Source organism: Lolium rigidum, chromosome 1, assembly GCF_022539505.1.
Source record: "Lolium rigidum isolate FL_2022 chromosome 1, APGP_CSIRO_Lrig_0.1, whole genome shotgun sequence".
Taxonomy (NCBI): domain Eukaryota; kingdom Viridiplantae; phylum Streptophyta; class Magnoliopsida; order Poales; family Poaceae; genus Lolium; species Lolium rigidum.
The window spans coordinates 53935519-54007607 of record NC_061508.1 but is presented as its reverse complement, the minus strand read 5'-3'; positions in this window follow the sequence as shown (position 1 = coordinate 54007607).

Genomic DNA, 72089 nt, shown 5'->3' with positions numbered 1-72089 from the left:
TTCAAGGAACGAAACGGCGTCAAGCAGAGGATCATTGTCGGGATCTTCAAGCTCAAATTCTTGAGAAGTCTTATCTGTCAAAATAGAAATTCTTTGATCAACAAAAAAGTGCAGAAAGGAAGAATCCAAAGGATATGAAGTGGCTCAGATACTTACTGACAAAGCGACGATTTTGCGTCCTTAGACGCTTAACGATCGCTTCTTCGCGAGCAGATTGTGCAGTTATGTGCTCGCTTAATGAAGTTTCGGCATCATGAAGACGTTTCCTAAGATCTTCGACACCAGCAGCATCGGCCTTAGCTTTGTCAGCTTCTTGCCTAGCTTGAACAACATTTGACTCGGCCTTCTTACGAGCCTCTTCACTTTGCTCTAATTTTTGAGCAAGTGTATTGGCACGCTGGTTGACCTCAACCAGTTTTTCTGCAAAGAAAGTTAAAAATAGTTAACAACGTCGACAATAAAGGAATAAGAAATCAGAAGCAAAAAGAAGCAGACAGGCATTACCTTCAGTTTTGCTGGCATATTCACGGTACCCAATGAATTGGGCACCAATGCGAAGAAGCTCTTTGATCGTAGGCTATCAAGGCACGACAAAAAAAATGTCGGTATGGGAAAAATGACGGCACGAAGAAACAAGCAGAAGAAATATAGACAATGATAAGAAAATTGACAACTTACATCATCCAAGAGAGGGTTAGAGGAGCTACTCAATTGGAGAGTAGGCTTCGGGATTGTTTCAATCCTCGCCCTTTTTGGAGAAGGGACAAGGGGGCTCGAAGGAGGAGTAGCAGCGCCGACATTTTGTTGAGGAGGCGAAGTTTCCTCTCCTTCAACTGGCGTCTCCGAGGCAACTAGAGTATGTGACGTGCTCGTTCGAGCCGCCACATCATAAGCTGGCACTTCTTCCTCATCATCACTACGATTAAATATCGGCAACATAAAAAGCAAGATAGACGAAAAATCTTCAAATGAATCAAAAATACGAAAGAGAAGGAACTTACGAACTGATGAGGGTCTCGAGATATGGATCATAAGCTGCCTTCTGGCGTGAAGGAACAGCTTCTTCGGCCTTGGAGGTGCCGGAATCTTCGACATCATTCCTCTTCCTTTTGTTCTTCGGAGAAACAGCAGGAGGAGGAGATTGTGCCGATGCAGTGGCTTCAGAGGCACCATCCTTTTCATCAGATCCCGCAGATTTTCGAGAATCTGCGGGTTCATTCACAAAAGAGGGGGCATCTTGGTTATCTTCGGAGATAACGGTCCTTTCTTCGACTTCTCCACCTTCAGGAAGAGGAGGAAGCGAAACAAGATTTGGGTGGTTCTATATAAAAGAAAGGGAAGATGTCAAAAAAGGAGTTACAACAAAAATAGTACGGGAAAAACAAGTTACGCGACAATGTTTACCTCAGGAAGCGCATTGGTGGCGCTGTATGGTTTTACACGACAAGAAGACGGAATAGGATCTTTTTTGTTGAGAGAGGAGATTTTTCGGACAAGCTTTTCCAAGTCCTTGACGTCCAGATTCGTCGACAAACGGTCTGTGTCTTCATCGCCAGCATAATTCCAGAGAGGGTTTTTGCGAGCCTGAAGAGGCTGCACTCTGGTTCTAAGGAAATACTGCGTAATCTGGATACCTGACAATTCTTTGCCCCGAGTATTCTGCAACTCATGGATGCGAGTCATCAAGGCCTCTGTCGAAGCTCTTTCTTCCTCGGTAGCCTCTGCATCCCAGGAACGGCGGCGAAGGATTTTCTCGGCACCATCGAAAGGAGGGATATTGTCTTCAGCACATCCATGGTTCTCCTCCCTAATATACAACCACTTCTTGCGCCACCCTTGAACTGAATCAGGGAGTTTCACGTCGAAGTAATTGACTGTGGAGCGAACAGAGATAACAACGCCGCCTATATTATAGGCGACATTGGGAGAGCCATTACGGCGACAGAAGAAAATGCGCTTCCATAATGCCCAGTTAGGCTGGACACCAAGGAAGGCCTCACAGAGGGTGATGAAAATAGAGATATGGAGGATTGAGTTGGGCGTGAGGTGGTGAAGTTGAAGACCGTAAACAAAAAGCAACCCACGGAGAAAAGGATGAATGGGGGCGGAGAGACCGCGGATGAGATGATCGACAAAACTTACCCGATACCCCATTGGAGGGGTTGGGTAGCTTTCTTCACTGGGAAAGCACACCGCTTTGGGTTTCTTGCTAATGCCCAGCTTCTTCAGGAGGTTGATGTCCTGGTTGGTGATCTTGGACCTCTCCCATTCCGCAGTCCCCAGATCTGCGGCGGCCATGGAGGATTCCGGCGTGGCGTGCCTGGTCAAGCGGCGCGGTGGCATCAACAATGGCGCAGGAATGCAGCTGAGAAGAGATGAGCTCTGAGAGTTGTGGGGCGCAGGAGGAAGTTTCGCAGGTGAAAGCAGGGGAACGGCGCGAGCGGAAGTGCTCGAGGAAGAAGAAGGAGACCTTATATAGAGGTGCGGTGAAGCGACGGGCCGTTGGATGGAAACAATACGTGGCAGATGATATCCACGTGTATTCAAGGGTAAAAAAGTACTTTAACATGGACGAGGTTACGGAGCGTGCCAGAAAAAGTGGAGAACATGTGTCCCCCACTTGCACGACGTGTCAATCAGATAAGGAATTTGGACCCACAAGGCAGTGAGAGAAACGGTTCTCGCATGTTTCCAAAACAGAAATCGTGGCTATCATCAGCAACGACGTCATCAAGGTAAAAGAAAAGCTCGACTATGAAGCTTGCAGAGATTATCGACACGCAAGGATATTTCGGGAACCTTTGTTCAAATACAAGTTTTTGCCCAAATGCTCGGGGGCTACTTTGGAAAAATAGAAACTTCGAGTATGACAAGATAGAAATGGCAAGAGCCTATGACCAAATGCAAGCATTTGTTCATAGCCTCGGGGGCTACTCCCATCGGGAGCGCTGGTCGCGCACCCGATAAATAGAAAAATATCGAGAGGGATTATAAATATAGCGGCAACGGATGCTAATTTGTGGAGCCTACACCCAAGCACAAGTTCTTGGCTGTAGCCTCGGGGGCTACTCCCATCGGGAACGCTGTTCGCGTGCCTGATGAATTTTTATCAAAAGGAAAAATAGAAGTGAGTATATTTCGAGTTACACAGATAACTCTACATATACTCCCATCGGGAAGACAAAATAAGTCATCAAATATGACTCGATAAAATGTGCTATTCCAACAGCCGAAAAGCACTCGACAATATATTCTCAGAGCGCTAAAAGTCGCGAATAAATCTCTGAATGCCGCAAAACTTTGCGAAGGTAAGACCCCAGATCCGTTATGAGCGGCGTGGCACCGTCTCGACGGCGGACTGCTACTTTTTTCCGTATCAACGGATACGAAGAAAAATCCTAACGGACGCGTTAGGTACCCGATAAAATATGAGCGGGACTCGACGGAATGGTAAGACCTTAAGCGGCACCTGTCAAAGTTTACACCAGTATCCCGAGATCATGTCCAGGGACGTGATCTTGAAGTAGGTTTTTGCGGATTGCCACTAGAGCAGTAAACTAGTACCTGATCCGTCAGATGAACTAGCCCCAACTACCGTTATCCCTGTACAAAATAGTATTTGCATGTTGAAAGATTATGTAATGAGTAAAGTTGGAGATTTTCCCTGATTCTTCGATTCAAGAAAAATCTCGGGGGCTACTGACATAGGCATCCCCAATGGGCCTGCCAAAGATGGTACCCGGGGTTTGCTAAGGGCCCAGGATTCGAAGAATAAGAAGACTCGGAAGCTTATTTAGTGTTAAGGAAAGATAGTTTGTATTAGGAAAGATAGAGATTTGTAATCTTACGGGTTGGGTACGAAACCCTCCCGAACTCTGTAACTTGTGTATTACGAAACCCTCGGCTCCACCCTCTATAAGGGGGAGTCGAGGGACAAAGAAAGGATCGAATCTACTGTCAAGATAACCCTAGTTTTACAATCGTCGAATACTTTTCGGCTGAAACCTTCGAGATCTACTTGCCCTCTACTTCTAGCAAAACCCTAGTCTACAATCTGTAGGCATTGACAAATTAAACCTTTGTCACTGTCATCTTCACACCGTTGGACAAGGTGTCCCCGGAGATCACATAATAAAACCACTTGAGTAGCACAATAGTTGAAGCATAACATCTACTTATTCAACGAGATTACAATGCTCATGATCACATAACGATCATACATGGAGAGATAGATAGACCACATAGCTACCGGTAAAGCCCTCAGCTTCGGGGAATAACTACTCACTCCTCATAATGGGAGTCAGCAACGGCGATAAAGATGGCGGTGGAATCGATGGAGATGGCTCCGGGGGCAATTCCCCGTCCCGGCAGGGTGCCAGAACAGAGACTTCTGTCCCCCTGATCTTCTCTTCGGCGGCGGCGGAGCTACGAAATTTTTCGTGGGCGGAGGCTTATTGATTTTGGGTTTTCGCCTCTGGAGGCTTTTATAGGTGGAAGGGCGAGCTCGGTGGAGTCCAGGTGGCCCCACACCACCCCTAGGCGCGGGCCAGGGCCATGCCACGCCTAGGCATGGTATGGCCACCCTGTGGCCCCCTTCGTCTCTCCTCCAGATTTCGTCTTCGTTACGGAAAAATAAGATCTTCGGCTTTTGTTCCGTCAAATTCCGAGAATATTTCTTGTACAACTTTTCGGAAATACAAAACAGCAGAAAAACAGGGAACTGGTACAGTGGCATCTTGTTAATAAGTTAGTACCGGAAAATGTATAAAAGTGCAACGAAGTATGAGCAAAACATATATAAATTAGTGTAAAACAAACATGGAGCTTTAAATTATAGATACGTTTGAGACGTATCAAGCATCTCCAAGCTTAACTCGTGCTCGTCCTCGAGTAGATAACTGATAACAAAATAATTTTTGAGGTGACATGAAGCCAACACAATCTTGATCAAGCATTGTAAAGCATTGTGAGATGGGATCAAAGTACTCTAAACATAGACATGATAGATACAATTCTAACAATAGAACTTAGTAACTATGTTACACCATGAGAAGTAACTCAACAAAAGATCATGAATAATTGTGCATTAAAAGCAACTGTTTGTTTATGAGCATAGAGAAAACATAGCAAAGTGCTTAACATGTCCTTGATGAAGTAGCAAAACATAAATGCTAGGATCCTTCAAAGTTCAAAGGGTCACTAGATACAAATAATTTAAGAACAAGCAGCAGCATAATCATGAATCAATCAATAATAATTTTGGGACTATGCACATTGCACTAAAAATGATAACTATGCTCTCTTAATTGGTGCATAAAGGATAAGAGGAAGACTCAACATAAAATTAAAAGAAAAACTCTTTGCAGAACAAGCAAGATAAACAAACTTTATAAACCTTTTAAAAAGTATGGTACTCATTAGCTTTGAGCTCTCATTGCCCCTATCATAAGCATCTTGAATGATTAAAGTTAATGTGATGGCAAATATGAGCTATACGCTTGACAAATCACAAGTTGAAAATCTCATGCCTCTTGAATACGAGTACCTGATACGTCTCCAACGTATCTATAATTTCTTATGTTCCATGCTAGTTTTATGACAATACCAACATGTTTTAGTCATACTTTATAATGTTTTTATGCATTTTCCGGGACTAACCTATTAACAAGATGCCGCAGTGCCAGTTCCTGTTTTCTGCTATTTTTGATTTCAGAAAAGTTAGTTTACAAATATTCTCGGAATTGGACGAAACAAAAGCCCACGGTCTTATTTTCCACGGAGCCTTCCAGAACACCGAAGAGGAGACGAAGAGGGGACGCGAGGCGGCCACACCATAGGGCGGCGCGGCCCCACCTCTGGTCGCGCCGGCCTATGGGATGGGCCCCTCGGGCGCCCCCCGACGCTGCCCCTTCGCTTATTTATTCCTTCTGTCGCGAACACCCTAGTACCGAGAGCCACGATACGAGAAAAGTTCCAGAGACGCCGCCGCCGTCAACCCCATCTCGGGGGGTTCAGAAGATCGCCTCCGGCACCCTGCCGAAGAGGGGAATCATCACCGGAGGGCTCTACATCACCATGCCCGCCTCCGTACTGATGCGTGAGTAGTTCATCCTTGGACTACGGGTCCATAGTAGTAGCTAGATGGTTGTCTTCTCCTCTTGTGCTATCATGTTTAGATCTTGTGAGCTGCCTATCATGATCAGGATCATCTATTTGTAATGCTACATGTTGTGTTTGTTGGGATCCGATGAATATGGAATACTATGTCAAGTTGATTATTGATCTATCATATATGTGTTATTTATGTTCTTGCATGCTCTCCGTTGCTAGTAGAGGCTCTGGCCAAGTTGATACTTGTGACTCCAAGAGGGAGTATTTATGCTAGATAGTGGGTTCATGTCTCCATTGAATCTGGGGGAGTGACAACAACCCCTAAGGTTGTGGATGTGATGTTGCCACTAGGGATAAAACATCAATGCTTTTTCTAAGGATATTTGTATTGTTTACATTACGCACGGTACTTAATGCAATTGTCTGTTGTTTGCAACTTAATACTAGAAGGGGTGCGGATGCTAACCTGAAGGTGGACTTTTTAGGCATAGATGCATGCTGGATGGCGGTCTATGTTCTTTGTCGTGATGCCCTAAGTAAATCTCATAGTAGTCATCATGATATGTATATGCATCTCTATTTGTCAATTGCCCAACTGTAATTTGTTCACCCAACATGCTATTTATCTTATTGGAGAGACACCGCTAGTGAACTGTGGACCCCGGTCCATTCTTTTACATCTGAAATAAAATCTAATGCAATCATTGTTCTCTGTTGTTTTCTGCAAGCAAACATAATTCTCCACACCATACGTTTAACCCTTTGTTTTCGGCAAGCCGGTGAGATTGACAACCTCACTGTTAAGTTGGGACAAAGTAGTTTGATTGTGTTGTGCAGGTTCCACGTTGGCGCCAGAATCACTGGTGTTGCGCCGCACTACACTCCTTCACCAACAACCTTCACGTGGCCTTCATCTCCCTACTTGGTTCGATAAACCTTGGTTTCTTACTGAGGGAAAACTCGCTGCTGTACTCATCATACCTTCCTCTTGGGGTTCCCAACGGACGTGTGCTTTACCGTCACAAGGAGCTGCCTCACGCAAGCAGCAGTACCTAAACTTCATGCTAATCAACTTAGGTCTCAAATAAGTTCTTGTCATTGTAAGTATACATGTATCATCGAGAACCGCCAACAGGATACCTCTTGCCCATGATATAGGAGCATTTACATACCAAAATGACAAGACAAACAGATAATGAGCATCTCAGCAATCTTTTTATTTACTATGGGTATATCTTTTTTATTGAAAATGCTTCATAGAATGCTCACTATGGTTCGCTGTAAATTTCCACCATGAATGATGCATGGCTTAGATTAGCGGCCCAGGCGTTTCTCTAAGATATATGCAAACTCCATGGACTTAAGTTTCCATTTTATTTCGCACTGCTAGGCATCCATAAACAAAAGAACATGACATCAAGTAAATATGAATAAGTGCAATGTTGAAAGGGTTCCCCATGAAAGCATGGTTGTGCTAACTCCAAACTCGCAATTTGCAAACATATAAACTTCATAAGATAGTCATAATGATCAAGTTTATTAAGTACAAGAAAGTAAATGTGCCATCAAGTTCATGAGAGCTTTATTGACTAATTTTTCATGCCAAAATTTAATTTGGAAGATAAATAAAAGCATGATGAATATACTTGTAATAGAAATAATGCTAGTAGGTAGATATTGTGGACACAATTGGCAAACTATAGTTATTGGTGGTTGGATGCACGAGTAGAGTTCATACTCAGTACAGGCGAAAGCTAGCAAAATATTAGGAGCGACCAACTAAGAGAACAATAATGATCATAATCATGCATAGAGACAAAACATTATCAATTAAAGCATAAAATGATATTACAAGTCAAAAACTAAATGATCATAGAGGCTTTAGTTGATTGGTTATAGTCATAACATGGAATAAGCATGTACCAAGTCAACCCAATAAAGCATCAAAGGAGAATACCACAATATTATGCTTTTATGATGGAAACAACACATGATTCTTTCAATGCCATATTATGCGCTCTCAGCTATTTAAGACAAGTCATGGTACAACAATAAATACTAAGTATATGATAAGAATAACATCCAACATGACATGTCAAAGTCTATGCCACAGTCTAGACAAGCTTCCTTTTGCATCACTATAGACATGAAACATTTTACTCGTCTCCAACACCAATCTACTTATTTGAAATAGCTCTTATAGATGAAAAACTATATGGACCAGAGAGCTAATCATATATAAATAAAGAATACTAACGAGCTCTGAACAAAAATAGAATCGAAAACCAAGAGCTAAATGCGGTATCAGAAAACTAGAACACTCACAGAATAATAAGAGCGAAAACTAGAGCATTCTATGCAATTAAAATGGAGTATATCTTTCTAAAATACAAATATGCTGGGACCCAACCATATTCTAGATCAAGCAAAACCAAACAAAACAAAAAATAAAGACGCTCCAAGAACAACATATAGCGTATGAAGCAATAAAAGTATAACGCACAGAGAGATTACATGTTGCTTTGTTGATGAATAGAGGATGCCTTGGGCATCCCCAAGCTTTGACGCTTGTAAATCTTGGATATTTTTGGGGTGCAGGGGAATCCTCAAGATTGAGATTTTTTCCATTCTTCATCTCATCACATCAGTCTTCTCTCTCTACACTTGAAAACTTCCTTCATACAAAACTTCACACAATTCTTTATTAGGAGCATTAGTTCAATCAAAATAAACAAATCCACTTGGGTTCAGTTCTAACATACATCAAACATCTATTAAAGCATTAGCTACTGTAGAAATTCTTTAAAAAGCTCTTTGATCAAAAGAATTCAAAAAGAAAGAGATTAAGAGGCAAATGCAAATAGTGGCAGAAATCTGTCAAAACATAATAGTAGGTAAAGATCGATTTTTTCGAAAATCTTCTGTTGCTCATCTTGATAAGTGGTCAACTAACGAAAGTTACATAATAACCTGGGGTATATGCACAAACATTTTCAGCTCAAAGTTCCGCTCTGGCTATTTATACGAATTTTGATAGTGATAGCATAGAATCTATTTTTAGGAAAGCAACTTCCCAAAATCTTAGAGCATCTCCAGTCGCGCCCCCCCAAAGCGTCCCCCAAAGCAATTTGGGGCGCACCGAACCAAAAATGTGTTCCAGCCGCGTCCCCCAAAGCCCATTTTTGTCCGGCGCGGCCCGATACGGTGTCCGGCGCCCGAGCCCGTCCCCGTCCCACAGGGGACGCTCCGGGCACGCCGGACACAACGAAAAGCGAGGCGGGGAGTGGCGGGGCCGACCTGTCAGCGGCTCGGAAGGATAAAACCCCGTCGCCTACCTTTGGTCAAGCGACGTTAATGGCGTCCATGTTGACGAGTGGTGGAAGACGTACTTCGAGGCGAAGTACGACGTTGATGACCCACAAGTATAGGGGATCGCAACAGTCTTCGAGGGAAGTAAAACCCAAATTTATTGATTCGACACAAGGGGAGGTAAAGAATACTTATAAGCCTTAACAACTGAGTTGTCAATTCAGCTGCACTGGAAAAGCACTAGTAACGGGGGTGATGTGAAAGTAGCGAGTAATATGAGAGCGATAGTACTGATAACACGGCAGCGATAATAGCAATATGAGAGCAATGGCACCGAGAAAATAGTTGATACTACTTCCAATGACATGTAGAATGAGTATATAATGATGAGAGATGGACCGGGGTTCCCAGCTATCTACACTAGTGGCAACTCTCCAGTAACAAGTGTTGGGTGAACAAATTACAGTTGGGCAATTGATAGGATTGATAAGGCATTAAGAAAGAACATCAATTCATTAATCATGTAGGCATGTTTTCCATATTTAGTCGTACGTGCTCGCAATGAGAAACTTGCACAACATCTATTGTCCTACCAGCCGGTGGCAGCCGGGCCTCAAGGGAATCTCTTTGGATATTAAGGTACTCCTTTTAATAGAGCACCGGAGCAAAGCATTAACACTCCGTGAAAACATGTGTCCCTCACATCACCGCCATCCCCTCCGGTTGTCCCGATTTCTGTCACTTCGGGGCCTTTGGTTCCGGACGGTGACATGTGCATACAACTTGTAGATACAATCTAAGCAATAATTATAGAGCTCAAATCTAAGATCATGCCACTCGGGCCCTAGTGACAAGCATTAAGCATAACAAGATTGCAGCAACAATAACTTCACAAACTTTATAGATAGACTAATCATAATGTATCATCCATCGGATCCCAACAAACACAACACCGATTACATCGAGATGAATCTCAATCATGTAAGGTAGCTCATGAGATCATTGTATTGAAGTACATGGGGGAGAGAATACCAACTAGCTACGGCTAGAACCCGTAGTCCATGGGGGAACTACTCACGGAGCATGATGGAGGCGATGGCGTTGATGGAGATGGCTTCGGGGGCACTTCCCCGTCCGGCGAGGTGCCGGGACGAGAGACTCTGTCCCCGAGTTGGAGTTTCGCGATGGTGGCGGCGCCCCTGGAGTCTTTTTGGAGTTTCGTCAAGTGGTACGGTGTTTTTAGGTCGAAAGGGGTTTTATAGGCGAAGAGGTGGCGCAGGGGGGCACCTGGGGGCGCCACACCCTAGGCCGGCGCGGCCAGGGTCTGGCCCGCGCCGCCATGTGGTGTGGTGGCCCCCGGCCCCTCTCAGACTCTTCTTCGGTGTTCGGAGCCTTCCGGGAAAAATAGGAGGTTTGGCGTTGATTTCGTCCAATTCGAGAATATTGCCCGAACAGCCTTTCTGGAACCAAAAACAGCGAGAAAACAGGAGGCACACTGTGGCATCTTGTTAATAGGTTAGTTCCGGAAAACGCATGAAATCATCATAAAGTGCAAGCAAAACATGTAAGTATTGTCATAAAACAAGCATGGAACATCAGAAATTATAGGTACGTTGGAGACGTATCAGCATCCCCAAGCTTAGTTCCTGCTCGTCCTCGAGTAGGTAAACGATAAAAAGAGTAATTTATGTAGTGACATGCTACTTACATAACCTTGATCATACTATTACAAAGCATATGAAATGAATGAAGTGACTCAAGGCAATGATCTATATTTGCTAACAAATAGATAACATATAGCAAAACTTTTCATGAATAGTACTTTCAAGACAAGCATCAAAAGTCTTGCACAAGAGTTAACTCATAAAGCAATAAGTTCATAGTAAAGGCATCGAAGCAACACAAAAGAGGATATAAGTTTCAGCGGTTGCTTTCAACTTTCAACATGTATATCTCATGGATATTGTCAACATAGAGTAATATGATGAATGCAAATATGCAAGTATGTAAGAATCAATGCACAGTTGACACAAGTGTTTGCTTCTAAGGTGGAAGGAATTAGGTAAGCGACTCAACATAAAAGTAAAAGAATGGCCCTTCTACGAGGGAAGCATCGATTGCTATATTTGTGCTAGAGCTTTGGTTTTGAAAACATATAGAGAGCATAAAAGTAAAATTTTGAGAGGTGTTTGTTGTTGTCAACGAATGGTAGTGGGTACACTAACTACCTCATCAACCAGACTTTCAAGAGCGGCTCCCATGAATTATTTTTATTTTTGGGTGGCACTCCTTCCAACCTTTCTTTCACAAACCATGGCTAACCGAATCCTCGGGTGCCTGCCAACAATCTCATACCATGAAGGAGTGCCCTTTTATTTTAGTTTTATTATGATGACACTCCTCCCCACCTTTGCTTACACAAGCCATGGCTAACCGAATCCTCGGGTGCCATCCAACAATCACATACCATAGAGGAGTGTCTATTTTTGTTAATTAATTTGGGACTGGGAATCCCATTGCCAGCTCTTTTTGCAAAATTATTGGATAAGCGGATGAAGCCACTAGTCCATTGGTGAAAGTTGCCCAACAAGATTGAAAGATAAACACCACATACTTCCTCATGAGCTATAAAACATTGACACAAATCAGAGGTAATAAATTTTGAATTGTTTAAAGGTAGCACTCAAGCAATTTACTTTGGAATGGCAGAAAATGCCACATAGTAGGTAGGTATGGTGGACACAAATGGCATAGGTTTTGGCTCAAGGTTTTTGGATGCACGAGAAGTATTCCCTCTCAGTACAAGGTTTAGGCTAGCAAGGTTGTTTGAAGCAAACACAAGTATGAACCGATACAGACAAAACTTACATAAGAACATATTGCAAGCATTATAATACTCTACTATTGTCTTCCTTGTTGCTCAAACACTTTTACCAGAAAATATCTAGACCTTAAGAGAGATCAATTATGCAAACCAATTTTTAACAAGCTTTACGGTAGTTCTCCACTAATAGGTTTAAAATACATGCAAAAACTTATGATCTACTTGAGAGCTGAAAACAATTGCCAAGTATCAAATTATCCAAGACATATGAGGCATTTTCTTTTCCCAACCAAATAAAGATAAATATTGTAGCTTCCAACTTTTATTCATTGAACATTAAAAGTAAAACGAAGAACAAGTGTTCATATGAAAAAGCGGAGCGTGTCTCTCTCCCAAACAAGGATTGCTAGGATCCGAATTTATTCAAACACAAACAAAAATAAAAACACACGAGACGCTCCAAGTAAAGCACATATGATGTGACCAGAATAAAAATATAGTTTCGGGGAGGAACCTGATAAGTTGATGAAGAAGGGGATGCCTTGGGCATCCCCAAGCTTAAACAGCTTGAGTCTTCTTGAAATATGCAGGGACGAACCACGGGGGCATCCCCAAGCTTAGACTTTTCACTATTCTTGATCATATATCATCCTCCTATCTTGACCCTTGAAAACTTCCTTCACACCAAACTTCTCATAAACTTCATTAGAGGGGTTATTACTCAAAAAATTTGAATCCACCTTGGTCCTGTAGTGACACATTGCAAGAACTCAATAAAACATTAGCTACAGCTCTCCACGTCTAGAAAACCTCGCTTAAAGTCCACAAGAGACAATGCAAAAAAACAGAGACAGAATCTGCCAAAACAGAACAGCCAGTAAACACGAATTTTAAAATAGTACTTACGTTGCTCAAATCAGAAAACTCAAAACTAATGAAAGTTGCGTACATATCTGAGGATCACGCACGTAAATTGGCAGATTTTTTCGAATTTTTTACAGAGACTTATGCCAGAATTCGTGACAGACAGCAAATCTGTTTCTGCGCAGTAATCCCAAATATAGTATCAACTTTAACATAGAAACTTTACTTGGCACAAAAACATGATAAGGAGAGGTTGCTACAGTAGTAAACAACTTCCAAGACACAAATATAAAATAAATTACTGTAGCAAAATAACACATGAGTTATCTCCCAAGAAGTTCTTTCTTTATAGCCATCAAGATGGGCTCAGCAGTTTTAATGATGCACTCGCAAGAAATAGTATTTGAAGCAAAAGAGAGCATCAAGAGGAAAATTCAAAACACATTTAAGCCTAACATGCTTCCTATGAAAAGGAATCTTGTAAATAAACAAGTTCATGAAGAGCAAAGTATCAAGCAAAGGAAGATAGAACAAGTGTAGCTTCAAAAATTTCAGCACATAGAGAGGTGTATTAGTACCATGAAAATTTCTACTACCATATTTTACTCTCTCATAATAATTTTCAGTAGCTTCATGAACAAACTCAACAACATAACTATCACATGCAGCATACTTTTCATGATTTCCAAACACATAATTTTTATCAAGCTCAAATATAGTAGGATCAAAACTTCCAAACTCACTTTTATCAATAATATAACAAGGTGATCGATCAATCTCAAGAGATATGGGACTCTTAAATAAAGTCAATACTTTTCCAGTCCCATTTTCATTAGTAGTACAATTAATATTATCAAGTAACATAGGACCATCATCTAGAGCTTTATCATAAACATTTGCCAAGCAAAATTCTTTAGTACCATGCATTTCGACATCGGGCACAAACAAAGCATTATCATAAGATTTATCAAAGTAGCATGGATTATCATATATAACATCGACATAATTATTCTCACAAGTTTTACTTATAGGAAATATTTCAAGAGAATCCACGGGAACATAACATTCAACCTCTTCCAGGTAAGCATGGAGGACAATCAAATAGTGTAAGAGATAAAGAGTTACTCTCATTAGAAGGTTGACATGGGTAGCTAATCCATTCTTCCTCCTTTTGTTCGTCGCTCTCTTCTTCTTTTTCATCCAATGAGCTTTCAAGTTAATCAATTTCTTCTTCCACCGGTTCCTGCAAATTGTGAGTGCATTCTTGTGCATTAATGTGTCTCTCTTTATAATCAAGGATATAAGGATTCCTACTGTAGCATTCTATGCAAGAATTAAGGATAGTAGAGACATAATCTTTAAGGCCCTTACAAACAACACAAGTTTCATAATTCTCAACCATGAAGGATTCTATCTCGGAGGCTCCCATAAATAAGACAAATTGTTCTACCTCTTCGAACCCATAATGAATATAGCAATTCCGATTATAGTTCTTAATTAAAAATTCCTCGCTAGAGCCACATTGAAATTTAAGATGTTTAGTATCATGTTGAGAGCAACAGTTTATATCATGGCGTCTAAGCAAGATTCTATCCATTGTATTCAATTTTTCTATCATAGCACTCATTATTTTACCAGTTCTTGATTCTCTATAATTATTATAACATTCTATAAGCTCAAAGTAGGTTGTTGGTTCTCCCATAACAGCAGTTTTTAATTTTTAGGTTTTTCAAATTTTTATGGATTTTCGGGTATATAGGGAAAATAAAACAAGACAAAAAGAAACTAAGAAAAAGTAAACTAAGCAAAATAAACTAGACAGAAATAAACTAAGCACAAATAAACTAGACAGAAATAAACTAGCAAGACAAAATAAAATAAAAGCGGAGAGAGAGGTAGAGTGCACTCCCCAGGTGAACTTATGAGTAGAGCTATGCCTCCCCGGCAACGGCGCCGAGAAAATAGTCTTGATGACCCACAAGTATAGGGGATCGCAACGGTCTTCGAGGGAAGTAAAACCCAAATTTATTGATTCGACACAAGGGGAGGTAAAGAATACTTATAAGCCTTAACAAGCTGAGTTGTCAATTCAGCTGCACCTGGAAAAGCACTAGTAACGGGGGTGATGTGAAAGTAGCGGTAATATGAGAGCAGTAGTAACGAGTAACACGGCAGCGATAATAGCAATATGAGAGCAATGGCACCGAGAAAATAGTTGATACTACTTCCAATGACATGTAGAACGAGTATATAATGATGAGAGATGGACCGGGGTTCCCGGCTATCTACACTAGTGGCAACTCTCCAATAACAAGTGTTGGGTGAACAAATTACGGTTGGGCAATTGATAGGATTGATAAGGCATTAAGAAAGAACATCAATTCATTAATCATGTAGGCATGTTTTCCATATTTAGTCGTACGTGCTCGCAATGAGAAACTTGCACAACATCTATTGTCCTACCGGCCGGTGGCAGCCGGGCCTCAAGGAATCTACTTGGATATTAAGGTACTCCTTTTAATAGAGCACCGGAGCAAAGCATTAACACTCCGTGAAAACATGTGTCCCTCACATCACCGCCATCCCCTCCGGTTGTCCCGATTTTGTCACTTCGGGGCCTTTGGTTCCGGACGAGTGACATGTGCATACAACTTGTAGATACAATCTAAGCAATAATTATAGAGCTCAAATCTAAGATCATGCCACTCGGGCCCTAGTGACAAGCATTAAGCATAACAAGATTGCGGCAACAATAACTTCACAAACTTTATAGATAGACTAATCATAATGTATCATCCATCGGATCCCAACAAACACAACACCGATTACATCAGATGAATCTCAATCATGTAAGGCAGATCATGAGATCATTGTATTGAAGTACATGGGGGAGAGAATACCAACTAGCTACAGCTAGAACCCGTAGTCCATGGGGGAACTACTCACGGAGCATGATGGAGGTGATGGCGTTGATGGAGATGGCTTCGGGGCACTTCCCCGTCCGGCGAGGTGCCGGGACGGAGACTTCTGTCCCCGAGGTGGAGTTTCGCGATGGTGGCGGCGCCCACGGAGTCTTTTTGGAGTTTCATCAAGTGGTACGGTGTTTTTAGGTCGAAAGGGGTTTTATAGGCGAAGAGGCGGCGCGGGGGCACACAGGGGCGCCACACCCTAGGCCGGCGCGGCCGAGGGTCGGCCGCGCCGCCATGTGGTGTGGTGGCCCCCGGCCCCTCTCCGAGCTCTTCTTCGGTGTTCGGAGCCTTCCGGGAAAAATAGGAGGTTTGGCGTTGATTTCGTCCAATTCGAGAATATTGCCCGAACAGACCTTTCCGGAACCAAAAACGGCAGAAAACGGAGCCGGCACTTGTGGCATCTTGTTAATAGGTTAGTTCCGGAAAACGCATGAAATCATCATAAAGTGCAAGCAAAACATGTAAGTATTGTCATAAAACAAGCATGGAACATCAGAAATTATAGGTACGTTGGAGACGTATCAGACGTCGAGATGCACAGCACCCAGGGGATCGTCGGCAGGCTGATACGTCTCAAACGTATCTATAATTTCTTATGTTCCATGCTACTTTTATTACAATACTTGAATGTTTTATACATACTTTACAGCATTATTATACATTTCCGGCACTAACCTATTAACAAGATGCCGAAGTGTCAGTTGCTATTTTCTGCTGTTTTTGGTTTCAGAAATCCTAGTAAGGAAATATTCTCGGAATTGGACGAAATCAACGTCCAGGGTCCTATTTTTGCACGAAGCTTTCAGAAGACCGAGGGAGGTACGAAGTGGGGCCACGAGGTGGCCAGACACTAGGGCGGCGCGGCCGAGGCCCTGGCCGCGCCGGCCTAGTGTGTGGGCCCCTCGCGTCGCCCCCTGACCTACCCTTCCGCCTACAAATAGCCTTCGTCGCGAAACCCCCTGTACCGAGAGCCACGATACGGAAAACATTACCGAGAGGCCGCCGCCGCCAATCCCATCTCGGGGAATTCAGGAGATCGCCTCCGGCACCCTGCCGGAGAGGGGAATCATCACCGTAGGGGCTCTACATTATCATGCCCGCCTCCGGATTGATGCGTGAGTAGTTCATCCTTGGACTATGGGTCCATAGCAGTAGCTAGATGGTTGTCTTCTCCGCTTGTGCTATCATTGTTTAGATCTTGTGAGCTGCCTAACATGATCAAGATCATCTATTTGTAATGCTACATGTTGTGTTTGGCGGGATCCGATGAATATAGAATACTATGTTAAGTTGATTATCAATCTATCATATATGTGTTGTTTATGTTCTTGCATGCTCTCCGTTGCTAGTAGAGGCTCGGCCAAGTTCATACTTGTAACTCCAAGAGGGAGTAATTATGCTCGATAGTGGGTTCATGCCTCCATTTAATGCGGGACGATGACGAGAAAGTTCTAAGGTTGTGGATGTGCTTGTTGCTACTAGGGATAAAACATCGATGCTTTGTCTAAGGATATTTGTGTTGATTACATTACGCACCATACTTAATGCAATTATCCGTTGTTTACAACTTAATACTGGAAGGGGTTCGGATGATAACCTGAAGGTGGATTATTTAGGCATAGATGCATGCTGGATAGCGGTCTATGTACTTTGTCATAATGCCCTGATTAAATCACATAGTAATCATCATTGATATGTATTGAATCTTTATTTGTCAATTGCCCGCCTGTAATTTGTTCACCCAGCATGTTAGTTATCTTATTGGAGAGACACCTCTAGTGAAATGTGGACCCCGGTCCATTCTTTTACATCTGAATACATTCTACTGTAATTATTGTTCTTTACTGTTCTTTTTAAACAAACACCATTTTCCACTCGATACGCTTAATCCTTTGTTTTCAGCAAGCCGGTGAGATTGACAACCTCACTGTTACGTTGGGGCAAAGTACTTTGATTGTGTTGTGCAGGTTCCACGTTGGCGCCGGTTTCACTGGTGTTGCGCCGCACTACATTCCTCCACCAACAACCTTCACGTGCTTCTTGGCTCCTAATGGTTCGATAAACCTTGGTTTCTTTCTGAGGGAAAACTTGTCGCTGTGCGCATCATACCTTCCTCTTGGGGTTCCCAACGGACGTGTGCTTTACCGTCACAAGGAAGTTGTTGACTACACGCCAGCACAGGCCCAACAGCTGGAACAAGGACCGCCGCGCCCTGTTCTGGGGCGTTCCGGGGCGCACCCTCAACAATGTCATTCGCGGCATCCGCAACGGCGCTCCAAGGTTGGAGACGCCGTCGTTGCCGCCACCGTCTCCTCGAGGACCACCGCAATGGCAGCTGTGGAGGACGACGTACTCGTCCTCGTCGTATCGCTCGGCGCCCTACACCGTCCCCAAACGGGAGGCGGAGGAGGAGCCGGCAACGCTCGTCAACACGAGGCGTGGCGGCAGCCGGCGGAAGCAAGTGAGGCGCGGCGGCGCCCTCCTCATCCCAAAGCCGGAGGAAGCGTCGCAGGCGGTGCTGCTGGCGGAGTACGAGCGGCAGCAGCGGCTCATCGCCAGCAGCGACGACCCCGAGGACTGCCCAGGGCTGCGGGCGGCGTTCTTGGCGTCCATGAACGACAAGGACTCCTGGAGGGGCGACGTCGACATGGCGATCTCCGGCAAGCCGCTCGTGGACCTCACCGACGACGACGAGGCAGGACCAAGCGGCTTGGTGAAGGACGAGCCCGTTGATGAGTCGACAAGAGCGTCAAGCAGGAGGTCGTCACCGACGAGATGTACAACTTCCGCCAGTACTACGACACCTCCGGCCGCCGCAAGTACTTCTAGATTAGGTTTAGTTTAAATTTAGTCAAATTTCATTAGAATCTATGTAAGTTTGGACGAATGTAATCGAATCTCGTTAAGTTTAAAATTTCTGAAATTTTGTTTGGGGGACGCGACTGGGGAGCGACATCGCCCAAACGCGGCACGAACGAAACACGTCCCTCAAACGCTCAATCCGGCGCGTTTTGGGTGACGGTTTGGGGGACGCGGCTAGAGATGCTCTTACTTTCTCTCTATTAGAGGCCATTCTTGGCACAAAAACGAAATAAAAATGATAAGAGGTTATTACGAAGGTAATAACTTTGAATACTCAACTAAAAAAAATTAAAGAAATAAAACAATGGATTGTCTCCCATAAACACTTTTCTTTAGTGCCTTTCAGATAGGCACAATAGTTTGAGAAGATGCTCCCATAAGAAATATAAATTTAAGTAATAGAGAGCATCAAGAAGCAAATGTAAAGAAAATTTAAGTCTAACCCACGTCCTATAGGAATCTTGTACATAAATTAAACACATGAGTTATCTCCCAAGAAGTTCTTTCTTTATAGCCATTAAGATGGGCTCAGCAATTTTAATGATGCTCGCGCAAGAAATAAGAGTTGAAGCAAAAGAGAGCATCAAGAAGCAAATTCAAAACATATTTAAGCTTAACCCACTTCCTATGAAAAGGAATCCTGTACACAAATAAATTCAAAAGGAACAAAGTGGCAAGCATAGAAAAGCAACACAAGCGCAATTTGTACACAAATTATTACTCTCCACATAAGCATAATCAATTTTATTAGTTGTAGTGGGAGCAAATTCAATAAGATAGCTATCATTATTATTCTCATCACCATAATCATCATATATAGGAGGCATATTGTAATCATAATTAACTTTCTCCTCAATAGTAGGTGGACTGAAAATATCATATTCATCATTGCAAGCATCATATATAGGAGGTAAAGTATCATCAAAGTAAATTTTCTCCTCCATGCTTGGGGGACTAAAAATATCACAACCAGCTTCCCCAAGCTTAAATTCTTCCATAGCTTTAGCAATAATGGTGTTCAAAGAGTTCATGTTAATAACATTGCTACAACTATTTTGCAAGCAAAGTTCCATGGGTTTTTTTAATTTTCTCTTCAAACACATCATGTCCTAATTCAAGATAAAGTTCATAAAGATCTCTATTTTTTTGTTGTTTTCCATTAAGCCTAACTAGTGAAAATAAAAACAAGAAACAAAAAGATATAATTGCAGAATCTAAAGGAGATACCTTCGAGCACCCACACAACGGCAATAGTGCTAGGAAATAGCTTAGTAGTTGGAGGATGTGAATACCTTTTACCTTACCTCCCCGGCAACGGCGCCGGAAAATAGCTTGATGTCTACGTGTGCTTCTATTCTTGTAGACAGTGTTGGGCCTCCAAGAGCAGAGGTTTGTAGAACAGCAGCAAGTTTCCCTTAAGTGAATCACCCAAGGTTTATCGAACTCAGGGAGGTAGAGGTCAAAGATAGTCCTCTCAAGCAACCCTGAAATTAAGATACAAGAAGTCTCTTGTGTCCCCAACACACCTAATACACTTGTCAGATGTATAGGTGCACTAGTTCGGCGAAGAGATAGTAAAACACAGGTGGTATAGATGGTGGTAATATTGCAGGAAGTAAAGATGCAGTAAAATAGTAAACAAGCGATGTTTGCAGTATTTGGAAACAAGGCCTAGGGATCATACTTTCACTAGTGGACACTCTCAACATTGATCACATAATAAATTAATAACTTCTCCTCATATGTGCTACATACACTCTTTTGTTGGATGACAAACACCATTCATTGTGTAGGTCTACAAGAGCTCCCTCAAGCCGGAGTTAACAAGCGCCACAACATTCAGCATTCATATTTAAGTAACCTTAGAGCATAATAGATCTTTGCAATTTAAACCGAGTACTAACATAGTATACACACTGTCACCATTACACTATGAAGGGGGAATAGATCACATCAATACTATCATAGTAATAATTAACTCCATAATCTACAAGAGATTATGATCATAACCTACGCCAAGTACTACACGATGCACACACTGTCACCATTACACCATGAAGGAGGAATAGACTACTTTAATAACATCACATGAGTAGCACATAGACTAATAGCGATACAAAGCTCATCATATGGATCTCAATCATGCAAAGAAATTCATGAGATCATTGTATTGAAGTACGAGAGAGAGATTAACCACATAGCTACCGGTACAACCCTTAGCCTCGAGGGAGAACTACTCCCTCCTCATCATGGGAGCAGCAGCGTTGATGGAGATGGCGGTGGTGTCGATGGAGATGCCTTCCGGGGGCAATTCCCCGTCCCGGCGGCGTGCCGGAACAGAGACTTCTGTCCCCCGAATCTTGGCTTCGCGATGGCGGCGGCTCTGGAACTTTTCTCGTATCGTGGCTTATCTTTTTAGGGTTTTCGCGACGGAGACTTTATATAGGCGAAAGGGCGGCCTCGGGGGAGCCCTGGTGGGGCCACACCATAGCCTGGCGCGCCCCCCCTCTGGCCGCGCCGCCATGTGGGGTGGGGCCCCCAGGGCACCCCTCTGGCGCCTCTTTGGCTCTCTGGAAGCTTCCGGGGAAAATAAGGTCCTGGGCGATGATTTCGTCCGATTCCGAGAATATTTCCTTTTGTAGGATTTCTGGAACCAAAAACAGCAGAAAACAGGAACTGGCACTTCGGCATCTTGTTAATAGGTTAGTTCCGGAAAATGCATCAAAACATCATAAAGTGTGAACAAAAATTGTAGGTACTGTCATAAAACTAGCATGAAACATAAGAAATTATAGATACGTTGGAGACGTATCAGGGGCACATGGAGTTTGAGAGTAGCAGCGGAGCTCGTTGAAGATAAACAAGGCTGGAGTACATGGAAGTGGACGCTTGGATGAAATCAAAATGGTGGAGGATATTCGTCGATGTGAAGTTTGTTTTGTTTGTGTTCAAATATAGTGTACGAGTTAGGTTAAGCGTGGATTTCGAGTTATAATACAGATGAATAGGTAACAAGTAGTGTTGGAGTCACACTCTTGTAGCTTTGGCCTACTATATAATATGGAGGGTCTCATACAATGTAACCTATGACCACTTGAAAGGTACACATACGAATGGGAAGCCGACGGCTTGCTGCCGGCGCTGAGGCGACCAAGTGTTGTGGTATGCGAGGGGAGGAGTGCTCGTAATCTTGCCCCAAGGACCAGCATTTGGCGAACCTCATTAACAAATTTCGGTATCATCATCGTATTATGATTGCTTCATTCTCAGTTCGATCGTGTGTGGATAATATGGAGCAACATGTTCCTTAAGAAAAAAAGTCTTTATTAATATATTGCAAGCTGTTAATGTTGAAGATAGTGCCCTAGAGGCAAATAATAGAGTATTTATTATTATATCTCAATAGTCCATAAGAAGTTTTATGTCATTCTATAATTGTATTAATCGGAAACATTGATACACGTGTGGTGTGTAAACAAACCAGGGTCCCTATGAGCCTTTGTGTGGACTAGCTCATTGGTCATCCGATGATCGAGATTTCCCAATCATGAACATTTGTGTTAATTGACAATGGGATCATATCATTAGGTGAATGATATGATGGATATATCCAATATAAGTATTGCAACACAATCAAGTCACAAAGTTCATCGTTGCGATAATTATGAAAGCATAGTAACCTAATCCTTAGATTGTGCGATCATATCTAATCGTTATCACCGGAGGTTGTCTTAATTGCATCAACTGTCACACCGTAAGAGGGTGATCATAAAGGTGTAGCTCAGGTATTCCAAAGGTATAGGTTGAGGTTTATGTATCGAGATCGGGATTTGTTCATCGGCGTGATGAAAAGATACTCAGGTCCCACTCGGTGAGATTGCATCCATGAAGCTTCACAGCGTATGACTAGGTCATGGGGATGGAATATCACGGGAACAAGTTAAATAGCCTTGTCGATAACGAGATTGAACTGAGTATGTTGATACCGACGATCAATCTTGGACAAGTCTGGTATTGAGGTAACAAAGGGAACAAAACTCAATGTTTATGGTTCAACCACATGTAGACATGTATATTCGTGGAATACACGGGGGTCATTATGGGCATCCAGGTCCCGCTGATGATCATTGATCGTAGAGGCATCTCGATCATATATGTAGTGTTCTCGAACCGTTTGGTAACACATTTAAGGATTAGGTGACGCTTGTAGATGCTTTTGGTTTTATTGAAAACATTGGAGAATAGTGAAAAGAGAACCGGAAAAGTTCCGTGAGGATCCGAAGGATGTTCAGAGTGATTCGAAAGGTCTTTGGGATCACATGGAATTAAATAATATGTATTTTATATTAATTAAATAAATAAATATTAAATCAATTTAATTAATTAATTAATTAAAAAGGTGCATTTCACCTTAATGGGCCCCTCCCGGATCCCATTAAGGAGGCAGCCTCCCCCAAATGGATAAGGATGGGGGCGGCTATGGTTTTGGTGGGCACCTTGGCCGCACCCCCTCCCCTTCGCCGGCCATGCCCCGCCCCTATATAAGGTGGAGGCACAAGGATTGGAGGCATCCCAAGGTAAATTGAGAGGAGAGCTCTTCTCTCCTCCCATGTGCCTCCAACCCCCCCTCTCTCTAGTTTTCTCCCCCCGCGCGGTTCCTCGAAGATCTGTGCCCGCGGGAGTTGACTCCACCCTAGTACACCGTCGTGCTACTGGTGTTCCGATCCAAAAGATCTACATCCGCACTCTCGGTTGGATTGGAGAACCGGGAGTCGTTGCTGAGCATCGTATGTGTGTGAGACCACGGAGGTGCTGCCATTTGTGGCGCCTGCCGTTGTACGAGGATCATCATGACCCTAAGGTAGGCGACGAAGTACGACTACATCATCCATGTTCTAGTGAAATGTTAACCGCTTTCGGTCTACGAATGTACATCACTGGAATCTTCTCATTACACTCCATGATAGATATGGCCAATCGGTGTACGCTAGTTAGAAAAAAGGATTTGCTAGTTCCCAGCTAGCTGAGAACTAACTTCGTGCTCAGTTAAGTCCTACATTATTTGTTTTGTATTATGATTCGTGCTAGTCATAAGTTGTTGCAACTAAGATTTGATGACATCTTCTAACTGAGAATGAAATTAGTTCTCAGTCGACTAAGAAATAGTCACACCCTAGAAAATTTATAGTTTTCTTCTACGCACCCCAGCAGTTAAATGTGTTGAACCGTTTTTCTCTCTCTTGTAAGGCGATTAAACGACCTAGGTTTTAGCGCTGCTGCCGGCGTCCGCTTCTTCCGATGCTGGGCTCGGCATCGTTGATACTTGTCCCCGTTTAGGGTCTTCTTCCTCCCCTGCATTCTATACAGAAGTGAGTTTTGCGGTTCAGTTTCTCGATTTGGTTGAAGCTTTCTTGGCTGACTGAGGTGCAGCTAGGAGCCTTGTCTGTTCGTCTGGTTCCTTGGACCCCTATTGACATGTTGTCTAGGTTGTTTGTGGTGCAGCGTGGCCTACCCATCTTGGTTCAGATTAATGATTAGTTCAATTTTTCTTGGCTGATTGAGGCGCAACGCTTGGAGGTTGGCATGTTCGTCCGGTTCCTAGGACCGCTCTTGTCCGTGATCTTTGCTTTGGTTAGTCTGTAAGGGGTCGAGACCTCGGGCACTTGGCGAGCTAGTTCATCTTGGAGATTTTTTTTGAAAGTCACCATAACCAATGAGTTGTTTCAGCTGGAAATGTCAAGGTATAGGGAATTCCACAACAGTTCTTGAGCTTGATGTTCTTCTCAGTACACACATTTCCCAACTAGTCTTTTTATGTGAAACACGCCAGAGGAGTGATCGTATGCATCGTCTTCGAAATCGTCTCGGCCTTAGGGGCTTCTATGGTGTTTATTGTGACGGTATGAGTGGAGGACTAGCTCTTCTTTTGTCATGAAGGTATCAATGTTGATATCAAGGACTCTGGTCCAAGATTTAAAATCGTCATCCTCTTTTTTTTGTTGTAGATCAAACAAACCTCTTATCAGGTGGTGAAAATCGCCATCCTCTTCGTTATATGCAAGTCTACCACTGATCTGATGTGAAATATGTTATGTTATCATATCCTTTGTGGTTTCTGGCTGCCTTGCGTTGTTGAACTGTAATCGAATTGCTTGGTTGAATCAGTTTTATTGACAATTTGTGTATTAGTGTGTATCTTTTAGCCTTTACATTCTTGGTGATGCCATAGGTAAGTGGGGTTGTGCAACAGTTGCTGGCATTTGGTCTACTCTCTCTATATTAACAAAAAGAACTAACTTTTTCAATAACATTATTTTTCAAAAAAGGTAGATGCACGGTTAGGTGCACGCCTCAATTAGAAAATCCCTTGGACTATAAATATGTATCTAGGGTTATCGGAAAAGGAGGACAATCACGTTCACAACAAACACAAATCAGGCGCATCGCCACCCCTTTCTTCAAGGGTTTCTTCCGGGTAAGCATCATGTCGCCTAGATCGCATCTTGCGATCTAGGCAATACACGTTATTCGTCTACCTTGTGCTGCTCGTCTTGAAGCGTTGTTGATGGCGAGCAGCACTACTTATCATTAGGTGTTTAGGGGCTCGCGTTGATGCTTTCTCGTGCATATCTGCGTGGCAATGCCGTCCCTCGACACCTAGCTGCCCTTACACCTATGCGGGTGTAAGGGCAGCATCTTGCTTGTTCGTTACCTAGTAGATCCGATCTGTTATAGTTGCTCCTTGCTCCGCAGGGATTAGTTTAATATCTGCATAGTTAGGCCTTATGCTGGGGTCGGACGATCCGGTAGTGCGTTACACTGGTAGAAAAAAGGCCTTCCGTCCAGCCCCATTAGTCGCGGAAATGCAAAAACCGCGACCAAAGGCGGATTTAGTCGCGGCTCGGTTGCCCAACCGCGACCAAAGGCACGGGCCCGGCGCGCTCGGTGGCCGGCTGGTGGACGTGAGGGGCTTTAGTCGCGGTTGGCCGGGCCAACCGCGACTAAATGTCCTCGAGCACGGCCCAAAGGCCTTCGGTCGCGGTTGGCCGGGCCAACCGCGACTAAAGCCCCTCCCTACATATACCAGCCAGCCCACGGCACTTAGCCATTTGGTGCCCACTTCTCTTCACAAACTTCACAAGGGGGTGTAGGTTTGCTTTTGGCTCTTCTTATGCACACAAGGTGTTTGATGAAATGTCCCAAAAGCATGAAACAAACATGATATGAAGTGTCGGAGCCACACTTGATCGAGCTTCCTCATTTATTTTTTCCTCCTCGATCGCGGTTAGCAACAACACACTTGAACCTTTCATATATATGTGTCATTGATAAAATATGCATATGTGTGTAGTTCATTGTTTAATTTCTATTTAATTAGTTTAACAAATGCATGCGATGGTTAATTATATATTTTGTATTATAATAATGCAGATGAATCGGCAATGGATGTACGCTAGCCGACTCTCCGGCGAATTCACTACGGGTTTGCAAGATTTCCTCGTAGTGGCTAATGCGAACAAGCGGGGGGTTTTGTTATCTGTCCATGTGTTAACTGTAAGAATCGGAAGGGTTACTCTTCCTCAAGGGAAGTTCACGTGCACCTGATTCGGCATGGTTTCATGCCAAGCTATAATTGTTGGACCAAGCATGGAGAAAGAGGGGTTATAATGGAAGAAGATGAAGAAGGGGATGACATCGATGAGAGCTATCTTGATCATTTCGGTGATACTTTCATGGATGATGCTGAAGGTGGGGAAGGTGAAGGGGAAGGTGATCAAGAAGAGGCACGTGATGAGCCCGCCGATGATCTTGGTCGGACCATTGCTGATGCACGGAGTCGCTGCGAACCGAAAAGGAGAGGGAGAATTTGGATCGCATGTTAGAGGATCACAAAAAGTCGCTGTACCCAGGGATGCGATAATGGTCTGAAAAAGTCTGGGCTGCACACTTGGATTTGCTGAGATGGAAGGCACAGGAAGGTGTAGCCGACTCGGGATTTGAAAACTTGCTGAAAATGTTGAAGAATATGTTTCCAAAGAATAACGAGTTGCCCTCCGATACGTATGAAGCAAAGAAGGTTGTCTCGCCCTCTAGGTTTAGAGGTTACGAAGATACATGCATGCATCAACGATCGCATCCTCTACCGCGGTGAATACGAGAATTTGAATGAATGCCCGGTATGCACCGCATTGCGTTATAAGATCGGAGGCGATGACCACGGTGACGATGTCGAGGGCCGGAAACCCAGGAAGAAGGTTCCCGCCAAGGTGATGTGGTATGCTCCTATAATACCACGGTTGAAACGTCCGTTCGGGAACAAAGAGCATGCCAAGTTGTTGAGATGGCACAAAGAGGACCGTAAGTCGGACGGGGAGTTGAGACACCCCGCAGATGGAACGCAATGGAGAAAGATCGACAGAGAGTTTAAAGATTTTGCAGGCTGACGCAAGGAACATAAGATTTGGTCTAAGTACGGATGGCATGAATCCTTTCGGCGAGCGGAGCTCCAGCCATAGCACCTGGCCCGTGACTCTATGCATCTACAACCTTCCTCCTTGGTTGTGCATGAAGCGGAAGTTCATTATGATGCCGGTGCTCATCCAAGGTCCGAAGCAACCCGGCAACGACATCGATGTGTACCTAAGGCCATTAGTTGATGAACTTTTACGAGTTGTGGGGCAGACCTGGTGTCCGTGTGTGGGATGAGCACAAAGAAGAGGAATTTGACCTACGAGCGTTGCTTTTCGTAACCATCAACGATTGGCCTGCTCTTAGTAACCTTTCGGGACGATCAAATAAGGGATACAATGCATGCACGCACTGCTTACATGAGACTCGAAAGTGTACATTTGCCAAATTGTAAGAAGAACGTGTACATGGGGCATCGTCGATTTCTTCCCAAAAATCATAACGTAAGAAAGCGCGGCAAGCATTACAACGGCAAGGCGGATCACCGGCCGAAGCTCGCGGAACGCTACTCGGTGCTGAGGTATTTGATATGGTAAAGGATTTGAAAGTCATCTTTGGAAAGGGTCTCGGCGGACAATCAGTTCCGAAGGGAGGCTGACGGGCACGTAGCCATGTGGAAGAAGAAATCTATATTACGGGAGCTAGAATATTGGAAAGTCCTAGAAGTCCGCTCCGCAATCGACGTGATGCACGTTACGAAGAATATTTGCGTGAACCTGCTAAGCTTCTTGGGCGTGTATGGGAAGACAAATGATACAAAGGAAGCACGGCAGGACCAGCAACGCTTGAAAGACCACGATGACCGAGCATCCGGAATGGTTTCAAGGTCGTGCCGGCTACGCTCCGACCAAAGAAGAGAAGGTCATCTTTTTTGAATGCCCGAGCGGTATTAAGGTCCCGTCTGGATTCTCGTCCAATATAAAGGGAATAATAAACATGGCGGAGAAAAAGTTCCAAAACCTGAAGTCTCACGACTGCCACGTGATTATGACGCAATTGCTTCCGATTGCTTTGAGGGGGCTCTGCTCGGAAAAATGTTCGAGTAGCCATTGTGAAGCTATGTGCATTCCTCAATGCAATCTCTCAGAAGGTAATCAATCCAGAAGTTCTACCACGGTTACAGAACGATGTGGTCCAATGTCTTGTCAGTTTCGAGTTGGTGTTCCCGCCATCCTTCTTCGATATTATGACGCACCTCCTGGTTCACCTAGTCGAAGAGATTTCCATTCTCGGTCCCGTATTTCTACACAATATGTTCCCCTTCGAGAGGTTCATGGGAGTATTAAAGAAATATGTTCGTAACCGTGCTAGGCCGGAAGGAAGCATCGCCAAGGGCTATGGAAATGAGGAGGTAATTGAGTTTTGTGTTGACTTTGTTCCCGACCTTAAGCCGATTGGTCTTCCTCGATCGCGGCACGAGGGGAGACTAAGTGGAAAAGGCACGATCGGAAGGAAATCAACGATATGTATGGACGGCCATTCTCCGGCCGAAGCACACCACACGGTTCGACCAATTCCAGCTTGGTGGCTCCGTACTTTGAGAAACACAAGAATATTTTACGCTCGGACAACCCGGGAAGCTCGAATCCTGGATTAGGAAGGCCCACATGGAGACTTTCGGCGAGTTGGTTGAGAAAACATTTAATGAGTGACAATGAGGTTGTAGATCAGTCGTACATGTTGGCCAAGACACCATCTTCGACTATAACGACTTTCCAAGGGTACGAGATAAATGGGAATACATTTTACACGATCGCCCAAGATAAAAAGAGCACCAACCAAAACGGTGGTGTCCGCTTTGATGCGGCAACCGAGAATGGGCAAAAGGTCACATATTATGGTTACATAGAGGAGATATGGGAACTTGACTATGGACCCTCCTTCAAGGTCCCTTTGTTCCGGTGCAAATGGTTCAAGCTAACGGGAGGTGGGGTAAAGGTGGACCGAGCAATACGGAATGACAATGGTGGATTTCAACAATCTTGGTTACCTTGACGAACCATTCGTCCTAGCGAAAGATGTCACTCGGGTTTTCTATGTCAAGGACATGAGTAGCAAACCGAGGAAACGGAAAGATAAGAAAACGATCGGTACATCATGCGATGATCCAAAGCGCCACATTGTTCTTTCGGGGAAAAGAAACATCGTGGGAGTGGAGGACAAGACAGGACATGTCGAGAAGATTATAATATGTTTGGTGAAATTCCGCCCTTCAAAGTGAACACCGATCCAAGCATTAAGTTAAATGATGAGGATGCTCCATGGATACGGCCCAATCGTAAGCAAGCGGGGACACAAGGGAAGAAATGATGTGTAATAATTTATTGTACCAAACTTTGTTGAATGGATCATGTGAATTATATTGCCCGTGATGTGTTTGGTGTCCATTTTCGAATGATTCGATTGATTCGAGAGATAGCACCGATGATACATGAAATTTGGAGTGATTTAGTCATACTCCTGCCTAGGCGTATAATATGCATACTCGTAGTCTTCATAGTCGCCGCCGTTGTGCTCGGTAGTCGTCGCCTTCTAAGTTACCGCCGTCGTCGTCGCTGTCGTCGTCGTCGCTGTCGTCGGGCGGCGCTCGTGGCTCGAGCCGAGGGTAGCGCAGGGCGGGGGATATCGCCGGCCGTGATGTAGTCCATGACGCTCGCGGAGTCCGGCCGTACCACCATAGCCGACGGCCGGCCTCGTGGAAGTTCCCGGGAGGCGGACCGTCCTCCGTCATACACGGCGAGCGCCCTCTCACGCCGATTGATGAAGAAGGCGTCCCAAGTATGCTGGTTATCGGGATGCCGGCGGGGATTCATCCGCTGCTCCGGCGTGAGGTCGAGGTAGTAGTGGTTCGTGATGGCTGCCCGGCGCGCGGTACCACGAGGGAGGGGAGGGACCGGCACGCCGCCGGCGCTTAGGCTCCGGCCGGCGGGGACGCGGTAGCCCGGTGGGCAAGGGTAGTTCGAGGCGCAAAGCTCCTCCACTGGCCGGTAGGTTAGAGTGGGTGCGGTGGAAGCCATGAGAGAGTGATGAGAGATTGGAGAGATGTGATAATGCGGCCAAGCCGGGCAACATATATGTAGTGAGAAATGGCGGGAAGAAAGAGGCGGGAAGAAAGAGGCGGCGGGGAAGAAATTGGCGGGAAGAAAGAGGCGGGAAGAAAGAGGCGGTGGGAAGAAATTGGCGGGAAGAAAGAGGCGGGAAGAAAGAGGCGGGAAGACGGAAGAAATGGCGGGAAGAAGAGGAATCCGGAAGTCGGGTCATCTAATCTTTAGTCCGACGGTGGGTGCAACCGGGACTAAAGGCGGAAAGACAGAGGCGTGAAGAGGGGGCCGGCGCCGGAAAGACAGAGGCGGGAAGAGGGGGTCGGCAGAAAGACAAAGACTTGGATTTTTAAGATTTTTAAATGAATTAGTTTTATTTTTCTGAATTTTTTGATATATTATTTGTATTTTTAATATTTTTAAATGAATTAGTTTTATTTTTCTGAATTTATTGATATATTATTTGTATTTTAATATTTTGAATTGAATTAGTTTTATTTTTCTGAATTTTTTGATATATTATTTGTATTTTTAAGGATTTGAATTGAATTAGTTTTATTTTTCTGAATTTTTTGATATATTATTTGTATTTTTATGATTTTTAAATTATTAGTTTAATTTTTATGAATATTTTGATATATTATTTGTATTTTTAACATTTAGAAATGAATTATTTTTACTTTTCTGAATGTTTTGATAAATTATTTGTATTTTTAAGAATTTGAAATGAATTAGTTTTATTTTTCTGAATTTTTTGATATATTATTTGTATTTTTATGATTTTTAAATGAATTAGTTTAATTTTTATGATTTTTTGATATATTATTTGTATTTTTAAGATTTTTAAATGAATTATTTTTATTTTTCTGAATTTTTTGATATATTATTTGTATTTTCAAGATTTTGAAATGATTTAGTTTTATTTTTCTAATTTTTTTGATATATTAATTGCATTTTTAACATTCAGAAATTAAAATAATTTTGAAAAATACCTTTAGTCGCGGTTGGGCTGGCCAACCGCGACTAAAGGTTGTTTCCGCGGGAAACGCTGGAATGGGGCGAAAACACCTTTGGTCACGGTCCGTGATACCAACCGCGACCAAAGGGTACCCTTTGGTCGCGGTTGGTATCACGGACCGCGACCAAAGGTCTCCACCTATATATTTCGCGGCGCGGGCCGCCGCGCGCATTCTCTTCTCCATCTCGGCGGACGACATCGCCGATCGAAGACGCACCGCCGCGCCGCCGTCGGTGCTGCGCCGGCCGTCGCCGCCATCGCCGTCGTCGCTCTCTCGCCGCGCCGCCAACAACGCGCGCGCCTCGTCGTCGCCGCGCGCGCCGCTAGCCGGGCCGGTGCCGCGCGCCGCCGCCGCGCGCGCACGATCGCCGCCGCCCGCGACGACGACGCTGCGGCGCGCGTAGGGCCGTGCCCGCGCGCCGGCCTCTTGTCCTGCGACCTCGCCGCGCCGCCGCCGCTGCCCCGCGACCTCGCCGCGCCGCCGGCCGCGCGTGTGCGCGCATGTCCTGCAGAGAAGGAAGAGAGAGAGAGGAGAGAGAAGGGCCAGGCGCCTAGCCGCGGCCATGCCCTTTTTTTTGTTTTTTTGTTTTTTTAATTTGTAACTAAGTACTTAACAAAAAAAGTACTTAACAAAAAAGTACTTAACAAAAAAATTACTTAACAAAAAAATTACTTAGCAAAAAAATTACTTAATAAAAAAGTACTTAACAAACAAAAGTACTTAACAAAAAAAGTACTTAACAAAAAAAGTACTTAATAAAAAAACACTTAACAAAAAATAGTACTTAACAAAAACAAAAAAAAAGCACGTGCCGCCGGGGAGGGGAAACAGAGAGAGGGAGAGGAGAGATAGATCGAGGAGGCCGACCGGCCTTTTTTTACAGTTAATCAAATTTAAAACTAAAATTTGTAACTAATTAACTTCAAATTTGAAACTAAAATTTGTAACTAACTTCAAAATGAAGTAAAATTTCACTTAAAAAAGAACTCAAATTTGACTTAAAAATTTTGTCTTAAATTTTTTGACTTCACTAAAATTTGACTTAACCACCGCGCGTATACGGAGGGGGCAGCGAGCCCCTCGTCGCCCCCTCCGTATACGCGCGGTGTTTTTTTTTTGGATCGAGAGGGGGCAGCGAGGGTTATATATACCTCGCCGCCCCCCTTTCGCCACCGCCACCGCCCTCTCTCCTTTTGCCACCGCCCTTTCGCCACCGCCACCGCCCCCCTTCTTCACATAATTACTTAGTTTTTACTACATGTTTTCAGGACTGACATATGGCGGACGATAGAGCTGACCCGATTATGGAGAACTATGATCAAGAAATTGAAGAACAGCTATTTGGCATCATAAAAGGCGATATTCCTTATGTGCCGAGCGAACAAGATGAAGAGGATATTTCTTCTTATCCGAATCTTGACGGTCAAGATGAAGGCCGTCGGCAAGATGATGGGGAAGAAACGTCGATCAACGACGATCTTCAATTGCAAGTAGCAACTAGCTCCGGCGCCGAGGTATATATATATACATTTTTCCTCCGGTGATACAAACTTACCGATTTGAATAAATATGTGTGTACTAACACGCGCGCCTCTCTTTCTTATTTTAGCCCTCGGCCGGATCGTCGAAAAAATCGAGTACGTCGTCCTCAAAGCGTGGCGCAACCAAGACGCTGAAACCAGGAGAAACATATACCATCGAGGTTGTCGACAGTGCAACCGGCAGGCCGCTGGAGCCCCGAAGTACGCCACCAAGTTTATCAGCCAATGCGGAGCCGTTGTTAGAGACAACATCTCGATCACCCTCCGGAGTGGAATGAGCCAAAGAAGGCACGTCTTGGTTTCACTTTTGTTGACAAGAGAACTAAAAAGGATTGCTTTCAAAAGCTTATGGAGCATTTCATCCTACCTCCGGAATACCACAAATTCGATGAGGCGGGTAACAAGATTCGGGAAAACAAGGAGAGGAGGAGGCTACTCAAACACTTCGCTCTTGGTAAGATGGCCGATACATTCCGGAAATTCAAGCGAGAATCTAGCCCGTGACTATGTCAACCGGAACAAGACTCCGGAATTCAAAGGACGGTATGAGAGACTTGAACATGATTGGCCGAATTTGTGAAGCGGAAGAAATCGGAGCATTTCATTGAAATATCGAAAAAAATAAGGAAAATGCGGCTAAGAAGGAGTACAATCATGTTATGGGGCCGGGAGGGTATCGCTTTTGGGAGCCTAAGTGGGAGAAGATGGAGAACGAGGCGAGGAGGCGAGGAATCCGTCCAGGTACGGAGGGATGGGACCGAAGGGCCAAAAGCTGGTGGTACGGGCATGGGGGAACGCTAGACCCGGAGACGAGGGCGTGTGTTTACGGGAACAAAATGTTTAAACCCACCCAAGCCCTTATTGACGCAATGAGGGATGCTCAAGAGGGGAAGATCAAGTTCAACGGAGAGAACGACGCGGCGACAAGAGCCCTCGGGAATCCCGAACACGGAGGACGTGTACGAGGCATGCCCGGGAACATTACGTGGAAAGAAGGGTTCTCCCGGGACGATGACCCGTACGGTTACGAAGCCGTAAGAGAAAGTCGGATCGGGATGCCGATGTTGTGGCGCGGTTGGCATCGGAAGTCGATGAGATGAAGAAAACCCTGTCTATACTAGTACAGGAGAGATCGGCGAGCTGGGACGCATGAAGATCATCCAGGCGGATCTCGGAAGCCGACAGCGGAGAAGCGGCGTGGCTTCCACGGAGGTCCAGCCGGCTGCTGATGCACCGGAGATCCAAATTACTGCACCGGAGCCTCCTCGCTACCCGTGGACGATGTAAAGGAGATGAAAGAATGTCATCTCGCATTATCCTACTGGGAACATGTCCACGAAGGTAGCCATCGGCGGTGCTTTGTCATGTGAGCCTGGAGCACTCCACCACAACAAACCCATTGCAGATGGCTATGCTCGTGTCACGGTGGAGGAAATAGTCCCAGGGTTTGAGGACCTGGAGATTGACATTGCTACACCCGAAGGGGAGACAAGACTTGGAGTTGTCAAGCGCCAGTTTATTCTCTGGAAAAAGAAGTTTATCAAGTTTCCAGACGAGGCGCCAAGGCGAACAAGTCCACCCCCCTCCGGTGGTGGTGGCGGCGGCGGCGGCGGTGGTGGTTCACCTACACCCCCTTCACGTCAGCCGACGCCGCCCCCCAATTCACCTCCGGCGGGTAGGCAGACGCCGCCCCCCAGTCCACCTCCGGCGAAGAAGCAGTCGCCCCCGGCAAAGAAGCAGAAGCAGTCCTGGGTTATTAACCCGGATCCTTATGTACCTAGGACCACAAAGATACCGGAGCCATCACTGAAGCCTCTCACCCCGAGACCTTGGGAACTTAGTGTCGAGGAAAATGCAAAGGCCGTGGCTGCTCGGCATGAGAAATGGCGGGCGGACTGCAAGAAGAAAAGAGAGCCCGAGCCCAAGCCGGTATATTCGACAAGCAAAAGAAGTGGGCTAAGTCATTTTTGACCGAACCGTCCCAAGCCGCGAAGAATCCGCCCGACTACTATTCACATGAACTTCGTAGGCAAGCATTCATCTTCAAGGAGAAGCAAGAGTTGGCGGAGAAGCGGGAGAAGAAAGCCTTGGAGGAGGCCGAGAAAAAATTACAAAGTAAAAAGAGGGGAAACAAGTTGCCCAGCTCGGGGAACGAGTAAACAATCCATCGCCCCTCTCATAGTGAAAGCCGCCGATCCGGATGACCCCCAAATCATAGCAGCTGCGGCAGCACATGGATTGACCGTAGCGAGTGCCACGGAACAAGCGGCCAACTTAGGTATCACTCTTCGTGCGGTGTTAGGCCTTGATGAGGCGCCAAGAATGAAGGACGTAGTAATTACATATGTGTCGAATGGGCCTCTCGTCGAGCTCTGCGCGAGAAAAGGATCTACCTCCACAAATGACAGGTCTGCTAAATTGGTACAAGGCTTACATAAAATTAAAAAACGCCAAAGACTATATTTATGCGGAAGTTAGAGCTGAGCATCACTTCAAACATTACTATGTACAAATTCATCGGAGTGAATTGTTCCAGCTTTTCAATCTGCGCGAGCTCGACAAATCTATCATCAGTTGCTACGTTACGTAAGTGATTTATTTCTACCCCATCTCGTTCATTGCCCGCACTATATATATATATATTGTCCTAACTATCTTGTTGTGTATGCGGAATGAAGAAGCGGGAATGCATAATAAGGAACATCCATGATGTTGGGTTCATTGACCCACAAATCGTTAATTCATATGTGTTACAACATTTTCCCGCCGACATGGAGGCCGACTCTGTGGATGTTTTTTTCAAGGCAGGAACTCAAAAGTGATATTCTATTTCCTTACCATTTTGGGTGAGTGTTTCTGTCTTGAGCACATTCTCTTTTGTTTACTCCATGCAAGGTATGTGGCTAATCGATGAGTTAATTATGCATGACTTGTGCATGTATCGTGTCCGCGGGTTCCACTGGATTCTGCTAGTAATTCAATTTCACGACTCCACGGTTCTCATCCACGACTCTCTGAATATGAATGCAAAGCTTTGGGCCGACTTGAGAAAAATGATGCAGAAGTAATTATATATATTTTTTCATTCACTTGCGCTCTATATCGATCGGCCTATTTTGTTCATTTCCTAATATCAAGTAACTAATAACTCTCTTGTTCATTTAATTTTCTTTGCCTCGTAGGGTTTGGACACGGTTCGTAAACACAAAGGTCGGTGAATTCAAAAAAGAGCTACGGTGGAAAAGGGTAGTGTCCGCGACCCAAGATATTCAGCCAAAGGGGACCAATCTATGTGGATACTATGTTTGTGAGATGATCCGGAGATACACCTGCGAGCGGATTTCGTGTCCGAACAACATTAGCGAGAATAACCTTCGGAAGACGCTTAGTCTAGAAGCTCGCTTCCGACCACTTCAAGAGGAACTAGCTGGATGGATCGCGAAGCAAGTCATCGATCCTAGAGGAGAACACTATGTAGAGGACGTAGAACTTCATATGCGAGTAAATCATATGTATGAAAACTAGTTCAAAATTGTATATGGCGGTCATCGATATTGAATATATATTGTCAATTCCTCTTGAATTCTTTTTGGTTCTAATTTCAAATTTGTTTGAAATTGTACGTTCATATGCATGTATATGTAGTATATAGTAGAATATGTGAAACTCCTTCAAAATTAAAATAAAACAGAAAAGAAAATAAAACAATACAAACTAAAAAGAAACCAGGTTTAGGGGGGCTAAAACCCTAAACCCGTGGCGGTCTTTAGTCGCGGTTGGCGAGGAGAACCGCGACTAAAGGTCCTCCGCCCCGAAGGACTGCTGGCGGCCACGTGGAGGCGCCTTTAGTCGCGGTTCGTAAAGAACCGCGACCAAAGGGGGGTGGGCTTTAGTCGCGCTTGCTTGGTCGCGGTTGCGCAACCGCGACCAATGGCAGTTACGAACCGCGACCGAAGCCCTTTTTTCCACCAGTGTTAGGTGTTGTTTACCGTCCCTACAAGGGATGTTCCGGGAATCAACGTTATGTTGGTTTTTAGGCCTCTTGCAGGGGTAGTTTGCATCATCTTCCGTAGCTGCTAGGCCCGATCACACGTAGGACGTTCCGGTTATGCGGTGAAAACCCTAAACTGTCGTAGATCGGTTTAGCTTTGTTTTGATCAAGCGGGATCCCCATGTCATTGTAAATCCAACGAGAACCATGGGGCGATCGGCTCCTTGAGCCGATCCACGAGGGCAACCCGAGAGCCGATAGGGCTCGTATTTAATGTTTACGTGTCTACCATGCGAGAACAATCGAAGCACTCTAACACCTTCCCGATCGGGTCTAGGTCGGGTGGCACGCCCTAGCAACCGCCGGGACGTGGCTGGAAGATTTGCGGGACGACGCGAGGTGCCAGGGTCCACTAAGCGGCCTTGGGAGCCTCCCGGCTCTTCGTGTTGCTTAACCATTGCCCGTCGGTGGGTTTTGGAGGGTAACACATTCTGGCACGCCCGGTGGGACCGGATCTCCAACATGTCACGTAGCTACAGTAGAAGTCCAAGAAGTTGCAAACCATCGTCAAACATTGCAATGGAAAGGGAGGCCGATTCCCGCAATCGGCCAAAACTATCCTCAACATACCTTTGTCTGTGTTCAGCATTGATCCAACAGATGCCTGAAGAGCCGATACCATCAATTACTTGACAGAATCGGCTCGGGGGGGCACATAGATGGATGAGACACGAGGATACGAAGCTGAGGATGCATGCCAAAGGCTCAGCAGCTCAAGGTAAAAAAATGGAAAATCCAAAAATTTTGGGCACAGCCGATGCGTAGACATCGACTTAAGGATTAAAAGCCGATGCACGGCCATCGACTCAAGGGATGCGACTGTTACAAGCAGGAGCTTAATGGAGCAGCCATCGAGTTACGCAGCGAGGCTCTACTGAAGGAGCCCCTCAGTGGAATGGTTAGTGGCTCCATTAGCAAACCTCCAAGACCAGTAGCGCCTGCGTAAGCATGCAGATCAGGATAAGATCATGAGAACAGCCGATGACCATTCAATTGGCTGTGACATTTCCTCCTGGGGCTTGACCAAGGTGATAACTTCATCAAACATCTTCACCAGAAGCTGCATCAGTTTGCCCGAGGTGATGAACCAATCTGAGCAGCAAGGCACAAGAAGGGAGCTAGGAGGAGTTCAAGGGCCACTACGTTTGAGGCTTCTTAGTTCAAGGGAGCTGCTGATCCTTCCAGAGCCGTCCTAGTGCATTATCTCCTTGGGCGTAAGCTTTCCTGCCCTGTTTTGATGAAGAGCTGGAGTGGCTCGGGGGGCAGCTCGCCTTGAAGGTTCTCTGCTATTGAAAGCCGATTTGGTCGGAATCGGCCGATCTTTGCACTACGATCGGGAAGCCGATGATGGCCCATTCGGTTGGTACATCTTTATCCTCGCCTTGACTGAGGCTCGGGGGGCAGCACACCCTCAAGGTTCTTTGTTCTGAGGAGCTAGAGCCACCAATTGGAAGAGGGAGCCATCATAATTGATAGGCTTTGGGCCAGTTTATTGCTACAAAGAGACAAAGCATCGCGGGGAAAGTTATAGGCGATCAAGATTTTTAGCAATGGTCCTAGAGTGCTCCTAAAGGCATCAATTCTGGAGTCCTGCCGGTGAAAGCTAACATTAAGCTCAGGGGGCTTGGATTTCCAAGATTTAAGGTTTGCACGGTTACGATTTGGTCCTGTTCGACTGGAATTTGAGGATCTGGACTGATCTATCTCGAAAATTATCATAAGAGACCGATGCGTTGCCATCGGTTCATCGAGCGTTGATCAGGCTAACAATCGGCAAAATCAACACAAGGGAGAATCGGCTAACAATGTGCAAGGAATCGGCAGAGTCAAATTGGGGAAAATTCTTCATTGATAATCAGATTCCTTACACGAAAAGAGCTGATTGCTCTCAAAAGGAAGGCCTAGGGGGATGCATTACCCCTCCTACTACTACTGACCCTATGCTAGGGGTCCTATCTAGGGGCCATTGCTGCCCTCGTCATCGCCGTCGCCGCCGCTATCAGTGCTTCCGGCGGGCTCGTCGTCGCTGCTGCCGCGACCACCTGGAGGACCCTCGTTGTCCTCGTCTTCCTCGCCAGCGTCGTCTTCGTCGCTGTCGAAGTCACTAAGGTTGCCCGGCCAAGGGCAGAAGCGCTTGGCCGGCGGCTCGTCGGAGGAGGTGCTGTCCTCCTCCTCTTCTTCTTTCTTCACCTCCTCAGCGGAGGAGAAACCGTCCCAGGAGAAGCCATCATCGTCGCTTTCCTCTTCCGATTCCCCAATGGCGAGGAAGCGGAGGTCGCTCTCCCCGTCCGTTAAGGACTGGTCGTCTTCGAACCAGACGGAGGAGTCGTGGCTCGACTCGTCCCCGTCGGCTATGGCGCGGCGGATGTTGGCCGCGTGGGCCTCCTGCGGGTCCCACTCCGGCGTCGGCTCGCGGGAAGGGGAGGATTGGGTGGAAAGACCCGATGAGGGAGAAGAAGAGGAAGAAGACATGGTGGCAGAGGAGGGTTTTTGGAAGTGCTGATGCGAGGGGATGAAGAGGAGAACTGTTCAATGCGGTTAAAATAAAAGGAGATGGAAATTTAATTGTCGAGCAGTTTTCGAGGACATGGTGCCAAAACGGTCAAATCGTATAGAGAAGTTGAGAAGGCAAGACGTCATGATGGAGAATATTGCAACGGTTCTGCTCTGCCACGACATGACCCTTCGAAGGAGACAGATGGTTTTGCAATTACCATTATCAAAACCAGGGGGCATGTGTTATCACCCGATTTTGGCCAAATCAGGAGATGGGCCGTAAGTGAAGATGGGCTTTGAAGGTTACACGTGGAGCATCTTTGAAGCGGCCTCGCGCGAAGAGTTTGGGCTTAACTGCCTATGTATCTGTAATATATTAGATCGTGTCGTGTTTAGAATTAACGAGATAGAGTACGGCCCGTGCACGGTTAGGTGCACGCCTCAATTAGAAAGTCCCTTGGACTATAAATATGTATCTAGGGTTATCGGAAAAGGAGGACAATCACGTTCACAACAAACACAAATCAGGCGCATCGCCACCCCTTTCTTCAAGGGTTTCTTCCGGGTAAGCATCATGCTGCCTAGATCGCATCTTGCGATCTAGGCGATACACGCTTATTCGTCTACCTTGTGCTGCTCGTGCTGAAGCGTTGTTGATGGCGAGCAACACTACTTATCATTAGGTGTTTAGGGGCTCGCGTTGATGCTTTCTCGTGCATATCTGCGTGGCAATGCCGTCCCTCGACACCTAGCTGCCCTTACACCTATCTGGGTGTAAGGGCAGCATCTTGCTTGTTCGTTACCTAGTAGATCCGATCTGTTATAGTTGCTCCTTGCTCCGCAGGGATTAGTTTAATATCTGCATAGTTAGGCCTTATGTTGGGGTCGGACGATCCGGTAGTGCGTTAGATGTTGTTTACCGTCCCTACAAGGGATGTTCCGGGAATCAACGTTATGTTGGTTTTTAGGCCTCTTGCAGGGGTAGTTTGCATCATCTTCCGTAGCTGCTAGGCCCGATCACACGTAGGACGTTCCGGTTATGCGGTGAAAACCCTAAACTGTCGTAGATCGGTTTAGCTTTGTTTTGATCAAGCGGGATCCCCATGTCATTGTAAATCCAACGAGAACCATGGGGCGATCGGCTCCTTGAGCCGATCCACAGGGCAACCTGAGAGCCAATAGGGCTCGTATTTAATGTTTACGTGTCTACCATGCAGGAACAATCGAAGCACTCTAACACCTTCCCGATCGGGTCTAGGTCAGGTGGCACGCCCTAGCAACCGCCAGGACGTGGCTGGAAGATTTGCGGGACGACGCGAGGTGCCAGGGTCCACTAAGCGGCCTTGGGAGCCTCCCGACTCTTCGTGTTGCTTAACCATTGCCCGTCGGTGGGTTTTGGAGGGTAACAGTGATCCATCAATTTGAGATGTTTTCAGACATAATGGGAGGTCAACAAGTACCTTTTTTTGACCATCTTATAATTTTCAGCAATTACATTCTCAATAATATTGATGTGTCCGCATGTGTAGCTTGATTAGTCTAGAGTTGTTGGTTTACCACATTGGCACGAATTTGTTGATGCTTCTTGAAAAATCTTTGATGGTACTAGATGGACAAGAGGTTCCATGAAATTAAACTGGTGAGTTGATGCATTCTCGAAAAAAGTTTGGCAGGTTGGTCAGACTCATCCTCCACTATCATTTTGTCATTTTGTGCATGATGACATGAATAGTCATGACAACATTCCACATTTGTGATGTATCTTAGTTTCTTGCCAAATGACAAACAATTTATGGCCCGCCAAGCTTCTGGTACTCCAAGTGCTCGCTCCATATCTTTCGTCACACCTCCATGACACTCCAGACCTTTTTTCGATGATGGGAATATATCAATTAATATTGATGGATAACAATTATACCTAGCCTCAGCAACAACACAATACCCTAATGGTAATACGGATGCACACAACCAAAAAATAAAAAGAAAATAAAAAAAAAGTCCCGCTACGATATTCCAGTCCTAGCAACAATAGTGCAACTACCGCCAAGACAACACCTGAAATCCAGGCTTCCCACCAGCGACGCCTCCAACAAGGGAACAGTGCACAAGAGCCGTCATCGCCCAATCAAAAGATCTTAGGTTTTCACCCTGAAGATAGTTTCCACTTTCAAAACAATGCCTTCAACAAGACCATTGCCAGGCACAACCAATTAAGGTCAGACCTTGAATTTTTATATATCCTAAAAGGTACGACTCTGAACTTCAAGTGTGCTGCTTCCCCCACTTACATACTGTTGTTACAAGACCCAGAATACTAAGCAAATCCCTCAACAACACCACAACTCGATCATCCACTGCTAGTCCTCCAATCTGGCCTTCAAGAAATTCTCCATCTCTGATACACCATGGACCAGAATGTCATCTGCTGGCAACATAGAACATAGATTCACATCGCTCCCTCTGGAACCAAACAGTCAGAATAAAAGCATGGGCGCGCACAACCAAATACCTCCCAAACCATCAAACTCCAGACACGAGCACTTTTACATTTGCCAGCGGAGCCTTCCGGAACTCAACATCTAGCCAAACCGAGACAGACATGCATAAGGAAGATCTTCGTCCTGGCGCGCGCGAGATCCGAGGACCACCACCTTTATTCAGGCCGAACGAGCAGCCCCCACGCGACCCGCCGGAAACCTCACATGGTTAGGAGCCACGGTTCATCAACCACCTCCAACCCGGACGGGGAGCAGCCACCAACCACCTCAAGGCACTAACCTCCGCAGCGAAGCCACGAAAGCCTAAAACGTGCCCACAGAGGCCCAAATCAAGCCCGTCCTTCTTCTCCTTCACCCAAGCTGACAGGCAGCGAGATACGCCGCCACGCATCGCAGCGCAGAGATGGCCGACAGTCACCGCCGCCTCGTCGAAAAGGGTACCGCCGCGTCCCGCTCTCTCTGCCGATCTCCTCTACTCCTCGCCGAGCTCCGCCACACCACCGTTGCCCCACCATGCTCCAGCAACTGCAGCCAAAGCAGCGCCGCTGGACCAGCTTTCCACCGCCGTCGCCCCTGTGAAGGGCCTTCGCGCGAAGGAGGGCCTGCCGAGCGCGCCGCCGCCCCCCGCCTTTGGCAGCCGAGCGCCGCCGCCAGCGGCCGGAGAGATGAGATCGAGGTGTTACCTAGGTTAGGGTTTGGGGAGCCCCCATAGCAGCCTCGCGCGAGGCGTTCCGAGGGGAGAAAAATGTTGAAAAAATAGGAAGTCTCATGACACTCTAGGCCTATGATGATTTTGCCCACATGAACAAAGTACTCTTCGATGCTCACCCCGTTGTGATTAGATACATGGCCTCTTGCAGTTATCATGTGGTTTCATGTTCTGTCGATGTTTTAACCAATGTTCATGGATGTATATATTATTTTTATGTAGTTTTTTGCAAAAATAAAGTGTTAATCATAAAATATTTATTATATCTTCAGATAAACATGAATATTTGAAAAAATTCATGTCGATCGGTTTAAATCTACAAGGAACTGGAAACAAGAACATATGTGTAAATACTCGGTCGTTCCATAATTATTGTTGTTTTAGCATAAATTTGAACTAAAACCAATACAAAAATTATGAAAGGGAGGGAGCCATAAACTTTTCTATGTTCATACTCAACCGTGATTAGTTGTGATTAGTGTACTAGTCATATATGCAGGATCTCCTCCATCTTAAAGAGGACACCACCAGAGTCTGGATCGGAAACGATCACGTACGCGAGCCGGCAGTCTCCCAGTTCATCTTAAATACGACAGAACCGACCCATCCAATGCCCAGGAATCTCGATTGTTACAGCTAGCCATGGCAGCAGAACCCGGCGTCGACGAGAAGAGCACCAAGATGCAGATCTTCGTTGTTCTCCCGAGGCCAAGCACCCTCATGAACCCTAATACCATCTCCCTCGAAGTCTGCAGCAGCGACACGGTGGCGAGCCTCAAGGCCAGGCTCGAGGGCATCGACAGCACCCAATATGTCAGCCCCATCCCGCCGGAGCGGCAGCGCCTCGTGCTCGCCGGCTCGGCCCTGCCCGACGACGACGACGGCAGGACGCTGGCTGACCTCGGCGTGGCCGACTCGTCCACGGTGCAGCTCGTGGAGACTCAGATGCAGGTGTGGGTCCGCAACCTGTGCTGTCCCATGTCCACCCACATCATGTCCGGCCTGTCAAGCATCGACACCGTGGACACCATCAAGGCCAGGTACGAGGCGGCGACGGGCATGCCGGCGGACCGGCAGCAGATCACGTACCAATCCCGACATGTGAGGAACGGCAGCAGGCTCGCTGACTGGGGCGCCACCAACTGTTCGATGGTGTACGTCGACCGGATGCCGTGGCACCACACGGAGGCCGCGTGCGCGCTCTCCAGGGTGCTGATGGTGAAGGTGCACCGCAGGACCACGGTGCGCCGCGTCAAGGAGCTCGTGGAGGCGGCCGAGGGGGTGCCCGTCGCCACGCAGCGTGCATACCACAACCTTGGCCTCGCCACCGGCTACACCGACAAGCATCTGGAGGACGGACAGACCATGGAGGAGCTCGGCATCATGGACTGGACTCGCGAGTGCGTGCTCAACCGGCCCTTCGTGAACATCGAGTACCGGATGGGGGCGAGCGCTGCTGCCCCTCCCGAGGAGGGGCAGGAGCGGCGAGCACGGGTGTCGCGCGTCAAGTTCAGAGGTAGCCACGCGGAGTACAACAAAATCGTTATGCAGCGGCTGCTTGCCGAGAGAGAGAAGCCGGACTCGATGCCGCCCGTGCCGCCACTAACACGGAGCCGCCTCCTAAAAGTCAATCTTGGAGCTCGGGATCCGCTCCTACCCTAGGCTTTTCATTAAGTTGCCCCTCTCGCATAGATTGCTAAGCTAGATAGGCTAGTTTCGACAGCATAGGATTAATTAATTACGGGTGAAACATAATATTAGTAGATTTCTAAGTCAATTGTGAAGTTAATTTTTGAACTGTGTTTTGCATGGAATTTTAGTGGAAAATTCATGTGTTTATTACAATCTCAGAAAGCGGGGTGACAACACATGTGGATTGCTTTTTTTTTTGTGTGGAGCTACTCGAGTACCGAGTTACGATTTGCAGGATGAACTCAAGATTTTTGATCGGGCAACGACATCGTTTGTGCATTATTTTATTCATGTAGGTATTGCTTTTAGAGAATAAATACCTAGAAATATCGGTACATGAATATACAGAATCAACCAATTAGATTGCTTAGTTGAAACCATGATCCGTGGGAGTAAGATGAATTCCGTGGCACCATGAATTATATCCTGCCGAAAATCTAGTATTTCTTGCCATCTATATTAATAAACTCAACTTTGTCTACATACAACTAGATGCATACCACTAATATGGACTGGAGGGAGTAAAAATACTACTAGCTCTACTAGCTTTACACGGCTCACTCGGTAGAATACAAGCTGCAGTGGGCCCCTTGGTCAACATGCAGTAGCAATCTAGAGGAATAAGCAAGTACAGATTAAGGCAGGGCGCCGTGGCCGGGCAAAATCCGCGTACACATGAACTAGAAAAAAAACCGCGTACACAGTTACAATTACAAGTACAACACGAGTTCGGAACTGACAGACACATGAATTAATCGGAAACACTCAACATAGACAGGAATTGATCGGAAGTTAACTAACAAGAACACCAAAGAAGATAAACAGGTTCCCACGCACTAATCCATCCAGCTAGGTGAACTCGTTCGGAACTACTACTACGTATTCCCTCCATCCACAAATAAGTGTACACGCAGGTTTTTCAAGATAAATTATGAAGTGGAGTGGAAAATGCATTAGGAAGATGCATCTTTCATCTTTAATTCTTTCACTCCCAATGAGCTAAGTGCATTTAGAAAACAAGGAGAACATATGCTTAATATTATTGAGTTTGATTTCCGTGCGATGAGAGAGAAGCAATTAAAATGCATTGAAAAGATAGAAGTACACTTTTTTGTGGTCAAAATTTAGAGCTAGATGTACACTTATTTGAGGACGGAGGGAGTATGCTACAACACACATTAATCTGGGAGACAGAAGGTAACGACGACAAGCGCTGGCTCGTGATGGAGCAAAGAAGCGGCAGTCAGACCTCCTCGAGGTGGTCGAAGCGGCGGCGGGCCTCTTGCTCCTTCTCGAGGGCCCGAATGTAGGGGTGGTAGTACTCCTCGTGGGCGCTGACACACCTGACCAGCGCGGCGCCGGCGCGGATGCAGCGCTTGACCTTGAGGGGGTCCAAGCCGACGATATCGGCCTCCGCGGAGCATCTCCAGGCCCTGACGTACTCGTCCCGGCAGGCGCCGCCGTGGTCGCAGTCGTTGCAAGCCTCAGGACCTCCTCATCCTCCTCCACTGCGGCACGGTGGTCGGCGGTGGAACGAGCATCGTCTTTAGAGGCTTGTATAACTAGGGGACGCGTGCGGACTTTCTCGGGCCCCCGAGATTTTTTTCGGGCCGGGCCGTGAGTTCAGGCTCCATTCTACGCGGCTTTCGATCCGAACCCGTAAATCCGCTGGAAAAATTCAGTTTCGACGACATTTACGGGCTCTGTTAGAGTTGCTCTTAAGTGTGGAAATTGAGAGGTATGGGCTGCCTACCTTTATAGAAATTTTTTGGCCAAATTCAGACGAAAATACCCCATCCAACGGCATTTATAAATTATTGCTTTTTTACATTAATGGAAAATGGAAGGAGATAAAATGAGAAAAAAGCACAGGCCCGTTTAGCCTTGTATCATGCTGGGCCAAGCGCGGGCTGGCACGTGAAAAGCACGCCAGGTATAGTTATACTCCAGGCCCATTCAGGTGCTAGCCCAATCGCACTACTCACTCACTGCCTAACCCGTCCATCTTCTGCCGGCCTCCTGGTCTTCAGCCCCTTCTCATTCTTCAAATCACCGGCCGCCAGGAAATACGGTGCACTTCGATCACCGACGACAGCCTAGCTGACCTCCTGGAGGGGATCTTTCTCCGCTTTCCGCCAAGCCACTCTTTCTCATTCATCGGCTTCTTCGACCGCACTCGTTTCCGCCACGCCCTCCTTTCTCTCACCGCCGACTTCTCTTTCTCTTCGTCCAGGTCATCCTCGCCCCCCTTGGCAAGGAGGAAGAGGAAGGGGAAGAAGAAAAGACTTCGTTTGGAGCCATCTAGATGACAGAACTAATTAAGCCAGTCACATTAATATATATTCTTCAAGGACGGGACAGTGGAAGCAATTATCTCCTGAAGGTGGGAGCCATTTGTCAATGGCTTGGCGATTTTGATCAGTAATTGTGAGCACGCTTACGGATGCGTGTTCTGGGCTTCTCGCTGATGGGAGATATTCAAATCGGTTCGGTGAATTATCCGATGCAAGTTATGCTCGTGCTGGATACCATGGGGATGGAGTTTCCGCTACTGATCATGGACGGTTCGGTGAATTATCCCGTCGCAGCCTCACCCTTCCCTGGTGGACGCTGCTGCCTCTCGTTTATTTTCAATGCATGGATCCGAGAACCTAGATGCTAAAGCGGCAACAAATGAGAAATGATAGGCTGCCCGATGCAAATTCGATAGTCCGAGCAGCGATGTGATGAAGCTAGGCAACCTCCCCAGATTACCATGCAGTTTGATAGAAGTAAGAGCACAACATGCATCAAGAGAGTGCAGGCAGTCTATGGAATGATCACAGAAACAAGAAAACGACAATCAAAAACCCAAACAAATCTATTCATCCCTACGAGAACTAACCAATTCATGGAACCAAAATTTCCTAAATTGATTTTTCTTTCATGGAACCAAAACTGAAGGAGATGGCGACGAATCGATCGATTACCTTATCTGTTGGATCTCGGCCGGACGAAGTGCTTGTAGCGGCCTCCGCAGAAGGACATCTTCGGCCATGGCGATCTCCTCACCTCCCCTCCCCTCGCCAAAGTCCAAAGTCACAAGTCACACACGATACCGCACGCGGAAGCTCACATATGGCTTGTACTTATAGAAGAAGGGCAACCCATGTTCGAATTTTAGGTGAGCGGCAAGGAAAATAGATTTCGGTTTCCCTCCGATATTTCTCTTTGTTGCCTGCTTAATCGAAAGATGATCGAAAGATGATGGACGGAATTGATAGCTGGTGCCACGGATTGCCTTCTCGTCAAACGAAAACACAGCAAATCTCTTAATTAATAGGCACAAATCAATCTAATTAACTGCATACGGGCAGCTCTGTTCGTGTTACTATTCCAGATACCTAAACAACCCCCTCAAATCCCTCCCACAGTTAATGGCTCACGAGAATGCATAGCTGAATACGAGTCGTGCCCACTATCACTATGCATGTACTTGCTGAAATATTAATAATAATAATAATAATAATAATACTGGATATGCATGCTCTTACGTAGTACAAGATGGATTCCACTGTGCTATTAGATAAGCTCAACTTTGGTACGAACCAGAGCTGGACACATTTCTAACCTCCAGGTCACAAGATCCATAGGCTCAAAAAATACACTTTGCTTCACCGCAAAAACTTAAAATCCTAATTTATAAACGTTGGCATGGAGAAGCAAATGAACAAGGAGCCCGAGATTTCATCTCATCAAACTGTTTTTAGACTATTTTTTATCCATTGCCCTACATCCAGCTCGCTTCGCAGAGAGAAGAGATCTCATCATATCACACTTTGGATGGTATCGTACCTGCAGACCAGGCATACACTAGTACTTCCTCCGTCTAACGAACCATTCACAGATTTTTTTTTCGAAAGTTCACCGGGGGGGGGGGGGAACGAATCCCCACCTGAATTTTCATTTTCAACTTTTATGTGGACTAGACTAGCCCGGGGTAGGAGGGGAACCGCCACAACCCGGCGGCTCCGATCAGTTTAGATTTTACAAACACACACGGGAACCAACCCAGAACCAGACCATTCACAGATTTAACAAGACGTCCTAGAATTTTATTTTGTTTTTCACTATACCATATTTATTTGAAACAAACAGTAGGCATGCTGGCTCCTCCCACATCATCAGCGCTCGCCGGAGACCCAAGCAAGAGGGACGTCGGCCCAGCTGCAAATCTATTTCAAAATTTTCCATCATCCCCAGCCTACTGCGCCTGCATGTTTCACGGTTGGGAACCAGCCTTCCCTTCCCTGGAGTGCTGGTCAAGCTGATCTATCGACCCGAATTAAGGTAGATAGCTCATCTAGATTGATTTCTCACGTATACAAACTTGCTGCTGAGCTATGAAAAGACATCGAAATTTGAAGATTTTTCTTTAACTAGACAAATACATTGTTAATTAAAAGTTCAAACCATTTGCCATGATCTCCTTTGCATCAAAAATTACATTGAACATTACATAAGCATCAGGTCCTGTTAGATGACGATAACCAAGCTAACAGGAGCACTTACTATCACATACATCACACATACGCATAACCTCACACATGGAGCAAGCCTAGGTTCTGATCAAGTTGTTCCGCTCTCCAAAAACAAAACCACAGCAAGTCAACGCCGCCGCAATACCGCCGGCCTCCACCAACACCTCCAGCGACGGCAGCCAGCTGCCAAGTGCACAAGGGCCCCACCGATGAGGTCAGTGAAGCAGCGTAAACCAGCCAGCTCCTCCTTGCGTATCGGCGCTGTCGCCATCTGCTGGTGGGTTCCTGGAGCAAAGTGGAGGCAGCGACCAAGACCATGCCGCTTGCCGTCCCTCCTCCATCAGCCACAGCAGCTACACGCAATCAAGGGTATGAATGAATGCACATAGCACATATAAGCAACAGCAATCCTAATTTTACAAGCCAACACTTAATTAAATCATGTTGTGTTGATTCCTAATACACACATAGCACATATCATCCACATAGTACATATAATCATTATGTGTTGATTCCTATGATAACACATCATATTCTTGCATATAATACTGGATAAAAAAAATTGAACCAAAAAAAGGACATGATGCACGGGTATATATAATGGCAGCTCTACTAAATGAAATCATGCCCAGCAATAAAAGATAAATATCAATATATTTTTGTCAAGTGCACAACTAAATCCACAATTTTTTATATTTTTTCTGAGGCTATCAATTATGCTTCCGAATCAACGCCAGCCACAAATACAACTCCCCCAATTCAGTAATGCCAACAGCAACAACATTGGCATAAAGTTCTGAATTCGATCTAATTGCAGACTGGAGACTGACTACAGTTCATCTACAGCGACGGAAACCAAATGCACACTAAACATAGCAGTATCGCAAAGCACATGCGAGACGGAGATCAAAGCTCACCAGAGAGGTTGTAACCGAGTCCAATCATTGCCTCCCACGCACCAAACATCTAGCTTAACATGTACAAAGATGCTCTCTCGCCACAGGCAGCCCTACCAAATTTCTCAACTTTCTAGCGATGCACTCATGGATGCAACCTACAACAAAACACAGAGGATAAGTGATTCATTCATCGGACAACACAATTTTGAAAAGTGGACAAAATCTCACCAACAAGATCCATCAAACTATGCAACCAAAATAGTAACACCTGGCTCCTTTGTAGCTTCAGTAAACTCCTACAGCCGGTCCACGCCCAGTTCAGCGGCATGGCGGTGGCCAATACCGAGTGGCTGAGTCCGGAGGCCAAGGGCCACCCGAGCCTACCACCATGCAGCCAGCGAGCCCAATGGTTGCAGCACTGCTGAAGCCGGAACAGCCCAGATCAAATCACCGTACCCTTTGCTTTGTCGCAAGCCTCCTCGGTCACCTCCACCCAAGGATCTGCCAAAGTAAGGTTATCATATTTCAGTCCACTCTAGATGCGCACAAAGCAGACATTCTAGCCCGGAAAACAATAGAAATAGAGCTACAATTGGCAACTGAATCATCGCAACAAACTATATAACTGATAGGCATGCATTCAATTTATCATGGACAACAATAAAACAAAAACATTCATAACTACCTTCCCATAAGCAACGACACATGACATGTTGTTCTGAACCATATGTTATTTGCAGTCCAAGAAATAGGACCAAAAGCATGACATCAAATCGTATTCAAGTAGACCTGGTACATTTGCTAACATGGAGCTAACTAAAATTTGAAGCTATCAATTCCAAGGCAAGCACATTTAATTCTAATGGTCCTACCTAAAGAGTATTTGCACTAAAAACTAAATATAAAGTTCAAAATAAGTTAAAGTTGATTTTCAGTCAAGTCCCATAGGCAGAGATACCATCCATATTTCATAAGAAAATTGACAAGCCAGCAAGCGAAACAAATAAAAACATGATCCAGTCGACAAACAAGTACATGCTAACGTGTCCAAACAAAAACTCAATATGCATATTGATATCACCATCAATGTACAGTGTGTTAATATTGTTGATTAAACCTGAACTATAATCCTTATTGAAGTTAAATTCATAGAAATAGGCAAGCTAATCTGAAGTTATCGTGCATCTTACCAGTATAGTACTAATGACCCTACAACTGCAACCAAATCAAGCTACAACAGTATGCTGCGATAAAGTGTAGCATCATTCAAGATGGAATTGATGAAACGTTCTTTCAAGGTGCCTCATGGTGCAACCAACTCTTTCTCACCATGTTCTACAGCTAGTAGCTAGAACCATCTTTCAAGATGGAGTTGATGAAACGATTTCCAAGTCAGGCAACAATCAATTTAGAGGCATAACTCCACCTTTCAAGATAAGCAACAACGCAATCATCAAACACGCAACAAAAAAGGCACCATGAGGCACCTTACTACGAGTTGTAGCCGTTCTTGCCGCCAAAGTCGTTCCGAGTGGAGGAAGTCACCGTGTCCCACCTGGCTTCATCTTCACCACTGCAATTAGCTAGGATGCCATCCAACCAACAAAGAAAACGAATCCAGATGTCCCTTGTCCATCTCGCCATTGACATCGCTACCAAATTGTTCAACTTTGTTGCCTTGCACTCATGGATGCAAGTATGCAAAAGCTACAAGAAATTCCAACCTACAACAAAACACAGATGATAAGTGATTCTCGATAGTGTCGCTACTCTAATTGGTAAAAATGTTCTGCATTCGATCTAATTGCAGACTCGAGGCTGACTGCAGTTCATCTACAGCGACAGAAACCAAATGCACAAAAACAACAGCAGTATCATAGAGCACATGGGAGACGGAGATCAAATGGTGAACCAGGAGCTCACCAGAGAGGTTGTAGCCGAGGCCAAACATTGCCTCCACCGCACCAAACAGTTGTCTTAACAGCTACAAAGATGCTCTCAAACGCAACAGTCCAGTGATAGAAAAATCCTGCAAGCGATACATATACAATAAAATTAACAACACTCATAGAATCCTAGGTGTTTAACCCAAAAGTGTACAACAGACATTATCTCATCATATGATGATATTTACAAACAAGGAAGAGCAATTTTCATCCACTAGGCATGTTCTTTGGATTACAAGCATAATGTTTCCAGAGTGTGTTACATCAGGAAAACTTTATGCTTTTAATCCAAAAAATTGGAGATCTGCAGCACCAGAAAAGAAAACAACTAGACACCATTTTAGCATCAAGTAATATGGATCGGAGGGAGTACTAAATGCAAGTCCAAAAGCAAAGCTAATTGAAACATGAATGCACTAAATCTGAACCTAAACCATCATCTTATTATAGGCACCTTATATCAGAAAAGAGAATAAAGCTACAGATAAGGCACAACAAAGCACAACTAGGCACAAGATATCAAATACAAAAACATCTTTATAAATCTTGGAACCAAATAAATAGCTAGTGGTAAAGAAACTAGCTAGCTCATGATAAACAAGTAATCCTATAGCAATAGTTCACAGCAACAAGAACCAAGGTTTTAATTTAGCTTGTGCAGGATGGTGCACGGCAAACCACAACAATAGAAGAAACAATAGGTACTACTAAATAATAGTAATGTGATTAACTTTACTCGTGGCTAAGCATGCAACCAACGGAAGGAAAGTTCTTTTTTTTTAGTTAGCATAAAGGCAGATGATTCGCGTAAAAAAAACTGTCATTGCTATGTGAAGAATCTAATCTTTAATTAGGGATCGAGCGCACACATGCAACAATTCAATCCTAATTGACGGTACGACGGTACTGGCTAGCTTTAAACAAAAGTAGTATCCCATCCATTTATACTTGCAAGCATGATTAGCCACACCACCACAAAAAGTAGACAATCACAACTAAACAAAGAAGATCATGGTTCGTTCATCCCTAACCAATGCTTAGTAGCTTACAAATGACCTGCAATTGTGCAACCAATAAGAATTTATCAAATATAAAATATTTATTCGGTGTGAGCTCTCAGGCTCTGAATTTGGTTTGTGTGCATACTAGTGATACTTTCATAACTGGCACGTGTTGTCTGGGCTAGCACTATCCAAACAAGGGTAGTTCGAATGGATTTTCTTCCTAATATCCTTGACCCTCTAGCATGCTAAAAAGTACAGTAATACCGGGAGCTCACCATCTCCTCCACATGGTTTACTTTCCATAAGCATCAGCAAAAGCAATGCAGATGAAGCAGAACAAAATACAACACGTGCTATACAAATCAAAAAACGACAAGAAGGAGATGACACGGAATGGAAGAAAGCATTGCTACATCTGCAATCTGATGTTACCCTCAGCTGCCACGTCTGAGGGGCTGCTCCAATCGACGTAGCGACCTGGCAGAGGCGGCGATCTGGTTTGTTCCAGCACTTCCTCTGACATGACCATAGCGGTCAGACCGACAACGTGAGCACCAGACAAACAATGGTCGGCACCGATGGTGTGTCATGTTCAATCATAGTGGCGCTCAAGATAACAGTTTCCTACAAATGCAGGAAGATTTCATGACATAATCAACCACACAAGCTACCCGTTCGAAAGCCAAACTACATGTGCACAGTAACGAAAGAAACAGGCAGGTTCAAGCATACATAATAGAAGTGGCTTGCCAGTAATCTTACTCCAAAACGAGTTGGTTGCTCCAGTCAAATCGCTGCTTGGGAGCATTAGTAGACGAGATGTGGCACCATTTGATGCCTTTGAACACCTAAAGCAACAGAAGTCCCACGTCAAATTCCCGTGCCAAGTCAATGGGGGAAAACGGGGTAAAGCCGGAGGCTGGAGGTGGGCGTGTGGTGTACCTGGGTTTCAACGCCAAGGATGCTAAGGAGCGAGACGGTGCCATCCTCAGTCTTCCTCTCTCACCTGACCCTGTCGGTCCGACCTGCAGAGCGGCCGGCACCGATGGCCACCACACTTCATGTTGGAGCCATGCCGCTCTAAGAATAGAATTTTTACAAGTTTGAATGAGCAATTTATAAATCACAAACAGCTGCAGATATGATGACAAACGGGAGGTGCGTTGTATGTTGGAAGTGGCAGACTAACCTTACTCTGAAACTTTGTGCCCCAATCAAATCCTTGCCGGGGGAGCAATAGTAGACAAGATTTTGATCCCTATGTACACCTGAAAGTGCAGCACTCCCTTTTCAATTTCCAGACCAAGTTGACAGGACAAACATGGAAAAGCCACGGGCCGGAGGTGGGCTAGTGGTGTACCAGGGTTTTGACGTCGAGGAGCATAACGTTGGCGCCCACAATCACCCTCTCCTACCGATGAACTCGACTTTGCAGGCGTCACAAGATGGCGCACTTCAATTTGGCTGGCTCCATCTAAGCACCAGTGGTGCGCGCATCCCTGAGGAGTCGAGGGCCACCGCAAATCGTAATGAAGTATGTCAATGTTTATTTTTATAATGCAAATATGAGAAGAATCATGATAAGTTACTGTATGAATTTACACATACCAGAATCCAAGACTAAGAAAGAGCGCATCTATCAAAAGTATTAATGTAAAAGTTGGCCCCATCGGTCTTCCATCAAAAAGGAACTCTACGTGTACTTACTCTAGAACATAGCACTTCGAAAAACACGGGAGATATCCTCAACATTTTAAGTTCTCTTCTCCAGGATGAACATGCCAGGATATACATACGTATTATGAAACATACTACTAGCATATACCTAAGCAACTCTACTCCAGTATTAAGAAATAGGACCATAAAATACATCTGGCACTAGATGAACTACAACAAAAGTACATTCCAATAGAAAGATAACAAATTGATCAACTGTCACGCAAGATAACAAAACAATTTTATGAAATATAATATACTTACTGACACTTTCCTAATATTTTATTCAGCACGAAATATCTTAGCTAAATCATTTGTATTTGTATCAATTAAAGAGTGAGTGACCTCCTTGCATATCAGAATCTGGCCACTGGCATGGCAGGGGGTAACAGATCCAGATGTGCCCACATTACAAAAATTAACTCTACGAAACTAGGAAAATGTGATGACCCACATAAGAGGTGTCATCTTCTATGAGTACATTCAACCATCTGTCTCGTGATAAACCAAGAAAATGATAAGCACATATCCCACAAATATTCCTACACACTCCCATGTAAATCAAACCGCTGCCATAGGCACATACGCATATATGTTCAGAAGGAAAAATACCTATACGCAGGCAGAGAGTATCGAATGAAATCAATGCTAGTGACCCAGGACACAATTAGGACTTGACGGGACCGTGTAGTTAATGCCAAGTCACCAGAGCACCTCCCTATGGCTGTTGCTTGAGGACATCGAAGCCAACAGTCATGCTAACATGAGTTGAGGCGAGTCTTGAACTGCTGGCCGCCCCCTGAAAAAGACGATGGACTGCCTGTGGAAAAGGAAGAGGAAAATGAGCAAAATCAAATCAATCATAATTTTTGCATCCCAGGTTAATACGAGAAACGCTCGGAAAAATCGTCTTCTGTAGAGACCGCCAGATGTGAGACAAATTATGAGTTCACTAATCAATCAAAACTATCTACGAACTACATTTGAGACAAACACTCACAGGCGGAACAGAACAGTTACACTACATGTACAACCACATAAAAATGCATCAAGGCACTACGTAGAGACTAACCTGATGATGTAGCTGACCATTTGCCTCTAGCTGGAGGTCCCCTTGGCCTCCATGACCCCACGAAGCCTTGGCACCAAAAGCCTGAAATACAAAGAGGACAAATAAGAAATTATGTTGGCAAACAAAACAAAGAAATGCCACTTAATGAAAAAATAGAGAACAAAGCCATCCCACAATAATTAAGCTTGTGTGTAGTAATAGTTGCGTCGAATGGCCAGCTCAGAAAAAACCCAAATTTATCAGAAGGCAACAAAAGGCAGATACATGACACTAGGGCCTCAGAAAAACAGGGGAGGCATTTCAATTAGACTTGCTCATAATAAAACACAAGCAACAATTTTTTTAGTGAGTTAGTGATTTGGGTTGTGGTGATAAAACCCAACAACTAATTGTGTGGATTCTACACGTAGATACATACTCCAACAAGCAGTGGCGGGGCTTGGAAGAAAACAATGGGCGGGCCAAGAGAACACTTTTTTTCCCCTAATGATAAAGCTACAGTCGAAATTACTAGTTATTACCCAACACTTTTGCTCTGGTTACAAAATCTGCAGATTAACACATATATCTATCGAATTGCTAACTAAGAAATAGGGGAAAGAAACAAAATTAGCTAGACATAGAGATTAGAGATGGGTAAAAGGTAGATACGGTGGGCAGGCTGCAAACTGCAGCTAGCGATGCTCCCTGGCTGCTGAAGTGTAAAGTGCTGGACCTCCAGCCGACGCCCCAATGCCCCATGTCCATGCTCCATGCCCCCATGGCTACGACATCGCTGATGTTTGTCAGGGCAGCGCAACTCAACTGCCCCCTATTCCTGTGCCTATATTTCCAAACCTAGCGTCCGAGCAAGCAGCGCTCCATGGCAGGAGATAGAGGACAGAATCGTGCGAGACGACGAATCAAAAGGGTCACGGCAAGCCTTGCTAGTGGGCTGGCCGCACATCCTTACCATCACCACCACCTTGGCTTTAAGAAGTGGAAAGGTTTAAGGTCACAAAAGTGCACTGGAACGACACAGCCCAGTCGTGGCCTCCAAATAAGATGTAATGTGTAGCAGAATGTACTTCAAAACGCAGGCGAGAAAAAAATTCAAAGCTTGTAACATTCTAGTTGGGCCTCTGAAGGCAGGTTCTAAAGAGCAATGACTAGAAAGAAAAAAAAAGATCAATTAAGAATATATTGTAGTACTGGCAATCGAGTAAGATTATTTAGTGTAGAACATTAATCAGTACTCCTAATCAAGGCTCAGAAACTCACACATGTTTTTGTCCCTCGATAAAAATGGTCATCTAAGCATGCCCACTAGTAGTAAATTAGAGACGCCATTGCAGCACAAATCGACACAACGAAAACATGGATGTCTACTTAACCACCAAATAACCACTTATTTATGAATTGAGAACCAGATTAGGACAAGTCATTATGCATGATATTTTAGCTTTAATATACTAGAGAATCAAACACCATAAGAAAGAGCATCATATTGAGATTATGGTGCAAAAAATCTGTATCGCTAAGAATAACCAAGAAAATCCACACTATGTATACTGAACATTTAGTAGAGAGTAGTGGAAAATGAGCTTTAGCCTTTTGATTTAGGGGAAACAACAGGACTCAGCTTTAGACTTTATTAATCAAGCACACTTACATCATGAATTAACAAATTGATAGTAAAACTATGTGGTTACTCACTCTGTACACATGGTTGAGCTTCATATTTTTTTCTAGAACATGAGCTACACTATTAGCATTCCTAGGAACATAATCATACTCGCCCTCTAGAAAAAGATGTTCCATGGATGCAAATATCTTAAAGGATCGGTGCAGCTGCCAACGCCGTGAAAACCTCCCTCGTTAAATGAGTTAATAATCTCCAAACAATCAGATTGAATAATCAATCTATTGTAGCCTATGATTAGCTAAGTAGATCCCATATCTTGCCGCTAGTGCCCCGTACTTAGCTTTATCAAGATCATAGTCTACATTGTTATTACTAGCTGCAATAAAGCTCCCTCTATCATCTCGTAAAACATCAAAAAGATGAGCTCCAACATTTGTACAACAGCCCAAATCACAAAAGTACATAGTAAAGCCTCTTATTATACATCGGCAAGCAAGTCCACTAGAAAACTACAAGACACGGTAAACACCTTCACTAAGACAACAGGTTCATAGCCAACCTGATATATCTAACCCTTGAGCAACTGAATTTCCGGTTGTACAATCAACCTGCAGCGGCGCTCCTCAGTTCCTGCAGCAAATTTAGAACAGGAAAATAAGATGCATGTATAGCTATATTCTCATCACTTTATCAGAAGAACAACATCAGGGTTATCAGTATGCGCAAACATATGAAAAGTTATGTGTTCATTGGTTATCACCCCAATATGTAGAACACAAGAGGTAGCTTATAGTACTATTGTCTAATCAAGCAAATAACATTCCAAAACTATAAAAAGAAAGTATGGTCCCAGCAGATATAACCACAATTTATCGAGGCACAAAATGATTTTTCCACACAACTATTGAATTTAGCGCAATAGTACTAAAGATTCCTCAGGCCGGTCCAATAGTGAATAAAATAGGTGTAAATGATATAGCTGTCTTTCGACTAATAAGATAAGAACTAACTTTCTTTTTAGCAACTTCAGCAGTTTCTTCACTCATGGCCTCTTTATTTGAAGCGTGAGATTTTGGTAGGATCTCAACTTGCTCTTGATTGGCGACATACACGACTGGACTGACATCCAGCAAAAAGCGATCACTACCATGCCTTGTAATGAGGGAAACTAAAATAGTACACTTATCATGTACGCTGACAGGAATGGTAAACTGAAAAGGGCATCAATATTGTATCATTAGCAAAAGAGCAATAGAGACTTAGCGGAAGTTAATGTGATCCATGGGTTTCAGAGAAAACCATATGTTACAAAAACACACACCCATCTCAACCTTTTGATGAGTATTTCTTACAAACTTCAAGACAGGATGAATATGGAACATGAATAACCAGTAAAATAGGCATGGACGGGAAATTGACTTCACTTTTCCAATCCCGACCCATACCCACCCACATGTCCAAATCTAACTCAGATATAATTTACAACTCTACCAAAAGCAGAAGTAAAATGTCACGCATCAACTAATCAAACCAATCAAATAAAATAAGAAATTATCAACTTGATGGTTGGTATAGGATGTCAAACTCAATTCATTCAGGTTTATGCACAATTGAGCATTACAAGGTAGATATCTATAAGCCATACATATTCGAAAACAAAAAATGGGTTTGTCTAATTACGTCACAGCTGATAAATAGACTAATGCTGACTAACAAAGAATTAAAATTGACCTTACTATGAGCCATATAATTCTTGACCCCGGAGTCGTCTGAATGGAGCAAGTTGTTAGTCCTCCACCCATCGCCGCCTTGGTCGACATGTATTTGGACAGCTTCAATACCTATTCCCTTTGCGTCACTGCATGCATAAAGGGAGATACATGGAATTTAGAAGGCATATATAGCAATAAAGGTTCTTGAGTTCCCATGTACAAGCATAGCTGGTTCTGAAAATGAAAAAAAATCAAACATGGGAAGTGCATAAACACGCGACGAGGTAGGGCGGAGGATGATGCGAGGTCTCACCGGTGGGCCCGTCGGAGGGGAGCGGGCGGAGTTGAGTAGGGGTGGTTGGCGTTCTGGTGGTTGGCCGTTGGCTCCATTTCCAGGATGCTGATGCGGCTCGGTCGGGCTGTGCCACCGTCGTTCACGAGCTGCAAAGAGGGAAGATGCAGCAGCAGCGTTAGCGGGAAAAGAAGGGAGGCCGGGAGGTGAAGGGAGGAGGAAGCGCTGACCGGCGTCGTCGCCGGAGAGCCGCGCATCTGCAGGAACCGGTCGGTGTCCTCCTCCTGGCAGGTCGGGGAGCAGGAGAGGCCGGGCTGGAGCGGCATTCGACGGCGGCCTGCAGGGTTCTACGCAAGGAGAAGGCTTGATTAGAGGGGCGGTAGAGGCGGCACGGCTGCTGCCGGCCGGCGAGCTCCGGGTTGGGTACTTGGGCGGCTTCAGGACTACTCCTCCAGGTCGCGCCGACCAGAGGAAGGGAGATCGGCGGATTATCTCCAAATCGCATTATTAGCAGCAGGCTAATTAAGAGGGCAGCCGGACGCCTCGATTCCTAGCAGGCTAATTCGCGTCTCCTCAGTTTAATCTAGGGCTGGAAAAAAAGCTCGAAGCTCGACGAGTTAAATGAGTGCTCGTATGGTCGACTCGTTTGAGATCGACTCGTTTCGTTAACGAGCCGAGCTGAGCAGTAGTTTTTGCTCGTTAAGGTTAACGAGCTAAACAATCGAGCCGACTATGTTCATGAGCTACTCGTTAAGATCGGTAACAAGCTAGGCTTCACCAGTTTTGACAGCGAGTCACTTTAGTTATCTCAAATATTTAGCAGGAAGGGGCCAAGCAAAATAGTGCACTTTAACCATGCTTGAAACTCCTACAGTAGGATCTAAAAACCTATGCTTGCACTCTTTCTCACCAGGCAATGCACACATGTTTGCTTTACATTGTCTCCTTAACGATCCTTAACGAGCTGCTCGCGAGCGCTCGTAAGAACATAACGAGTCGAGCCGAACAATGATTTCAGCTCGTTATTCTTAACGAGCTTAACGATTTGGGCCTTAACGATCACGAGCTTAACGAGCCGAGCCTTAACGATCCGAGCAGCTCGTTAGTCCACCCCTAGTTTAATCGCTGCACAATCATGGCCGATGCATGCGCACGCCTCGTTTAATGTCTCCGGCTCGTTTTGGACGTCATCAGCATGCTAGGAACAATACAATGGTAGTACAATATACTGCTCGAAAAAACAAGGAGCCATCACATATACTCCTTCCCTTTTTATTTACTTTGCGTTTTAGGTTTTGTAAAATCAAACTTTGCATTTGATCACGAATATAACCAAAAATATTGATATCCATAGTACCAAATATCTATGATACTTTATGACGGTTCTAGTACAATATATGTAATATTGTAGATATCAATATATTTTCGTAAATTTTTGGTTAAAGTTCATAAATTTGACTTTGACAAAACCTAGAAACGTAAAGTAATTGTGAACGGAGGGAGTATAGTATTTGCTACTAGCTAGTCGTAGTTTCCAAGACAGCTAAACATGCATGAAATAGAACAAAACAAAGTATATTTGTTACTACTAGATTGAAGCTAGGCTTACATTGCAGATTAAAATTCTTCGCTCGGCGCTAGGCCCCCACGTGCCTCGCCTCGAACAAGCCTCACCCTTAGCTCATCTGACTGTGTGTCGATGGGGTGACGGGAGAGCCGGTGCGAGGGCACCCTCCTTGAGAACAGGCGGTCATGTTGATGGGGTTGGCGGAGTATGGTGTCCTTGATGAGGGAGGCCGATGCAGCCCGGAACATGCACCGGTCATGCTGATGAAGTGGATGGTGGACCCGGTGTAGTGTCGTCAAGTTTTTATCTTTTTATATTTTCCTAACATGCAATGTCTATCCCTAGCTTTATTTCAAAAGTTTTTGATTCTGGGTGTGATATTTCTCGTTACTCCATCCTTATATACCCATATTGCTTTCTAATTTGAAGTGCTAATGCTTAGGGCATGGGAGTGTTGTTCTTCAACTTGATTGTTTCTTACGTTTGTGAAGGACAAGAAATAGAGCTTCAATCTTTCAATCTTTGTTTCCTCTTTTTGTAGTGGAACTTTGGTGTTGTAGTTGTTTCTTGTTGCGTCTAGTTAGTTTATTTCTTGCACGGGCATTCCCTCCCATATCGAGGCCAACGCGGGAGACTACACTAGGGCGCATAACGAGGCATCTTTCACGCGTACTCCCGCCCTAGCCCTAGAGGCCACATCACGCCCCTCAGGCTGCCCTTATGTCCAAACTTTGAGACCCCACATTTTCTCACTCAAACTTCGCGACGTTGTTATCTTCATGGCAGCTCTCCGAGGCCAATAAGTTGTCATGGCTCGTCTCCCACTTAGTCCCAGCATGGTCCGCATCACACATGCTCTATACATGGGCCATTCATGGGCAACTTTAACTTTCAAGCCGAAGGTCGCACCGGTCGCTCACTTGTGCCATAATTTTTGTGTACGGGCTATTAGGGCTAGTCCGACGGGGTTGGAAAGCTATGAGGGTGGCTCCATTTTTTGAAGAGCAGGTGAAGCAAGAGCCTACATGTGTCCCAATGGCCTATATTGCACATGAAATGGTAGGCATGAAATGCCACCCAAACCAAGGAACCTCTAGGGAAGCTATAGCTTCTAGTGATGTCCGGGAGCTAGTGTCGCCACGGCTCGAGCTTTCCAAGGCGAGCGAGATGATCACAATGCATATGAGAGGACGGCATCACGCATAACACGTGTATTCACCGGCCCGAGAATAAGGGCTAGCAAAAGTAAGGCGGGGTCAAATGCAAGGACGCGACAATTCCCGCGGTCGTCGTCAAAGCCTCCAGTCTCTCAGGTGCTCCTCTCCTTATATTTTTGTGAAAATTTTCACATATATGTAAATCCTGTTTAATTTATGAATGCAAAAAAGAATCACTCGATTCGGTAGTCCGTGTTATGGGCCAAAGATATCCTTGAGTGGTAAGCAAGGAAAAGTCGACCCTTGCAGGCTGATTTTGAGGGTCTGGAGCTAGGGGAAGCGTTGGCATTTTTTTCCTGAGCATTTTTTACTAGTCGCGGGTCGAAAATGGATGCGTGGGTTCTAAGATGACTGAGTAAGGTCGACGGTTGATCCATCGACGCCTCGACGGTTCCGATGTAAGTAAGGTCGCCCCAAAACCAAAAACCATTTGGGCCTACTCAGGGACGTTGCATGCTACCGACCAAAATCTCCATTGACGCCTAAGTCTGAATACTTGGTCTCGCGCCTAAGGCTAATAATCACCGCACATGCATGCACATATACGTACCAGCACTTGAGATACACATGAACATCGTCAGCTACCAAGAGTTCGTGCATGCATCCGTGTGTGATTTTAAAAAAGGCCACGTTTCATACGCACTCATTTGTAGTACACTCATCTGAAGAGGTTGTGCGAAATTTTGATATTTCTCTCTCACCTCTCTCTCTCCTCTACCCATTGAGAGTCTCCGCCTACTCTCCGGCCCCTCTCCTCTCTCTCTCCGGCAGCTCTGTCGGCCGGAGTAGAGGGGAGAGAGGGTGTACAAACCGAGCACGACCAAGCGAAAACCAAAAGGAACACGCGATACGGCCTTGAGAGAGAATTAAAAGAAATCAAACACACCAGAACAGACAGAATGAGATCAAGAAAAGAACGAAAATATGTACAAATCTAACACAGAATGAGATCAAGAAAAAATACAGGCTTGTACAGATTGGATTTCTCAAATCTTGCTATTGTACGGGATTGGATTGGAGTGCATTAAACGGAATAGATGAGCACAGAACCAAAAATATCCACCACAAAAGCATTCTTCAGATCTGAATCTTCATCAGATTAAAACAAACTAATCCTAGACTGAGAAAACAAATCTCAAACCTAACTTGCACAGGAACATGGTGGCAGCCGCCGCTGCGTCTTCCTGCGATGACTCCCGTCGAGGAGGCTGGGGCGCTGCACCGCTGGTTGGGAGGCTGGGGCACTCCCGTCGAGGACCACGGCCGTGGCATGGCTGACAGCTACTCAGCCACATGGGGGCGGCAGAGGCACCAAGCCTCGGGAGAGACTTCATGCTCATGTGTGCCTCTCCCCCGTTCCGGCCGCATCCTCGCCTCCATTCCGTACGACGTCTGTCCGCGCCAACTCGAACCCCCAGTTCCGGCCGCTCTCTCATCGTGTTGCTGCATGTTGAGCTCCGCCTCGCCGCCGCTTTTCCTGGATGGAGATTGAGAGAGAAAGGGAGTCACGATGAGATAAGGAAAGAGAGTACGTCACGGGGGAGGGGGGCAGAAGATTTAATGCACGCTGCCTCTGGATGTTAATGTGGCCGGTGAATACCTTGAATACATGATAGACACTGTCAGATACATTGCAGATACAGCCACGTGATGCTTTTTGATTGGCTGAGTTTTCATCCTCGCCCGTACCCGGGTTCCGTTCAGCATTTCCGGAGTTGATGGATGTATTTTAACAGCGTTGCACCTCAGGGGTGCACCATTTGGTAGGACGTACATTCCGTACTAGTACTTGAGTTATAATTTTTTGGGTTAAAATTGGGCTGGTCGATCTCGGCTCCAGTTGCGACGCTATTGGTTTATCATTTTCTTTTGGTTTGGTGTGGTTGAATTGTCAGCAGTCTGCAGTCAGTCGAAAACAAATAAATGATGTTACGGCCGGTATGGAGCAGTGTATACGTAAAACCAAATGCATGGCCAGAAAGGGAAAATAAAGGCATTTATTTAATCCATCCAAATCCAAATCCAAATCCAAATCCAAATCCAAATCCAAATGACGTAGTGTAGCTGGCTGGGTTAATCGCGTAGCGTTGCATGCTCAGGGCGACAGCGACGGACGGATGTATTTGTTTGGGAGACAGCGGCTGTAATTAATTGATGGATTGATTGTTGCCCGGTCGGTTTGAAGCGTGGAGAGTTGATTTGTGTGGGCGAAAGCGACTTTTAAATCGTTGGGCGTCATCCAGGAGATTGACAGCGACGGCATAGTGCAGCATCCTGGCCTCCGCTCGCCAGAGTTGCGGTCTCGCAGGAGAGGAGAGCAGACGGAGGAGTGGTAATTAAGCGTCATCCATGAGAGTTAATTCCTTGGGTTAGGGACGGATGGATTTGTTTCCCGGCCGTTTTGAAGCGTGGAGAGTTAATTCGTTGGGCGTGCGTGCGTGGATCCTCCAGGCTGGCAACAGCAACACGGTATGTCACGCGCGCGGGAGGTGGACATGTTTGCTCCTGCTGGTACACATGACGCGCGCGCGCCACCGCGAGAGAGAGAGAGCGTCCGCCGTCAAGGAGGTCCATCTTAAAAGGACGCGCGCTGGCGCTGGCTGGCCGACTCGTCCACGCTGCAGCTCGTGGAGACTCGATCAGATGGAGGTGTGCGTCCGCGCGCGACCCCTTCTTCTATCACCTCCCGATCGAGGTCCCACGTCATGTACCGTGGACACCATCAAGGCCAGGTACGAGGCGGCGACGGGCATGCCGGCAGCAGATCGATCACGTACCAATCCCGACAGGTGAGGAACGGCAGCAGGCTGGGCGCCACCAACTGTTCCATGGTGTACGTCGACCGGATGCCGTGGCACCACACGGAGGCCGCCTGCGCGCTCTCCAGGGTGCTGATGGTGAAGGTGTACCGCAGGACCACGGTGCGCCGCGTCAAGGAGGTCGTGGAGGCGGCCGAGGGGGTGCCCGTCGCCACGCAGCGTGCATACCACAACCTCGGCCTCGCCACCGGCTACACCGACAAGCATCTGGAGGACGGACAGACCATGGAGGAGCTCGGCATCATGGACTGGACTCGCGAGTGCGTGGTCAACCGGCCCTTCATGAACATCGAGTACCGGATGGGGGCGAGCGCTGCTGCCCCTCCCGAGGAGGGGCAGGAGTGGCGGGCACGGGTGTCGCGCGTCAAGTTCAGAGGTAGCCACGCGGAATACAACAAAATCGTTATGCAGCGGCTGCTCGCAGAGAGAGAGAAGCCGGACTCGATGCCGCCCGTGCCGCCGCTGACGCGGAGCCGCCTCCTCAACGTCTATCTTGGAGCTCGGGATCCGCTCCTACCGTAGGCTTTTCATCAAGTTGCCTCCGCGCTGGCATAGTTTGCTGAGCTAGATACTTAGTTTCGACAGCATAGGATTAATTAATTACGGGTGAAACATAATACTCCGTACTAGTAGTTTTCTAAGTCGATTGAACGTGCTATGAAGTTACTTTTGCTGCATGGAATTTTATTGGAAACTTCGTGTGTTTATTACCGTCTCAGATTTGTACTTGTCGTTCGTGATTTGATCGCTCCTCCCCCGAGCAGCTTCGGAGGCGCCCACCCAACCCTAAAACTCCTCGTCTCCAATCTTGGCTACACTAGCCGTCATTGCTGGAGGCGCCCATCCCGTTGAAGATGGAGGGCGGGAGAAGCGCTCCACGGCGGTGCTCCACTGGCGGAGATGGGGCGCTGGCTAGGGGTGTAGGGTGGTGTCGCTGGTGGATATGGTGTTCCGATTTGATCTAGGGCGCCCTAGTGTCTGATCTAGGGCCTTAGGCCCGATCGGGGCTAGTGTGGATCCGCGGGATTTTCTTCTACTCATCGGCTAGTTCGGCACAGAGATGACTAGCGGTGTGTGGGACTGCTGGTCTTGCAAATAAATGTGGTTTGGCCGTGATGATTTTTGAGCCCCAAGTCATTGATATGCTTCATGTTGGCCTCCCTTTCTCTAGACACCGACGAGTTATGGTATTCATGTTGGAGATTTCCACTTGATTAGCGCATGACGCCACTAGATATCTAGAGCGGGATCGGTACATTCGTGTGCGCCCTTATCATCAACTAGTGAGGCTTCACGAGGGCATGACATGAAGCTTCGCTTTCTTGTAGATGCCATGGGACATGTATACATATAGATTTTCATGAAATTGTCAGAGGTAAAGAAAGTCATGGTGGCTGCGATCGGAGGTTTGAAATGGCGGAGAGGTGTATTAGTTGCAACGAAGACTATGCGACACAAATTCCCCATGTGTTGGGTGTTTGGCGATTTGCATCATCAACCTTAGAAAGAGGGGTTACAACACAGGTGGATTGCTTTTTTTTCTGTGTGGTGCTACTCTAGTACCCGAGTTGCGATTTGCAGGGTGAAAACACAAGATTTTCGATCGGGCGACGACAACGTTTGTGCATTATTTCATTATTGGAGGTATTGCATTCAGAGAATCTTTTTTGTAGTCTAGGTGTTATCTTCGGTGATGGTTAGAGTGCCATTTTCTTCACCGCAACATGTGTTTGTTTTTTTCTCTCTTTTTCTATTTTTCTCTTAGTTGTGTGCATCTTTGATATCTTGTCATATCTTGTTGGTGCAAATATTGATTGTAGTTGATATCTTCATGCTATTATTATATTTCCTTTATAGTTAAAAGCTACACCTCTTGGTTTTATTCTTGTTTGGGCAAATAGACAGAACAATGTGTTGGACGAAGGCCGACAAAAAATCAATAATAAAGAATAGCGGGGACAGCGGATCAACTTGGCAAAGGCCTTTAGATCCCCACAACCCACAACCCACTCCGCAATAGTTTCTAGGTGAATCAAACTATAGCTAATTATGCTTGGAGTTGATTCCGCACGTATACTACCACATGATAGTGCTTACTAGTATCATAGCCATATAGTCAAGGGTAATATAGACGGGATACTATGTAGCAATTGTCCAATACCTAATAAGCAGGGTCCGTGTCACAAGAGGAAGGGCAGATCTCCCCTAGCTCTGGGCCGATCAGATAGAAAGGGAAGCGCCTCCGCTTCACGGACGGGACCTCCGCCGCCTCAGTCTCCACCAATGGCTTGGTCTTGATTGTTTTCCTCTTCTTATTCTTTGTGATGTCGATATCGGTGCGTCTGTTAACTGTCGTCTCGTTCTCGACGACCACCGGCGCATCTTCCTCCTGCCGCTCGCACCCGATCTTCACCGGGGTGCTCGACGCCAGGGCACCGTAGTCAGCGAGCGCACGACTGTCGTCCAGCTCGTTGTCACAGTAGTAGACACGTTGGCAGGCCACCGGGACCCTCTCTGCCTCCTCCACCCGCTCCTTGATCCTACCCACCGTGTCTGTAACCTCAATGTCCAGCTCGACCACCCTTGTTCGTAAACAGCAAGGTCGGCAGAGAAGCTGAATGGTTGCGTATTCCTGGATGTTGTAGTCCATGAGGATGTGGCCGTCCTCCAGCTGCTTTCCGCCGTAGCTAAGCCGCTGCTGCGCCGGCCGGATTCCGATGCCGTACTGCTGTTGCGCCTTGAGCTGCACCTTGAGCCGGAAGCTCTCGACAGTGTCACTACACTCTACGTCGGAGATGGTGATGGTGCCGCCGCGTGTGCTGTACATGCAACGCACGAACACCTGCATCTTCATTATCATCACGAGCTGGAACGTCGACAAGTCTGTGACGCCGTGGTCGGCTAACGAAGTGTCGTCGTCGTCCGGCAGGGCCGAGAAGGCGAACACGAGGCGCTGCCGCGGAGGTGGGATCCCCACCATGTCGTGGAGCTTTGCCTTGACGCTCGCCAACGTGTCGTCCTTGGAGACCTCTAGGGCGACGGGGGCATGGTTGGGACGGGTGGAGACGGCGACGAAGACCTTCATCCTCTTTGTATTCTTCTTTGTTCTCTCTGATGACTTCGGCTGCCGTGGCCGGCTTTGCTTTGACGGCTAATAAAGCAGCGGCCGGGTTGCCGATCCAGCGGGACTCTGCTAGATTTGTATGGGTCCGGTTTTTTTTCTGAACAGGAAAGGGCTATACATACGAGCTAGTTTGCAACGTGGTGCACCAGAATCACATAGTTTCCAAGATTAATGTCCAATCGGAGCTAACTTTAATATTTTTTTACTTAAACCATACAAGATGTTTCGCAAATAACAAAAAAAAGGCCTAAACCATACGAGATATAGATTACATCATGTCTAAGACCTTTTGGTCGATTTTTGATTGTTGAGGACTTTAGAGCTCATTTTGACTTCTTACTTTCACAAATAAGGAAGGAAATTATATAGTCAATAAAACAAGGTGGAAAAATAAGAAAAGATATATCAGATATAATTAATGTTATCTCTACCTTCTAATCTTAGAAAGACACGTCAAGACATTCATATATGCATTTTTTAAAATATATAAAGATAGTAAATCATCAATCGCATAATAATTAATTTACACAAACTATATTTCAGAAATTTGTACATGTATGTGCGCACGATTAACTTAAGCGAGAGAGGACTGGACGCAAACAGTAACAAATAGGTACCTACACTTACCCCTGTGAACACACGCACAAACATATCACCCCATGAGCATCTAAGAAAATGATCTGACATGGTGCACGAGAATCATATATAGGTATGCATGCAACACAGTTTCCAAGAATACGCAATCGCAAGAACGTGGTCCCACTACCCTCTCAATGGGCCACTGCAAATGGACCCGCCACGTCACAGGCGCCCCAAAAATGTCGTTGCTTCCCTCTCTCTCTCTCTCCATTTTCTCTTTTATATTTTTTTATTTACTGATTTGAATTTTGTGATTTGAATTCAAATTGAATTCTGTTTTGTTTTGCAGGATCTAAAATATTTGAATTTCAATATAACTTGATACTATTGCTTACTGCATAGTGTTGCTGTTTAAATAAATAAATATTTGATTCATGATTAGATTGATATTTTGTGAGGTCATTTTAAATTTAAAATAGATAGGGTTCAAGTATTTATCTCAATTATTCTCATTTTAGGGACCAAATTTATTTAAGTGATTTGGAATTTGATAACATGGGCATGATGAACATAATATTGGATTTTGCTAGAACTTAACCATATTGATTGTTCCCATATAGTTTAATTATGGCTAGAGTTTAAATTAAATGGTATTGATAATGGGGTGAGTTTATGATTTTATGTGGAGAATTGTTTCTAAAGGTTTAGGAATTTAGTTTATGTTTATTTTAAAGTTATTAATATGGTTTTCTTAACACAATGTTTTGAGATTCCTAACCAAAACATTTGATGCTTATAGGTACTGCATTTTTCAAATTAAATAGTTGAGTGAAGTAAGGCTTTAACAACTCTGGCCACTAAGATGGAAGTGTAGGGTTTAATATTGGTTTTATACTAATCACTAAATGGCATTTAGGTTTTAGGTATATATGGCTTGGGTGATACTTGTGATCCATGATACACAAGTTAGGAAACAATATTTTATGTGAAGTGGATCCCATGTGAAAGGTTTAGGGATTTGATGATGCTTCAGTAATTGAAGTATAAAATAGGCATGAGGCATGGCATGGTTCTACTTATAATCCCAAGTAATCCTTGGATTGGAATTCAAATGTGGTTTAGGGTTTTAGTGGTGATCACCCAAGTGATACACAACTAGAATTAGGATATGAGCATAAGCTTTGGTCATGTTTGATTGGCTAGGGTTATCCTCCTCACTAGGTTAGGATTCAGCACCAAGGCAATGCTAGGTTATCTCAAGTGTTTGGATCAACAAGGGTTGAGTTTATGCCATTAGTCCTCCACTCTAGGCATGAGAAATGGTTTAGGTTTATTTGTTAAGGAACTATCATTTTATGTGTTTGATGATCTCTAATTATCTCACAAGTTTGTCTTATCATCTAAATCAACAAAGCGTGGTCATGCATTGGACATGATCAACTTATTCCTCACTAATCTCTCTTCTCTATTACTTCTCTCATCACATTCACTTAGATTCTTAGGGTTTATGATCATCTCCCAATTTGTAATGATCAAAGTATGGGCGTTGTAATGATTCATTAATGAAACATGGTTCTTCTCTCCGAAATCAAGTATAAGTCAATATACTTGAGTATACACATGTAGCTTGAGCTCTCTTGGTGACATAGACATCCCCAATGGGCCTGCCAAAGATGGTAACCGGGGTTTACTGAAGGCCCAGAACTCGAAGAATAAGAAGACTCGGAAGCACATTTAGTGATTAGGAAAGATAGTTTGTAGTAGGAAAGATAGAGATTTGTAATCTTACGGGTTGGATACGAAACCCTCCCGAACTCTGTAACTTGTGTATTACGAAACCCTCGGCTCCACCTCCTATATAAGGGGGAGCCGAGGGACAAAGAAAGGATCGAATCTACTGTCAACATAACCCTAGTTTTCATAATCGTCGAGTACTTTTCGCCCGAACCTTCGAGATCTACTTGCCCTCTACTTCTAGCAAAACCCTAGTCTACAATCTGTAGGCATTGACAAGTTAATCCTTTGTCAATTGGCGCCGTCTGTGGGAATTAGAGGTTGCAAGAAGCTGATCTCGATGGCACGTTCAAGATCTTCGACTTCGTCGATAGCAAGCAACGCGATGGATCGAGGTAACAAGGGAAAAACTGATCTAGTTAATTTTATTCCTCACCCGCCCTCCCGTATGGATGCATGTGCCTATCTGGAGGAGCCCATCATCATGACGTTCGGAGAATTCCGATTTGGCGTCAACAAGGAAGGATCCTACCGTCTCGAAGTTCCGATCTCGTCGAAATTTTCAGCGGTCGATTCTAACTTTTCGTCGAGTGACGAGGAGTTTTCGTCGCCACGCTTCGTCGACAACAAGGCAAGCGGAAAGCTCGCCAAGATCTTCAGCAACACATCCTTCGAGTCGTCTGCGGACTCCTTTATAAGCAGCGACTCTGACAGCATCGACAGCTTCAACTTCATCGACAAATCTGTCGCCATCGGAAAGGTCTTCACCACTCTACATGATGGTGTCACCAATCCTGACAAAAATCAATGCGCAAAATATCATCAGATTTATGCGATAGAAGGGGCAGGCCGATCAGAGCCAGAAACGTCGGAGGCTTTCGACGATTTGGGAAATCCATACGTCGATCCCGCCGATCTCGGACATGGCCTAGGCACTAAATATGCCGGGACTTCAACTCGAGCACAAGTCCAACTCCCGCAAGCGGCGTGGGATAGGGCTGCAAGAGCTATGGATGGTTCAGAACCAATGACCACCACTGCTACTGTACAAGAACTACAAGCATATCAATATAGACTTGCTCGAGTAAGCAGAGAATTGGAAAAACAGACAGCATCATTAAATAGAAGAAAAGAGGCAGCTTCCGCATCAAGCAGACGCCGAGCAGATTTAAGTCGACAATCAGGAACTTCAGGAGACAGTCACAGAGAAGCTCGGAGGAGAGCAATGTCTCGGCTGCAAAACATACCCGAAGCAGAGAGAGGAAACATAATCCAAAATCTCGACATGTCCTTTATGCCGATCGATGAAAGAGGAAATATCATCCCAAAAACGCCAGAGGCAGGTTACATGGCAACACAAGCTTACATCTTGGCGTCCAGACCACCTCCTGGGGACCCGAGAGAACCATTGTTCAATATGGCGATGGCTGGAGTAGGAGTTATGGGAACAGCGTTTGCAACAACGCCTCCCGAAGAAAATCCTAGGCAAAATAGTCCACGACCCAACACAGCAGTTCAAGACCCCCAAAGAACAAGTGGAGCAAGAGACACAGCAGTCCAAGTAAGGGTGGACAGAGCGCGACAAGAAAGAAGAGAGCGACAGTATTCACCAGAAGTCGCCGACGAAGATATGTGTGGGCTCCTGTGTTTCACGAGAAGAGTTCGAAAGACTCGAGTCCCAAAAGGGTTTAAGCTACCCGAAAATTTCAAGAAATTCGATGTCCTGCAAGATCCCGAGGATTGGCTCGTGGATTATCTCGAGATGGTGAAGCTAGTAGGAGGAACCAGAGCAACAGCTATGCAAAGTAT